At 47.6% G+C, this 71,527-nt stretch overlaps 1 protein-coding gene and 1 pseudogene across 2 annotated transcripts; both read right to left on the bottom strand.

Moving 5' to 3' along the window:
• Positions 1-24,580: 24,580 nt before the first annotated feature.
• On the bottom strand, positions 24,581-34,502 carry TINAGL1 (tubulointerstitial nephritis antigen like 1). Of its 2 annotated transcripts, XM_068539362.1 has the most exons (12): positions 34,438-34,502; positions 33,594-33,911; positions 32,597-32,660; positions 28,816-28,908; positions 28,483-28,597; positions 27,050-27,173; positions 26,812-26,962; positions 26,494-26,683; positions 26,338-26,383; positions 25,942-26,065; positions 25,126-25,171; positions 24,581-25,018 (listed from the first exon to the last, which is right to left on the bottom strand). In XM_068539362.1, exons 2-12 carry the CDS (start codon positions 33,901-33,903, stop codon positions 24,878-24,880), a joined length of 1,404 nt encoding a protein of 467 aa, XP_068395463.1. In that variant the 5' UTR covers positions 33,904-33,911; positions 34,438-34,502; the 3' UTR covers positions 24,581-24,877. The 2 variants fall into 2 exon arrangements, with proteins under 2 accessions (XP_068395463.1, XP_068395464.1); XM_068539363.1 differs by lacking the exon at positions 33,594-33,911 and having other exon boundaries at positions 34,438-34,498.
• A 7,051-nt stretch (positions 34,503-41,553) lies between these two features.
• On the bottom strand, positions 41,554-69,112 carry LOC137760544 (ornithine decarboxylase-like; annotated as a pseudogene).
• Between the last annotated feature and the right edge of the window lie 2,415 nt (positions 69,113-71,527).

Below are 71,527 nucleotides of genomic sequence, written 5' to 3'. Positions count from 1 at the left end.
CAATAAGAAAAAGAAACAGTAAATAAATGGTATAAACCATTGAAAAGGAAGAAACAAAATAGTCATTATATATTTGTAGGTCATGTGATTGTCTACCCAGAAAATCTAAGAGATCCTACAGACAAATTCTTAAAACACTTGAGAGAATTCACATTGAGAGGCAATTTTCCACGGGTCTGTTGCATTCCTGGATGACTTGCAAACAGAGGCACTAACTGCCCTTTGTTTGGTCTTTTTCTTGACAATCTCTTTAAGAATGTTTGTATGTCAACCATCTTTGGAATACAGAGTAAGTGTCTCCCTCCGGAACAGAAGCAGATTTGCTTACTGTCCAGTGTAATGAAGATAATGTGTCCCTCTGCAGCAAAGATCAGACATTTGGGTCCCCTCAACTCAGGGGTCCTCAGCAATTATGCAAACACAATCATTGCATGAGCTGCATCCTTGTGGGACTTTGAAGGCAAGTAGAACCACTGACTTAAACATGAAGCTAATGCTGCTTGCTGAGCCACAAGGAACAAAGTCCTTTGTCTCTGACCCAGGAGACTCACGTCTTCTGCCAGCATCCAGGACACAGTGGTAGCTAAGGGTCTGAGTAGGGCGAAATCCCAGGCCCTTCACATTCTTGGCAGTTCTGCCATCTCATTTCTAAATACTTGCAACATACAGAAAATGCTATTTATAAAAGATACCATTCATAAAAGCACATAAAACTCTTAAGTGCTTAGGAATAAATCTAAGAGATGTGCAAGATTTTTACGGAGAAAATTAGAAAACTTGATTGGTGGTCATTCAAGAGACATAGATAAATAGAGAGTATAACTTGCTTGTAGAAGGAAAGACTCAACAGTAAACATGTCAGTTCTCCTCAAATTAATCTATAAATCTATTTCAGTTTCAAAGGGTTAAATAAAATGTTTTTAAAATTAATGTTTTCAGAAAAAAAATGCTTTCGGAAACATGTCAAGCTTATCCTGAAGTCATATGAAAGAACAGCCAAGAGTAGCAAAGGCAAATTTGAAGAAAATGAACAAGGTGAGGAGAATGACCCTCCAGATAACAAGACTTATTATACAACTAAAGTAGTTAAGACAAGGAAAGATTGGCAGAATGATGTACAAATAAATAAATGGGGCAGAAATGAGAGCTCAGAGGCAGAGTCATGAAGACTGGAGGTTCAACATATGTTAGAGATAATATTTAAACCAGTTCCCTGCAATAAATGGTGGGAATTTGGTATTCCATGTGGAAAAAAAGAGACTTGCACCCTCCTATCATTCTGGTTACCAAAGTCAATGCAGAGGGATACTAAATGTGAAAAAAATTTTTTTAACTTTTTTTTTTAAAATTTTATTTATTTATTTTTGGCTGTGTTGGGTCTTTGTGGCTGTGCGCGGGCTTTCTCTAGTTGCGGTAAGCGGGGGCTACTCTTCGTTGCAGTGCGCGGGCTTCTCATCGTCATGGCTTCTCTTGTTGCGGAGCACAGGATCTAGGCGTGCGAGCTTCAGTAGCTGTGGCATGTGGGCTCAGTAGTTGTGGCTTGTGGGCTCTAGAGCTCAGGCTCAGTAGTTGTGGAGCACAAGCTTAGTTGCTCCGCAGCATGTGGGATCTTCCCCGGCCACGGCTCGAACCTGTGTCCCTTGCATTGGCAGGCAGATTCTCAACCACTGCGCCACCAGGGAAGCCCAAAAATTTTAAACTTTTAAATGAAAATCTTTTCTAGATGTCATGATATAAAGATTTCAAGCTACAAGAAGCATAAACAAGAAAATACAGATAGATTTGACTACATTCAAACTCCAAAGTATTGTATAGTAAAAATATAAGCAAAATTAAAAGCCAAGACACATGGCTGGGAGAAGATGTATATATATATATATATATATATATATATATATATATATATATGGTTCATACAACAAAGCATTAGTATCCATGTTACATAAAGAACTACAGATCAATAAAAGATTATAAACAACTCATAAGAAAAGTGAGTAAAGGATATAAAGAGGCAAACCATACAAATATATAAAATGTTTATAACCTTACTTGAAATTTTTGGAATACAAATTAAAGCAACAATGCGATATAATTTTATATCTCAAATTGGTAATGTGAAGATTGGCAACGTTTTCAGGCTGAATATATTGTGTTGGTGAGCATGTGGAACAATGGGCATTCCTGTTAATGCTAAAGAGGGTTTAAATTTTAACCACTTTGAAAAACAATATGGCAAAATCTAGTAAAGTTCAACATGTGCGTACCCTCTAACTTAGCAATTCACTTCTGGAAATAAATTCTAACTCTTGACAAGTATAAGAATGTTCATTACCACGCTGTGTGTAGTGAAAAATCAAAAACAATAGAATAGTGCATAACTAAATCATGTTAGAGCTAAAAAAAAAAAGATAAAGATGAATGCACTGAAAAATCTATATATGTATTTATTGACAGGCCTGCCCCTAACATTTATGAGGCCAAGGGCAAGAATAATCTGGAGGCTCAGGTCCCATGCCTCTTCTGTTCTCACTCTGGGCTCCATCCCACACAGTGAAGAATCTCACACATCAGTCAATTCGCCTAAACTCTGTCCACCAAACCCATCCCCCCAAAACAGCCACCCTGGACACCCCTTAGGATTAGAGGGTACATGGCCTCATGGTCAACCTCTGGAGAAAAACTAGCGAAATGACTGCTCTGGCCTTGGAAACAGGTTCTGGGCCCCTGGAGCAAGGGAATTCCAGGATCCTGGGTACCCAGACGTGGTTTAGAAGGGCGAGGGAAGGCTCCTGGGTGATCCTTGACACTTTAACCCCTAGATGAGGGCCTGAATCTAAGGGAGGTGCTGTGTGTTAACTTGGACAAATCTCACCTGTAATACTGAACATAAAAGGCAGAATGATATGTACCATGTGATAACTTTATATGAGGTTTAAAAATAAGCAAAACAATACTATGAACTGCTCAAGGATACAAAGAAGAGGAGCAAAATTATAAAAACTCAAATGGAAAGGGCATTGTATATTCTTGCCTCCTTCGTCATAGATTAGGTGACCATAGGTGCGTGGGTTTATCTCTGGGCTTTCTATCCTGTACCAGTGATCTATATTTCTCTTTTTGTGCCAGTACCAAACTGTCTTGATTACTGTAGCTTTGTAGTATAGTCTGAAGTCAGGGAGCCTGATTCCTCCAGCTCCGTTTTTCTTTCTCAAGATTGCTTTGGCTATTCGGGGTTTTTGTGTTTCCATACAAATTGTAAAATTTTTGTTCTAATTCTGTGAAAAATGCCATTGGTAATTTGATAGGGATGGCATTGAATCTGTAGATTGCTTTGGGTAATATAGTCATTTTCACAATATTGATTCTTCCAATCCAAGAACATGGTATATCTCTCCATCTGTTTGTGTCTTCTTTGATTTCTTTCATCAGTGTTTTATAGTTTTCTGTGTACACGTCTTTTGCCTTCTTAGGTAGGTTTATTCCTAGGTATTTTATTCTTTTTGGTGCAGTGGTAAATGGGATTGTTTCTTTAATTTCTCTTTCTGATATTTTGTTGTTAGTGTATAGGAATGCAGGAGATTTAGCCTCTTCGATAAGTGGTGCTGGGAAAACTGGACAGCTACATGTATAAGAATGAAATCAGAACACTACCTAACACCATACACAAAAATAAACTCAAAATGGGTTAAAGACCTAAATGTAAGACCAGACACTATAAAACTCTTAGAGGAAAACATAGGAAGAACACTCTTTGACATAAATCACAGCAAGGTCTTTTTTGACCCACCCCCTAGAGTAATGAAAATAAAAACAAAAATAAACAAGCGGGACCTAATTAAACTTGAAAGCTTTTGCACAGCAAAGGAAACCATAAACAAGATGAAAAGACAACCCTCAGAATGGGAGAAAATATTCGCAAATGAAGCAACGGACAAAGGATTAATCTCCAAAATATATGAACAGCTCATGCTGCTCAATATTGAAAAAACAAACAATCCAATCAAAAAATGGGCAGAAGACCTAAATAGACACTTTTCCGAAGAAGACATATAAATGGCCAAGAGGCACATGAAAAAATGCTCAACATCACTAATTATTAGAGAAAGGCAAATAAAAACTACAATGAGGTATCACCTCACACTGATCAGAATGGCCATCATCAAAAAATCTACAAACAATAAATGCTGGAGAGGGTGTGGAGAAAAGGGAACCCTCTTGCACTGTTGGGGGGAATGTAAATTGATATAGCCACTGTGGAGAACAGTATGGAGGTTCCTTTAAAAACTAAAAATAGAACTACCATACGACCCAGCAATCCCACTACTGGGCATATACCCTGAGAAGACCATAATTCAAAAAGACATATGTACCCCAATGTTCATTGAAGCACTATCTACAATAGCTAGGTCATGGAAACAACCTAAATGTCCATTGACAGATGAATGGATAAAGAAGATGTGGTGCATATATACAATGGAATATTACTCAGCCATAAAAAGGAATGAAATTGGGTCATTTGTAAAGATGTGGATGGACCTAGAGTCTGTCATACAGAGTGAAGTAAGTCAGAAAGAGAAAAACAATTATCGTATATTAATGCATATATGTGGAATCTAGAAAAATAGTACAGATGAACCTATTTCCAGGGCGGGAATAAAGATGCAGATGTAGAGAACAGAAGTGTGGACAGGGGGAGAAGGGGAGGGTGGGATGAATTGGGAGATTAGCTTTGACATAAATATACTACCATGTGTAAAATAGACAGCTAGTGGGAACCTGCGGTTTAGCACAGGGAGCTCAGCTTGGTGCTTTGTTATGACCTAGATGGAGGGATGGGGGGAATGGGAGGGAGGTCCAAGAGGGAGGGGATAGATATATACATATGGCTGATTCACTTTGTTGTACAGCAGAGACTAACACAACATTTGTAAAGTAATTATACTTCAAAAAAAAAAAAAATAGGACATCTACTTCTGGCAGTATGGTGGACTAGGTACTCTGAAAGGCCTTCCTACTCCAAAAGAACCAGATGCTGCAAATAAACAAACAAACAAACCCCAATAACTTGTTATTTTATAACCCAGCAAGTGAAATCCCTAAGGAGATGAAACAAAACAAAATTGTGACCTGAACGCACATCTATGAGGGGTACACATTTAGGGAGGGGTGATATGTAAAGGTGAATGCCTATTCAGCACCACAGTCAGGAGCACAGATGGGGCCAGTAGCAAGTGGGGAGACCTGAGTCTGAGATTCCAGCTTGAACAGGGACCCTGGAAGTGTGTTAAAGTCATTTCAGGTCAGCGGCTCTCCCTAGTTCCCAGATACAATTATCTCAAAATAAATATTAAAAAAATCGCCACCAACAGGCCTACACTAAAAGAATGTCTAAGTGTGTACTTTTTTGGGGGGGGTGCCGCATGGCTTGTGGGATCTTAGTTCCCTGACCAGAGATTGAACCCGGGTGCACGACAGTGAAAGTGCCAAGCCCTAACCACTGGACAACCAGGGAATTCCCTAAGTATGTACTTTAGAAAGAAGAAAAATGATGGAAGAAGACAAACCTGAAATACAAGGAGGATTATTGAGAAAAGAAAATGATAAACATGTAGATAAATCTAAACAAATGTTTTATAATATAATGAGCATGATGGCAAATTTGTGGGCTAAAAAAAAAAAGGACAGACTGAAATGAAACCTGCTTGCACGGTAGAAGGAGACAGCCATTGCAGTTAGAGTATGCCAAGGTTCTTGTATTGTTTGGAAAGTGAGCTGGAATATTAAATTCAGGCTTTGTTAAGTGTGCAATGTAAAATTTTAAAAATAAGCACTCTAAGAATAGAGTCAATGATTTCAAAGGAATAAGAGTTAATTTTCAAGCCAGTAGACAGGAAAAGTAGAGTAAGGAAACAGAAACTCAGGGTGTGGCCAAGACGGTGGAGTAGAAAGACGCTGAGCTCACTTCCTGCCACAGACACACCAAAATTACAACTATGTACAGAACAACTGTCGATGAGAACGACCTGAAGACCAGCAGAAAAGATTTTCCACAACTAAAGATATAAATAAGGAACCACAGAGAGACTTGTAGGAGGGGTGGACACGAGGTACAGTCAAGACCCACACCCCCCAGTTAGGCGACCCACAAACAGGAGGATAATCACAATTGCAGAGGTTCTCCCCGAGGAGCAAGGGGTCCAAGCCCCAGATCGGGCCCCCTTGCCCAGGGTTCCCACTGGGAAGACGAGCCCCCAGAACATCTGGCTTTAAAGGCCAGTAGGGCTTGTGTCCAGGAGAGCTGGAGGGCTATAGGAAACAGAGATTTCACCCTTAAAGGGTGCACACAAAATCTCACAGGCTCAAGACCCAGCACAGAGGCAGGAATTTGAAAGGAGCCTGGATCAGACCCACTTGCTGATCTTGGAGAGCCTCCTGGAGAGACAGGAGGCAGCTGGGACTCCCCCTGAGGACACAGACACTGGCAGCAGTCGTTGTGGGGAGCTTGTTTTACCACCAGGACACTGGTGCTGGCAAGCACCATTTTGGAATCCTCTCTCTAGCTCATTAGCACCAGGACCCAGTCCTGCCCACCAGTGGGCCAGCAGCCTCCACACGAGGCAGAGCCTGACAGCCAGCTGGTCCAGGGGCCAGCCTCACCTACAAGTGTGCCTACAGTAGTCAGTCCCACCACAACAGAAGGGCCCATGTAGCCCTCGTAAGGGGCACCACTAGAGCACATAGCTCGAGTGACCGGAGGCGGGTGTGCTGCTGAGCCACATAAGATGTCTCCTACATGAAGGCATTTCTCCAAGATCAGGAAATGTAATTGACCTACCCAATACATAGAAATAAAAATAGAGGGACTTCCCTGGTGGTCCAGTGGTTAAGACCCTGCGCTTCCACTGCAGGGGGCACGGGTTCGATCCCTGGAACTAAGATCCTACATGCCGCACAGCATGGCCAAAAAAAAAAAAAAAAAAAAGAAGAAAGAAAAATAGAGAATTAGGCAAAATGAGGCAACAGAAGAATATGCTACAAATGAAGGAACAAGATAAATCACCAGAAGAGCTAAGCAAAGGGGAGATAAGCAATCTACCCAAAAGAGGGTTCAAGGTAATGATCATAGAGATGCTCAATGAATTCGGGAGAAGAATGGATGAACATTGTGAGAAGTTTAACAAAGAGCTAGAAAATATAAAGAAGAACCAAGCAGAGCTGAAGAATACAATAACTGAAATGAAAAATACACTAGAAGGAATCAATAGTAGATTAGATGATACAGAGGAACAGATCAGCAAACTGGAAGACAAAGTAGTGGGAATCACCCAAATTGAATGGAGAAAAGGAAAAAAAATGTCTAAAAATGAGGATAGTTTAAGAGAACTCTGGGACAACATCAAATACGCTAACATTCACATTATAAGGGTCCCAGAAAGAGAAGAGAGAGAGAAAGGGGCAGAGAATTTATCTGAAGAAATAATAGCTGAAAGCTTCCCTAACTTGGGAAAGGAAACAGACATCCAAGTCCAGGAAGCACAGAGAGTCACAAACAAGATGAACCTAAAGAGGTCCACACCAAGAGACATTGTAATTAAAATGGCAAAAATTAAAGATAAAGAGAGAATCTCAAAAGCAGCAAGGGGAAAGCAACGAGTTATGTACAAGGAACACCCATAAGGCTATCAGATGACTTTTTAGTGAAACTTTGCCAGCCAGAGAGAGTGGTGTGATATATTTAAAGTGATGAAAGGAAAAAACCTACAGCAAGAATATTCTACCCAGAAAGTCTTTCATTCAGATTTGAAAGAGAGTTAAAGAGTTTTATAGACAAGCAAAAGCTAAAAGAGTTCAGCACCATGAAATCGGCTTTACAAGAAATGTTAAAGGGACTTCTCTAAGTGGAAAAGAAAAGACCGCAATTAGAAATATGAAAATTACAAAAGGAAAAATCTCATTGGTAAAGGCAAACACAGTAAAGGTAGTAGACCAACCATTTTTGAAGCTAGTAGGGGGACTTCCCTGGTGGCGCAGTGGCTAAGAATCTGCCTACCAAAGGGGGGACACGGGTTCAATCCCTGGTCCAGGAAGATCCACATGCCGCAGAGCAACTAAGCCCGTGCACCACAACTACTGAGCCTGCGCTCTAGAGCCTCCACACCACAACTACTGAAGCTCACATGCCTAGAGCCCATGCTCCACAGCAAGAGAAGTCACCGCGTGAGAAGCCCGCACACTGCAAGGATGAGTAGCCCCTGCTCGCTGTAACTATAGAAAGCCTGCACACAGCAACAAAGACCCAACGCAGCCAAAAATAAAAAATAAAATAAAATAAAACAAATAAAAAATAAAGCTAGTAGGAAGGTTAACAGACAAAAGTAGTAAAACCATCTATATCCACAATAAGTAGTTAAGGGATATGCGAAATAAAAAGATGTAAACTATGGTGTCAAAAACATTAAATGGGAGTAAAGATGCAGAAAACAGAAATTCAGTCTACTCTTAAAAAAATAAGAATGGAGAACAAAAAAACAGATCAAAAGTGGGACAAATAGAAAGCAAATGGTAAAATGGTGGAGACAAGTCAAATACATTAGTAATAATAGTAAGTCAACAATACACAGTTTGAAGTGGGATAGTTCAAAACACCTTTCTCCATTATTGACTGATATTTCTAACTGGAAAAAATTTAATAAGGATATGGAATATCTAAACAACACAAGTAACAAGCTTGATTTATTGACACAAAGCAGCTCCAACACCCAGCACTTATTCTTCCCAAGCATGCATGAAACATTTACAAACACTGACCACATACCAAGCCGTAAAGCAAGTCTTACTGTCAAGAATCAGTCATACACACCATATTCTCTGACCAAAATGCAATTAAGTTAAGAATTGATAACAGTAAACAATTCCCACATGTTTGGAAATTTAAAAACACATTGCTGGAAACAACCCAAATGTTCATCAACAGATGAATGGATAAATAAGTTGTAGTATATTCATGCAACGGGATGCTACACCCCCAAATAAATCACACACAAACCACAGTTGTAACAGGCAACAACATGGATGAACCTCACAGAATGTTGAGTGAAAGAAGTCAGAAAGAGTAAATACCCTAACCTAAATAGGAAGGAAATCCGAAACAGAGGGGATATATGTATATGTATAGCTGATTCACTTTGCTGTGCAGCAGAAACTAACACAACATTGTAAAGCAACTATACTCAAATAAAAATTTAAAAAATTAAAAATAAATTAAAAAAAAAAGAATGAAAAAGATATGATAACTACACACCCAGGGGAGATTTAAAACATGAAAAACAGAACAATCTAAACAACTATTTCTTTAATGTTGTCATTTATTTCTCATTTCCCCTTCTTAAGTCAGTTTTGATGTTATATTTTACAGACACTTATCTATTACATGTACATTTTCAAATTTATTTGCATAAAATTGTTTCTTATGGTTTAAAAAATCTTTCTCTAGTTAATTCCCTCTTTTCATTATTTATTTGGGCCTTCTCTCTTTTTTCTTAATCAGTCTTGCTAGAAATCTATTTTATTAGACTCTTGTTTTATTGATCTGTATTGTTTCTTTGTTTCTGTTCTTTTTATCAATTTTTCTCTTATCTTTACTATTTTCTGCTATTTTTTTTAATAACTATTAATTACTTTGCTCTTTTATTGAGATATAATTGACATATAACTCTATATTAGTTTTTTTACATCACTTCTTTTTTCACACACACACACTGTAATTTATTTTTATAAGAGATAAACTGACACCAAGCATTGTAAATGGATGACCACAACAAAAGCAACAATGATTGCAATTACCAAACTCGAAACACACTCATACTATGTCATAATATTGACATTCAGTCCAGTAATCCTCCACTGTAACAGCTCCTTTACTTTGCAGTGAAAATTGATTTGTATATTTTTTGCCCCTGAGTCCTTGTGGGATTTTTTTTTTATTCAAACAGAAAGTCACAAAAATTATAATCAACCTCATCAGTTCACTCAGTCCCATGTAATTAATTTGTTTTTATCTTGATCTTTTGTTAGCACTTTTATGAATTCATCAGTTTTCCATTAGAGTTCTGAAAATGCTTATTCATTCAGTTCAGCAGTATAGTCAATTACCAGAAACATGTACTTGTCAGTCTTTTCCATGAATTCCTTGAAGATGAAACTCTTTTATAGGAACATATTTGTAAAAGCATCAGAATACACCCAGAACTGTCTGTAAATGACAAAAGACTTAAAAATGACCACGGTTAAAGATTTGATGAAAGTTCATAATAATGCAATTGACAACGAAATTTAGTTATTTCTGAGATATACATTTTAAAGTAATAACTAGAATTATGACTTATAACATTACACCAGAACATATAAGAGTTTTAGAAATTTCATGTAATGTCTGAAACATTTATATTAACATACTTCCATACAAATAACCCAAAGAAAGTTTAGCATTAGTTGTTTTTTGTTCATTTGTTTGTTTTTTTATACAGCAGGTTCTTATTAGTCATCAATTTTATACACATCAGTGTATAAATGTCAATCCCAATCGCCCAATTCAGCACACCACCATCCCCACCCCACCGCGGTTTTCCCCCCTTGGTGTCCATACGTTTGTTCTCTACATCTGTGTCTCAACTTCTGCCCTGCAAACCGGCTCATCTGTACCATTTTTCTAGGTTCCACATACATGCGTTAATATACGATATTTGTTTTTCTCTTTCTGACTTACTTCACTCTGTATGACAGTCTCTAGATCTATCCACGTCTCAACAAATGACTCAATTTTGTTCCTTTTTATGGCTGAGTAATATTCCATTGTATATATGTACCACACCTTCTTTATCCATTCATCTGTCGATGGGCATTTAGGTTGCTTCCATGACCTGGCTATTGTAAATAGTGCTGCAATGAACATTGGTGTGCATGTGTCTTTTTGAATTATGGTTTTCTCTGGGTATATGCCCAGTAGTGGGATTGCTGGATCATATGGTAATTTTATTTTTAGTTTTTTAAGGAACCTCCATACTGTTCTCCATAGTGGCTGTATCAATTTACATTCCCACCAACAGTGCAAGAGGGTTCCCTTTTCTCCGCACCCTCTCCAGCATTTGTTGTTTGTAGATTTTCTGATGATGCCCATTCTAACTGGTGTGACGTGATACCTCATTGTAGTTTTGATTTGCATTTCTCTAATAATTAGTGACGTTGAGCTTCTTTTCATGTGCTTCTTGGCCATCTGTATGTCTTCTTTGGAGAAATGTCTATTTAGGTCTTCTGCCCATTTTTGGATTGGGGTGTTTGTTTCTTTAATATTGAGCTGCATGAGCTGTTTATATATTTTGGAGATTAATCCTTTGTCCGTTGATTCGTTTGCAAATATTTTCTCCCATTCTGAGAGTTGTCTTTTCGTCTTGTTTATGGTTTCCTTTGCTGTGCAAAAGCTTTGAAGTTTCATTAGGCCCCATTTGTTAATTTTTGTTTTTATTTCCATTACTCTAGGAGGTGGATCAAAAAAGACCTTGCTGTGATTTATGTCAAAGAGTGTTCTTCCTATGTTTTCCTCTAAGAGTTTTATAGTGTCCAGTCTTACATTTAGGTCTCGAATCCATTTTGAGTTTATTTTTGTGTATGGTGTTAGGGAGTGTTCTAATTTCATTCTTTTACATGTAGCTGTCCAGTTTTCCCAGCACCACTTATTGAAGAGACTGTCTTTTCTCCATTGTATATCTTTGCCTCCTTTGTCATAGATTAGTTGACCATAGGTGCGTGGGTTTATCTCTGGGCTTTCTATCTTGTTCCATTGATCTATGTTTCTGTTTTTGTGCCAGTACCATATTGTCTTGATTGCTGTAGCTTTGTAGTATAGTCTGAAGTCAGGGAGTCTGATTCCTCCAGCTCCGTTTTTTTCCTTCAAGACTGCTTTGGCTATTCAGGGTCTTTTGTGTCTCCATACAAATTTTAAGATAATTTGTTCTAGTTCCGTAAAAAATGCCATTGATAATTTGATAGGGATTGCATTGAATCTGTAGATTGCTTTGGGTAGTATGGTCATTTTCACAATATTGATTCTTCCAGTCCAAGAACATGGTATATCTCTCCATCTGTTGGTATCATCTTTAATTTCTTTCATCAGTGTCTTATAGTTTTCTGCATACAGGTCTTTTGTCTCCCTAGGTAGGTTTATTCCTAGATATTTTATTCTTTTTGTTGCAATAGTAAATGGGAGTGTTTCCATAATTTCTCTTTCAGATTTTTCAACATTAGTGTATAGGAATGCAAGAGATTTCTGTGCATTAATTTTGTATCCTGCAACTTTACCAAATTCATTGATTAGCTCTAGTAGTTTTCTGGTGGCATTTTTAGGATTCTCTATGTATAGTATCATGTCATCTGCAAACAGTGACAGTTTTACTTCTTCTTTTCCAACTTGTATTCCTTTTATTTCTTTTTCTTCTCTGATTGCCGTGGTTAGGACTTCCAAAACTATGTTGAATAATAGTGGTGAGAGTGGACATCCTTGCCTCATTCCTGATCTTAGAGGAAATGCTTTCAGTTTTTCACCATTGAGAATGATGTTTGCTGTGGGTTTGTCATATATGGCCTTTATTATGTTGAGGTAGGTTCCCTCTATGCCCACTTTCTGGGGAGTTTTTATCATAAATAGCTGTTGAATTTTGTCAAAAGCTTTTTCTGCACCTGTTGAGATGATCATATGGTTTTTCTTCTTCAGTTTGTTAATATGGTGTATCACATTGATTGATTTGCATATATTGAAGAATCCTTGCATCCCTGGAATAAATCCCACTTGATCGTGGTGTATGATCCTTTTAATGTGTTGTTGGATTCTGTTTGCTAGTATTTTGTCAAGGATTTTTGCATCTATATTCATCAGTGATATTGGTCTGTAGTTTTCTTTTTTTGTAGTATCTTTGTCTGGTTTTGGTATCAGGGTGATGGTGGCCTCATAGAATGAGTTTGGGAGTGTCCTTTCCTCTGCAATTTTTTGGAAGAGTTTGAGAAGGATGGGTGTTAGCTCTTCTCTAAATGTTTGATAGAATTCACCTGTGAAGCCATCTGGTCCTGGACTTTTGTTTGTTGGAAGATTTTTAATCACAGTTTCAATTTCATTACCTGTGATTGGTCTGTTCATATTTTCTGTTTCTTCCTGGTTCAGTCTTGGAAGGTTATACCTTTCTAAGAATTTGTCCATTTCTTCCAGGTTGTCCATTTTATTGGCATAAAGTTGCTTGTAGTAGTCTCTTAGGATGCTTTGTATTTCTGCGGTGACTGTTGTAACTTCTCCTTTTTCATTTCTGATTTTATTGATTTGAGTCCTCTCCCTCTTTTTCTTGATGAGTCTGGCTAATGGCTTATCAATTTTGTTTATCTTCTCAAAGAACCAACTTTTAGTTTTATTGATCTTTGCTGTTGTTTTCTTTGTTTCTATTTCATTTATTTCTGCTCTGATCTTTATGATTTCTTTCCTTCTGCTAACTTTGGGTTTTGTTTGTTCTTCTTTCTCTAGTTTCTTTAGGTGTAAGGTTAGATTGTTTACTTGAGATTTTTCTTGTTTCTTGAGGTAGGCTTGTATAGCTATAAACTTCCCTCTTAGAACTGCTTTTGCTGCATCCCATAGGTTTTGGGTCGTCGTGTTTTCATTGTCATTTGTCTCTAGGTATTTTTTTATTTCCTCTTTGATTTCTTCAGTGATCTCTTGGTTATTTAGTAACGTATTGTTTAGCCTCCATGTGTTTGTCTTTTTTACGTTTTTTTCCCTGTTATTCATTTCTAATGTCATAGCGTTGTGGTCAGAAAAGACGCTTGATATAATTTCAATTTTCTTAAATTTACTGAGGCTTGATTTGTGACCCAAGATGTGATCTATCCTGGAGAATGTTCCGTGCGCACTTGAGAAGAACGTGTAATCTGCTGTTTTTCGATGGAATGCCCTATATATATCAATTAAATCTATCTGGTCTATTGTGTCATTTAAAGCTTCTGTTTCCTTATTTATTTTCATTTTGGATGATCTGTCCATTGGTGTAAGTGAGGTGTTAAAGTCCCCCACTATTATTGTGTTACTGTCGATTTCCTCTTTTATAGCTGTTAGCAGTTGCCTTATGTATTGAGGTGCTCCTATGTTGGGTGCATATATATTTATAATTGTTCTATCTTCTTCTTGGATTGATCCCTTGATCATTATGTAGTGTCCTTCCTTGTCTCTTGTAACATTCCTTATTTTAAAGTCTATTTTATCTGATATGAGTATAGCTACTCCAGCTTTCTTTTGATTTCCATTTGCATGGAATATCTTTTTCCATCCCCTCACTTTCAGTCTGTATGGGTCCCTAGGTCTGAAGTGGGTCTCTTGTAGACAGCATATATATGGGTCTTGTTTTTGTATCCATTCAGCAAGCCTGTGTCTTTTGGTTGGAGCATTTAATCCATTCACGTTTAAGGTAATTATCGATATGTATATTCCTCTGACCATTTTCTTAATTGTTTTGGGTTTGTTTTTGTAGGTCCTTTTCTTCTCTTGTGTTTCCCACTTAGAGAAGTTCCTTTAGCATTTGTTGTAGAGCTGGTTTGGTGGTGCTGAATTCTCTTAGCTTTTGCTTGCCTGTAAAGCTTTTGATTTCTCCATCGAATCTGAATGAGATCCTTGCTGGTTAGAGTAATCTTGGTTATAGGTTCTTCCCTTTCATCACTTTAAGTATATCATGCCACTCCCTTCTGGCTTGTAGAGTTTCTGCTGAGAAGTCAGCTGTTAACCTTATGGGAGTTCCCTTGTATGTTATTTGTCATTTTTTCCCTTGCTGCTTTCAATAATTTTTCTTTGCCTTTAATTTTTGCCAAATTGACTACTATGTGTCTCGGCATGTTTCTCCTTGGGTTTATCCTGTATGGGACTTGCTGCGTTTCCTGGACTTGGGTGGTTATTTCCTTTCTCATGTTAGGGAAGTTTTCGACTATAATCTCTTCAAATATTTTCTCTGGTCCTTTCTCTCTCTCTTCTCCTTCTGGGACCCCTATAATGCGAATGTTGTTGCGTTTAATGTTGTCCCAGAGGTCTTAGGCTGTCTTCATTTCCTTTCATTCTTTTTTCTTTAGTCTGTTCCGCAGCAGTGAATTCCACCATTCTGTCTTCCAGGTCACTTATCCGTTCTTCTGCCTCAGTTATTCTGCTATTGATTCCTTCTAGTGTAGTTTTCATTTCAGTTATTGTATTGCTCATCTCTGTTTGTTTGTTCTTTAATTCTTCTAGGTCTTTGTTAAGCATTTCTTGCATCTTCTCGATCTTTGCCTCCATTCTTTTTCCGAGGTCCTGGATCATCTTCACTATCATTATTCTGAATTCTTTTTCTGGAAGGTTGCCTATCTCCACTTCATTTAGTTGTTTTTCTGGGGTTTTATCTTGTTCCTTCATCTGGTATATAGCCCTCTGCCTTTTCATCTTGTCTATCTTTCTGTGAATGTGGTTTTTGTTCCACAGGCTGCAGGATTGTAGTTCTTCTTGCTTCTGCTGTCTGCCCTCTGGAGAATCTGTGGTTATTCCATGCAGGCTATTCATAAAGGCTAATTCTTCAATCACTTCAAACTCAGTATTGACTCCTGAGGGTGAGATGGCTGTGCGTATATTTAGAATGTTCTTCTTTCTAGGAGCTCTTGGTTTCAAATTCTCTCCTCTGTGCACAGCAATTTACCTTTGTGAAGTGACTTCCAACAATTCTTCTCAGTTTTCATTCTCTTTAACGTGGACTGGCCTTTCCTGATAGATTGCCATCATGTAAAATTCTCAATAATATTCCCCTGGAGGTTTTTCTCTCGCTGCTCAGAATTTGTAGCTGCAACTGCACATGTAGGTGGTAAGCATTCTCAGCAGCATCATCCTCAAATGCCAGAGACCAGTGACAAATGCATGAAGTATTTGTGTCACAATCAGAGACCAATGATTACCTAATGTCTGCTAGTGTTGGAGGGTCTCCTGCAGAGGTGGGGGGGGGACTGTGGCTCACCGTGGGGACAAGGACACTGGCAGCAGAAGTTCTGGGAAGTACTCCTTGGCATGAGCCCTCCCAGAGTCTGTCACTATTTTCTGCTATTTGAGAAGGATGTTATTATGGTTTTTTTCCAGTTTCCTATGTTGGATGCTCAGCTCATTAATATGAAATCTTTACTAATGTGCAGTCCTTAATAAATGTATTTAAGAATATGCATACCTCTCAAGGACTGATTTAGCTGCATTCAAATTTCAAAGCGTAATGCTTTCATTGTCAGCCAATTCCTAATTTTGTATTTTTTCTTTGTCCTATTAAATATTTGGAGGTATGATTTTAATTTTCAAACTTAGGGTTATCTTTTTGTGATGGTTTTCCCATTTCATTTTATTGTAATCATAGAAGATGGCCTATACAATATCAGTTCTTCCCTCTATGGGCAGACTTGCTTCATGATTTAGTATGTGATCAATTGTTATAAAATTTCCCTTATTGTATGAGAAGAATGTCAATTTTCTGATTGTTTGAACAAGCTTCTTAATTATGCTATTCAAATTTTCTGCATATCTATTAATCTTATGGCTGCTTGATTTAGTAACTATGGAGAAAGGAAAGATAAAATCCTTGGGAGGGTTGTGAATCCATCCATCTTTCTTCAAAATTGTCTCAAGTTTTGTTTTGTATCAAACTATGGTATGTGGGCCAAATTTGGCCCACTCCTTGTTCTTATAAATAAGGTTTTATTGGAGCACAGCCATGTTGTTTTGCTTATGTGTTATCTATGGTTGCTTTCTTATTACTATTGCAAAGATAAGTTGAGATAGAGACTGTATTACCTGAAAAGTCTAAAATATTTACTATCTGTCCTTTTATAGGAAAAATATAATCTGAGGGCCATGCTGTTAGATTCAAAGAAGTTCAGAATTATATCTCCCTGGTAACATTTTACCATTTTGTTGACCATTATGTAATGATCCTCTCATCCTCAAAATCATACCTTTTGACTTAAAGTGCATTTCATCTGATATTTCTAAAGCTACACCAGTTTCCTTTGGCTTATTATTCATCTGATGTGCCTGTTAGGAATGCATTTAGCTGCAAATAACAAACCTCAACTACAAAGGCTGAAACAAATTGGGGTATATTTCCTTTAAACAACAAAAATTCCAGAGTTAGACTCTTGTTGGCATTATTTTAGCTGCTCTGTGATGCCATCAGGTACCCAGGCTGGCTCTGCATTTCTTCTTCATCAGCATTAGCTTGTGAGCCTTTGTGCTCACATGTGTTATGTCAAGACGGCAAAGAGACTGCTACTCATTCAGACATTGTGTCCATGTACCAGGCAGGAGAAAGGGAAAAGGAAGGAAACATTTCCCGGAAGATTTCCCTTATACATCTCATTTCCCAGAACTGGGTCACATGAGCACATTTTCCCTGATCATTGACCAAGAGAAATGAGATTCCACGATTGGCTTAGACCAAATCATGATTCATCTTTTGGAGCTGGTACTTTTACACTACAAGAAATAAGCTGGGTACTGTATAGCACAGGGAAATATACTCAATATTTTGTAATAACCTATAAAGGAAAAGAATCTGAGAAAGAATATATATATATATGTGTGTGTGTGTATATATATGTATATACATACATATATATTTATCTGAATCACTGTGCTGTACACCTGAAACTAACATGACATTGTAAATCAGCTATACTTCAATTTTTAAAAATAAATTTATTTATTTATTTATTTTTGGCTGCGTTGGGTCTTCGTTGCTGTGAGCAGGCTTTCTCTAGTTGTGGCGAGCGGGGGCTGCTCTTCGTTGTGGTGCGCGGACTTCTCATTACGGTGGCTTCTCTTGTTGCAGAGCACCGGCTCTAGGCGCACGGGTTTCAGAAGCTGTGGTGCACGGGCTCAGTACTTGTGGCTCGCGGGTTCTAGAGCACAGGCTCAGTAGTTGTGGCACATGGGCTTAGTTGCTCCACGGCATGTGGGATCTTCCTGGACCAGGGCTCAAACCCATGTCCCCTGCATTGGCAGGCGGATTCTTAACCACTGAGCCACCAGGGAAGCCCCGATGAAATTGATTCTTTAAAAAAATCTTAGACTTCCTTTATGGCCATATATGTGGTAGTTTTAAAAGTGTTCCATGTGAACTTGAAAACAATGGGTATTCTGTGTGTAAGGAGGTGTAAAGTTTATGTTTATCTAGCAGATGAAGTTCTTAATTACATTGTCCTAACTTCTGTGTCCTTACTAATGTTTTGCTATTTGATCCACTGGTTTTAAGAAAGCTTAATTAGAATTTCTCACTTTGAAAAAAAAAATTCCCACTTTGTTTATAGATTCCTGCCTTTCTCCTTGTGGTTCTGACAGATTTGCTTGATATGTTTCACCAAAATAAATATAAGTTTATGATCCATATAAGTTCATGATTATTATATCTTCTTGGCAGATGTTTCCTTTTATGTGTGTGTTGGTTAGGGCTAGATTGCTGTTTCAAAAGACCCTAAAAAACAGTGGTTTAAATAAGATAGAACTTTACTTCTTGTCCATGTGAAAGTCCACAGCCACGGCTCCTGTGGGGTTTGGTAAATGAGGAGCCAGCAGGAGAGGAGAGGGAGGGGAAAGAGTGAGGTTGAGGTATTTATTCCCCTGCCCCTTCACCGTGAGGTCACCTCTGCTCTACATAACTCTCCATCAGAGCCTGGTCACCGCTCCCTCCCTTTGACCCTGTGGCCTAGGGGAATGAAAGCTATGCTATTGCTAGCCTCAGAGCTCTTGCGACTCCCCTATGCCCTACTTTGTCATTAGTCCTTTTGAAAATAAACTCTGCCCAAGTTCTTTTCATTAGAACACGCCATTTCCTGTTGGGACCCTGAGTGATGCAGGCTGGCATCATGTGTTTAAAAGTCATTGATTCTGAATGCCTTTAGGCAAGTGTGCACTCTCCAATACATGCTGGACGCAGGCCCCGCTATTCCCTATTCCGACACTCCTGGCTCACCTTGTATCTGCCTAGTCCCAAAGACATTTGAGGCTGAGACCCTGGGTTAATGGCCCCAGTCTAAGCCCCCACGTCCAGGTCTCCAGAGCACTACCCTGCCTCGGGGGAAGGAACTACTCAAAGCCCATCAATAACACCCACCTTGTCCATCGTAACACAGACTCAGCTTGGCCACTGGTCTGATGGCCAGAGCAGCCTCTCCCTGGACAAACTCAGTATCTCAGGATCACGGGGACTCACCTTTGTCTGAGGGTACTTTAGTACTTTAGATGGGTCAGTACTTTCACCTAGGACTGTCAGCTTCTACAGGACCCAGAGTCAGCCTGGCCCTTTAAGGTGACTTTGCACGTCTCTGCTCTGATTCATTAGGTACCAGTTTCTTCAGTCTGACTCTCCGTGGGCCCAGCTTGTTTCCCTCATTTCCTCATTCTTAGGGAAATGTTCAATCTTGGTCAGCTCCCACACAGAGATGGCAGAGATAACTGTTCCCATTTTACAGACTAGGAAACTGAGGTTCAGAGTGGAAAGTGAGCTTCGGGGAGCCCAGTGGGGCCTGGCTTTGAGCCTGGGTCTGTCTGGCTCTGAATTAGAGGCTTTCCTAGGGAGGTTGTGTGTGCTGGGGGGAGACAGGGGAGCCTGAGTGGAGGACAGAGCCACAGGTGACAGAGCCACAGGAACCTCAAAGCCCTCTCCTGGCCAGGCTGGGGCACAACATCTGGGTGAGAGGTGCAGAGTGGGGGGCCCTGGAGTCCAACAGAATGAGATGCATTCCCAGTTCTGCCCCTTTCTGTTTGTCTCCTTGCCGGTCTCCAGGCTTCATGGAGCAGTAATGAGGACTCACCCAGGGAGTCTGAGAAATGTGCATGCCGGTAGCTGCTCAGTTCCAGGTGTCTCCCAGGTCCCTGCTCTTCGCTTCTCTGGGCTGTGGTGGGTGCGGTGCAGATTCAGCCAGCAGGGGGCCCTGCTGCCAATGTTGACCGTGCTTCTGGGCCCTGCCTGTGTGCACCCATTCATTCACTCATACCTCTGCTCTCAAAACAAACAGCTCTTGTTAAACCATCTCATCACATCCCACAGTGGGGACCGCACTATTCCCCTTGGAGCAGGAAGAAGTATGCTTTCCTGGAAGGCCTGCTCAGACTGAGCTTTGCTTTACTTTGGGAAGACTGCCTCGGGTGTTAGTGTCAGAGCCACAGAATTTTCACAAAATGGGTGGGATTCTAGAAAAGTTATCTCCCAGGGTTCAGGAATGAGTCATCAGGGAGAAGCTGGGGGAGGAACGTCTCATTCTCTGACCCACAAAGTCATCTTTCTGGGTTGATCTACAAATTCAGTGGTAGGCAGTGTGGGCTGTATCCAGCTGCACCACTTATCAGCTAAGTGACCTGACCAATCCCATGCTTCCCTGAGCCTCTATCTCCTTACCTGTCCAATGGTGGTAACAGTAGTCCCTAGCCATTATGGACTGTTTCCATCATCTGTTCAGCATCCCTCCTTTCCCCTGGAACAGCAGTCTTCCCCTTCTTTAGGATCTTCTCCTCCAAACACTGGTTCAGCCAGGGCAGTCATGGCATCTATGATCCCGTCCCTTGGCTATAGATGGTTGGCCCACAGGTGGACACCTGATTAGAGCTGGGCCAATCGGAAGCCTTCCCTGTTCTGTTCTGTTTTGAGTCAAAACTGAGAAGATGGCTGTGAAAATGTGAGAGGCTCAGGAGTTGTCATTGGTCAAATGTCCTACCTCATGGCAGAGTTAGTCTAGAGAGGGAGAGGCAGGGCAGAGAGAGACAGAGTATGTGAGTGAGTCCTGGCAGGATTTGGATCCCTAGCTCTGGCTGTGCCTGGGCCCACTAGCCCTGCTCACAATCTGGAAGTTCACCCCTCCCTTCGATTCCCAGGGTCACCTCACTTGTTGGCACTGGTTTCTAAAGATATACTTTTTCACAGGGTTGTTTGTAGGATCAAATGAGCTAAAGTGTGTGAAGCACTCAGCCCAAGGCCTGGCCCACTGCAGACTCAGTAGGCATGGATTCCTTTCCCTTAATGGGCACCTGGCAAGGATGGGGTTTGGCAAGATACCAGGAAGATGTGAAGCATCAGCACTAGTGAAGTGATGTAACTCAGCAGCTCTCGGGAAACGAAAGTCAGGTGCCTCGGGACCCTGCAGAGCTCCATGGGAGACCAGAATGAATGCCCAAGCGGAACATTTGGTGCATAAGAAAGGACGGGACTACCAAATGTAAAATAGATAACTAGTGGGAAGCAGCCGCATAGCGCAGGGAGATCAGCTCGGTGCTTTGTGACCACCTAGAGGGGTGGGATGGGGAGGGTCGGAGGGAGGGAGATGCAAGAGGGAAGAGAAATGGGAACATATTGTATATGTATAACTGATTCACTTTGTTATAAAGCAGAGGCTAACACACTATTGTAAGGCAATTGTACTTCAATAAAGATGTTTAAAAAAAAAAAAAAAAAAGAAAGGACGGGACTAAGAAAAAAACTCCTGCCCCAACCTTTTGTGGGAGGAAAAGTTGTCTGTGCCAGGGATGTATGCTGGAGTCCCTGGAGGTCTAGAAGATGGACATCAGGAAAGGCTTTCCAGAGGAGAGACATTTGAGCTGGGTTTTGAAGGATGAATAAGAGTTTGTCAAACAGGGAAAGGACTTGGAAAAAGACATTGGACTATCACTACCAAACAACCACTATTAGTACAAAGTTGATTAATATGAGAAGTCAGACAGCCTGGGTTTAATCCTGCCTCAACCAACCTTCAGATTCTTCTATGCTTCTGTTCCTTATCTGCAAAATAAGGAAATAGGGGCTTATTTTTAGTATTAAATGAGATAATATATGTAAAACACTCAGAACAACGTGCTGTCAGAAGGCTGTGGCTAAGCACTAAATAAATGTTTAGCTCAATATGAAAAACATTTACATTATCAAGTCCACCCCCACCCTTAGAAGATTGGAGCTGTTACCATTTATTGATCCCTTAATAAGTTCCAAGCATGGTGCTAAATGCTTAGCATGCTTTGTGTCTTTTAATCCTCCCAATAACTCCAGGAGGTGAGTACTATTATCCCCATTAAAGATAGAAAAACAGAGGCTCTGAGAGGTCAAGATTACATAGCCAGTGCAGAACAAGCAGAGTAGGGGTTCAAACTCAGGTTTGTCTAAGGACACCCTTGGCCCAGAGAGAGCAAGGGACTAGCCTCAGGACACAGAGCAGGGTGCTGGGGTGCCAGGATTTCTTTCTGGACCCACTCAAGGGCAGTAATCTGGTTGGAGGTCCTTGGTCTGCCTCTCCCTTTACAACAACATGTTCATTGAGTGTTGGTTCTCACTGAGAGAACCAGAGGTGGCTGACGAGGCACCCACTAAGCCCACCCCAGCCCCATTCACACGCTCTCCCACTCCACGGCGGACCTTGCGGGCCTGGGGCCCCTGGCCCAGGAACAGAGCTGGGCCGACCCCACTTGGGTCCAGAGGGTCAGGCCTCCCAGCAGGGCTGGCAGAGCTAAGAGCCTGGAGACCCAGCCGCGCCCCTGTTCCCCTCCCTTTCCCAACCCCCATTGCTTCCGCCAAAGGTCCTTGTAGAAAATTCCAGCCGCGCCCCTGGACCGGGGTTTTTCCAGCGGGATGGGAGCAGTGGGCGCGTCTGGCAGCCAAAGGTGCAGAGGGGGTAGTAACTGGGCAGCCCCCGTCACCCCTGCTCAGGACTCCCCTCCCTTCGTTGTCCCCAGGGCCCCCGGCCAGCCTTGGCTCCTTGGGGACAGGCGGGCCGGCCAGGGGAGCCGGCTCGGGACGTCCTAGCAAACAGGAAATGAAACAAAGGCAGCGGCTTATCGGTCACCCCGCATTCCTTTCAGGTGATGCCCAAGCGGCCCCGGGGGACAAGGCTGGCCCTGAGGGGTTGCCTGCCAGGGGACAGACCTCCCTGCTGCCTCTGCTCAGCGACTCTGGCTCCCCTGCCTTCCCGGTCAGCTGGGGGTGGGGGCAAGGAGGATTCCTGCCATGGGAGGCCCCATCACCAGGCACAGCCTCCCTGAGCTCCTGGAAAGGCAGGGCTTCACACTGACCATGGTGCCTAGAGGGGTGGGCTGGGGAGGGAGTCTTGAGAAGGGAATGGGGGGGAAAGAACGGGTTATATTCATTCAACCATTCCACAAACTGTAACACCACCTTATCCAGTGTACAGGTGTGGGTACCAGGACTCATCAATGAACCAGACCCACTCGCTGCCCTCAAGGAACTTCCAGCATAAGGAGGATACGTGAAATACTGGTGAAAGGGCAAGACGCAGATGAGCTCAGGGAGGGGGTGTCTAAGCCATGCTAAGTGGGGTTGGGGTGGTTTGGGGGCTCATGGGTCCCTTGCACAGCACCTGGCACATCAGTTACTCTCCACCAGTACTGTCTGATTGAAGAAACCCTGGAGTTGGCTTTGAAACAGCAGTGGGACAGGGGTGGGTGGAACGGAAGGGCATCTGGACCGAGAGCAGCATGTACAAATGCCCAGTGGTCTGTGTGTGTACTGGACATTAGTGAGCAGTGAGGACTCTGGAGTCGCCTGGGCACTGGGTGAAGAAGCTGGTGAGGAGGCTGGTGGGGTGGGTCCTGATGGCCTTGAATGCCAGGCCGAGGCCTGGACTTAATTCTCCTGGCACTGGGAGCATGGGGAGGTGGGGGAGGGAGAGGGCTCAGAGAGGCAGGCCCAGCCTGGCCTAGAGGTAGGGGAAGCAGGGGGGGTCCCTTTGCCTGGGTGGCTTGGAGAGGCTGATCTGCAGAGACAGAGGCTCCAGCTTCTGTGGGGCTGTGCCCCCCTTGCCTGCTGGGCACTGGCGCCAGTTCTGCTGATTGGTGGGTTGGATTCCCCCGCCTCAGGCGACGCTGACTCAGCGTCTGAGAGGTGGTTCCCACGGGCCCACGACTCTCTAGAGGCCAAAGGCCATGCCATCCATGCCCCACCTCCAAGTGGGTCAGTGTCCAGGGCCACTGACAATTAGGGCTGAATGGAGGCTAAGATTTCTGGTCCACCTCCCCCCAACCCACCACCTCAGGCAGTCCTTTCTGCTGTCTAACCATATGCCACCCAAACTCTGGCCTGGTTTTCCATGCCCAGAAGTTCCAAGATACATAGTTTTTTTTGTTTTTTTGTTTATTTATTTATTTATTTATTTTTGCCTGCGTTGGGTCTTTGTTGCTGCGCGCGGGCTTTCTCTAGTTGCGGCGAGCGGGGGTTACTCTTAGTTGCGGTGCGCGGGCTTCTCATTGTGGTGGCTTCTCTTGTTGTGGAGCACGGGCTCTAGGCACGCAGGCTTCAGTAGTTGTGGTTCACGGACTCTGGAGCACAGGCTCAGTAGTTGTGGCTCATGGGCTTTGTTGCTCTGCGGCATGTGGGATCTTCCCCGTCCAGGGCCAGGGCTCGAACCCGTGTCCCCTGCATTGGCAGGCGGACTCTTAACCACTGGGCCACCAGGGAAGCCCCGATACATAGTTATTAATACTTTGTTTTTATTTTAAAACAGTGAAAAGAAAAATAAATATCTTTGAGGAATAAGAGTACAAGGGTGGGGTGGAGTGGTGGGGCCGGAGAAGGGGGTGTCCTGGCTTCGGTGGTCTTGCTCCTCCCCGGCCAGGCCCTGCCCAGCCCCCGCTGGGAGGGCTGGGGGCTCCGCCAGCCTCGCCGGCCCGCGGCTCCCAAGCCGGGCGCTGCGTCAGCGGAACCCGCGCGAGGATTAGGCCCCTGGGGCCCGGAGCTCCGTCGGGCGGGCGGGCGGGGCGGGGGCTGCTGCCCCACAGGAGGCTCTTCCCGGCGTGGTGCCCGCGGCCTCAGTGGTGACCCATGTCCTCCATTCCCACGCGGCCCCAGACGCCCAGCACGAAGCTCTCGATGTCGCACTCGTTGGCGCCGCGCACGATGCGGAAGTGGCCCCTCTCTCCCCAGGCTGGGCCCCACGAGTTGGCCGCCGTCTGGGAATGAGGAGGAGCCGTGAGGAGGGGAATCGGAGTGGGGGAGGAGGACAGGAGGCCCGGGGGAAGGTGACAGCGGCCGCAGGGCACGCGGCGCAGGGACTCACCCAGTACTTGAGCGTCCTTCCGTCGGGCAGCGTCTCCTGCCCCCACCTGCGGGGCAGAGCCGGAGGGGGAAGGGCGCTGATTCACCTGCTTTCAGGAGCTCCCGAGCTCCCGCCCGCGGCCTTCCCTGCCCAGGCCCCTGTTGCCTTTGGTGACTTGGGTGCACCCTCAGGACTTGGGCAGCTCTCTGTCCCTCTCTGCATCTCCCTCAGTCTCCACATCTCTAATTCTGTGCACCTGTGCCCGGTGCGGGGACGGTCCCAAAGGGACAACTGGAGGGGGAAGCAGAAAAGGAGGGAAACTGGGCCTCCCCCCCTCCAGGGATCCACATCCCAGCGACCAGCTCTCTGGGACCTCACACATCTGCCTGCCCTCCCTCCTCACCTGGCAGGGGATGGGGGGCGGGGGGCGGGGGGCGGGGTGTGTGTGCAAAGTACATTTCATTGGTTGGACTATTGAAGTCAGTGACTCTAGCATTGCCTCTTATATCAGCTGGGGAAACTGAGGGCTGGGGGAGTGAGTCAGGCAGAGCTGGGACAGGTGCTGAGCTGGGGAGAGGTTGAGCAACTCTTGAATCCTTGTCTGTATTTCATTTGGAGTTAGTTTCCCCAGTGTGTAAGGAAGGAAGAGTTCTAAAACACCTTAAAAGGCCCCTAACTCTTGGTGTGACCCAGGGCAAGTACCTCCTCTTTTTGAGTCTCGGTTTCCTCCCCTATGAAATGGAGCTTTGCAGAGAAGGGGTAAGGATTCAAGGCAGACTCAGAGGCCCCAGTGCAAGCCCTGCTGCCCCCAACCCCCCTGCCCACCAAGCCCCTCACCCTGTGATCTTGACCGAATGGGTCCCATGATGGCGGTATTGCTCCGGCCTCCCAAGGCTCACTGGTGTATGGCTGTAGATGCCGCTCTGGTACAGGAAGAAGTCCTCGTGCACCTCCATGAGGGCTGTGGGCAGAGGTCAAAATGGGGCTGGCTCAGCCCATCAGCACAGGCACTGATACCCAAGCCTGGAGATGCATGCCCAGGCCCCGGGGCCTCTGGTACCAAGACTCTAAGTGCCCCCTCCAGGTGCTGCTCCTGGGGAAGGGACATGGTCCCCCCGCTCCTGGCCCCAGTGGACCTGCTGCTCAATGCTGTACGGACCACCTGTGCCTCTGTGCCCAGTCTCAAGCAGGCACAAGCTTCTGGAATCAGGGGGCAGGATGAGGGGCATTTACCTTGGACAGGGCCATTCTCCATCAGCTCCTTCATGATCTCCTTCTCCTGAAGGGTGAGGGGGTGGGGAGAAGAGTATCCATCAGGCGCAAGGCTCAAGCCTTTGGCCAACCTTCCAGCTCTCCTGCCTTTGCCCCCTCACCCAAGTGCAGACTTACGTTGGAGCCGAGGCGGTAGGCAGGAGTGACCTGGTAGATGTCATTGGCATGGACATAGCTACTGGGGCAGCGGGCGGTGGCCTGCCGTTTGCCCCGACCCATGGCCCGACTGTGCATCATGCAGCGGGGTGCGGAGCCAGCCTCGTCCCACCCATGGCCCGAGAACGGGTAGCAGTGGTCAGACACAACCCTGCAGGGGCAGCAGGAGGGAGCGGGGACAGAGTGGGCACGGGGCAGCCTGGCCCAGGCCCTTCCTGCAGGCTTTCCCTTCCTAAGACCCCCGCCTCATGCCCTCTTCCCTACCCCCTTGCTGCTCACCCTCGACGGCGCAGGAACCACCAGGCACCGTCAAGTCGCCCACCGCGGCAACCCTGCTGGTTGTGCGTGTCACAAGACAGCAGGTTCTGGGGCGACAGGACAGGTGTCATGTGCCCCAGAGAATGGATTGAGACTCGATCAGATGCCACGGCTGGTGGGAGGGGAGGTAGAGGGGCTGTCAGGGGGTCAGGCCTTTGCCCTCCTTTCCCACCTGGCCAGCCCCTGCCCTTGAACATACCTGCCGTGGAGAAGGCCCAGGAGCCTGCACAGTTGCCCTGGTCGAGAGGGTCGTGGATCAGGTTGGGCCACTTCTCAGAGGCCTCGAAGGCTCTGGGCAGCACCTCCCCTGGGCTCAGCACTGTCTGCAAGGAAAAGGTCACTCTGTCTGCCTCCTGCCTCTGCCCCAGACTGCCCCTCAGGGGCCCTAGGCATTGGAGGTCTCCCAAGAGTCCAGGGCCTCGGTGCTTTGTGATCACCTAGAGGGGTGGGATAGGGAGGGTGGGAGGGAGACGCAAGAGGGAAGAGATATGGGGATATATGTATATGCATAGCTGATTCACTTTGTTATATAGCAGAAACTAACACACCACTGTAAAGCAATTATACTCCAATAAAGATGTTAAAAAAAAAAAAAAAAAGAGTCCAGGGCCTTCTGCAGTTTGATCTTGAGCCCTCTGTTGCTGAGAGAGTCCAGCAACCTCCACGGTGACCCAGAGGAAGACCCCGGCACCATTTAGTGCCTCTCTAGTGTCAGGTGGGGGGTGACTAGTCCTGTTTTACAGGTGAGGCAATTGAAGCCAGGAATAGGGAAGTGGTCGGGCCACTTTCCATCCTCAACCCCTGCCTCTTTCCTCCTCTGCACCTTCTGATCTGCTACATCCTTCTTCCCACCAGGACCTTGGGCTTCAGGCCCCAAAGGGCAGGGGAGGGAAGAAGCAGTAAGGTCCCGTGACTGGGCAGGCTGCCAAGGCAAACAGCAGGAGGCAGAAAATAGCCGGAGGCCCAGGGGAGTAAGGGCAGGGGCAGGGTCTGGTCACCTCAGCCTTGAGCTGAGCTCCCTCTGCAGGGAGGGCCGCTCTGGCCAGTCACCGCCTCCTCCCTGCTGGCCACTGATGGAAGGAGCCTCTGGCATGTGACCCAGCCCTGTCCCGCTGAAGCTCCCCTTCCTCACCCTTTGACTGTTCTGGGTCTGGTTCTCATTTCTTCCTCTGGAGGGTCCCACTGGTGGGAAGGGAGAAACCCCCTCCTCCCTGGGGGTTCTGCTGAGATGGTGTTTGTTTCTGAGAATTGCTGCTCTCTGGCCAAAGCTGGAGGAGTGTCTGTCCCTCCCTTCCCAAAATACCAAGGTGACCTCCTGGCCCTTAGGGCCCTAACCCAGCCATACTGGGACCAATGACATTTTTCCCAAGCCGGAGAGGCCGGAGAAGCTAGGGAGGGTCAGATGCTGGGACCACAAAACTCAGAATCTGAGCATCAGTTCTTGCAGTGCAGCATATCTTGTTATAGGCAGAAACCTAAGGCCCAGAGAAGGGGAGTCCCTTGTCCAGGGATACACAGCCTATTGGTGGGGGACAGGCCTAGGCCCTTGGAGAAGCAGGACACAGGGTGCCAGGGTCCCTGGGGTCGTAGGCCAAGAGGAGATGGCAGGATTGTGGGCAGGGATGGACTTACATGAATCTCATTCATATTGGTGACGGAGGAAGACGGGCGGATGGTGCCCAGGCGGTAGCGAATGCCCTCATCCAGGGTCATGCCCCAGAAGGCACTGTGGTTCCCAGCCCGCCACCTGAAAGAGAGGGGATGGAGGTCACAGACCGGCCAAGGCTGGGGGTCCTGGAGGTATGCGCATGTGGGTGGGAGAGAATGCCTACCAGCTAAATGTACACATGAATAAGATCTGAGTGTGGGTGCACCTGGCAGGACATGCATCTCGGGCAGAACATATGTGTATATGTGTGTGCACGTGCATGTGTGCCCACTCGGGGCATTTTTAGGGCCTCTCACCCATAGTTGCCTTGGTTGATGGCCTTGATCATGTTTTCGTCCACCAGGCATGGCTCCTGGTCACACTCCCACTGCCCTTTCTCCTGGCAGGTGCTGGAAGAACAGGAGGGAAGGAAGAGGTGAGGTGGTGCTGGGCATCCTCGGAAGGGAGGAGGCCTCAGAGGTCAACACGGGCCTGAAATTCTGCATCAGCACCTATGAGAGGACCGCCAGATGATCCCATCCAGCCTGGTGGCTTTAAATGTCAATTTCAAATTTTATGATTCTCAAGTTTACATCTGCTTCTCAGATCTCTCCCTAAACTCCAGATTCAAGGATCTTACTGCTACACCACATCACCTCCTGGGTGTCTAACAGGTCACACTCACCACATCCCAAACCAAATTCCTGTTCTCCCCTACTCCCAGGCCTGCGCCTGCCACAGTCCTTGAAAACGGCACTCCATTCCTCTCCTGGAGCGTAGGCCAAAAGCCTGGGAGGCACCCTTGACTCTCTCTCACATGCTAACCCGATTCACTGGCAAATCGTGTTGACTCTACCTTAAAAACACATCCAGAATCCAAACCACGTCTCATTCTTTTCTGCAGCCACCATGGTCCAATCACCTTTCACTTGGATTATGCTGTAGCCTCCTCACTGTTCTCTCCGATTCTGCCCTGTGCCCCCCTCCCCCGCTTCGGTATATTTTTAACACAGCTGCCCGAGCGATCCTGTTAAACCCAAATCATATCATGCCATTCCCCTGCCCAAAACCTGCCACTGGCTTCACATCAAGAATAAGAGCCAAAGTCCTTCCAGTGCCAACAAGGCCCTGCACGATCTGTCCTCCTGTCCCCTCTCTGACCCCCTCTTCCCCGTCCTGGTGCCTGAGGTCCCAGCCAGGCTGGTCCCGACTGTTGACACCAGCCGTGCTCCTGCCCCAGGGCCTTTGCGCTGTTCTTCCTCCAACATCCTCATGGCCCCTCTCACTTCTTCTAAGTCCTTATTCAAATGTTACCTTCTCAGGGCGGCCTGCCCTGGCCACCCTATCTCAGCATCCTCCACCCTTCCTACCCTGCTTCCCTGTTTTCTTTTCTCCTCAGCCTGTCATCACTATCTGACATATTATATCTTTAGTTATTTATATTGTCTATACCTGTTTCCTCACAGAATCTAAGGTCCTTGAGGGCAGGTATTGTTTGATACCTTCAGTGCCTAAAAACAAAACCTAGCACATCATAGCCACACAATAGATATTTGTGGAATGAATGAATGAATGAATGAATGGGGCAGTACAGTGAAGTGATTAAGAGCATGGATTCTGAATTGAATCCAGGGTTCAGAGTCTAGCTGACTAGTCATGTGACCTTAGGTAAGTTATTTTAAACTCTCCCTCAATGTTGTCTGTAAAATGAGGATAATAATAGTACCACATTCCAGGGATTAAAAGGCAAGCTTGCAAAGTACTCAGCCCAGGGCCTGGCCCATGTGATGTGCTCAAGAATTGTTATCTTCCATTATTGTTCTCATTACAGGAACCCCAACTCCCCACCCCCCTGAGTTTCAGACTCATATCCAGCTGGCCTCCTGACAGCTCCTCTGGGTGTGTGAAAGGTATCTCAGAATGGCCAAACTATCTTCCCCCAAACCTGTTCCTCCCTTAACATCCTCAACTCAGAAAACGGCACCTTATCTACCCAGTTGTTCAAGCCAGAACTCCGTGTGGTCCGTGGTGTCTCCCCTACCGCCTGCCCCTCACCCATACCCACCTATCACCAGCCTGCCCTATCAGCTGGTCATGAAAGACTCCGAATCCACCTGCCTCTCACCCCTCCACCACCATCACCCTACACTGGCCCCTTATCCCCTCTCACCTGGACCCCAGCAGTGGCTTCCTAACCAGGCTCCCTGCTTCGTTGTGATTCCCTCCGCCCAATACACACACCCCTCTCTTAAAGCCAGAGAGATCTTTGAACAACACAAATCAGACTGTGTGCTCCCTAAGTGGCTGCGCACGACACTTAGAGCAAAATGCAAAATCCTTGGTGCAGCTTATGAGACCCATGGGACGTGGCCTGCCCCTCCTCGGGGCCTCTCTCCCCATTTCACAGCTCCAGCTGCAATGAGCTCGGTCCCACCTCCTGGCCGTTCCACAAGCCATTTTCCCCCATGTTCCCTCCTCCTGGGCCTGGGCCACTCATGCTCTCATCTCCCTGGTATCTGCATAAATATCCCTTCCTGAGTAGCCTTCCCTCGCCCCCACCCCACTCTAAACTAGGGTCCCCCATTAACCTCTTTTCCCCCCATCACACCTGTAAGGTTGTAATGACAGGTTTGTTATTTGTGTCACCATTAGACTAGAGGCTCCAGTGCAGGGACAAGGACTGTCTGCCGCATTCTGGCTGCATCTCCTTGGCCCAGCACAGCACCTGGCACATAGTAGGTCTCTAATAGGTGTCGACTGAACAGTTGAATTCTATGAATTCTACAGTGCTTTTACAAGCTCATAACTCTGCTATGACAAGATGCTAAACTGCATCCTTTCAAGCCTGCCCAAGGCTCCCGCCTCCCTTGTTGCCTTTTAAGGAGCCTCAAGGGGACGAAGACCCAGTATGGCTGGGATCTCCAGCCCCAGGAGCTGTGGGGGCACTTTCAGGGAGGTTTTCATCCTTCCCTTCCCCCTCTGACTCTCGAAAGCATCCTCGAGGGCTCACAGAGCCTGGGAGGCCCACAGACACTGTCCCACACCCTCCCTCAGGTGTCAAGTGCAGGGAACACAGCCAAAACTGGCCTGGGAGGGCAGTGGCTTGGTCAGTCCTTTCCTGCCACCTCCCCCTTTGCCCCCCAGGGCTGTCCAAGCAGGTCTAGGCAGGACTGGTGGCAGCAGGTCCCAGCATTCCAGAGGGGGCCTGGGTGGCCAGGCCCTAGGGAAGGGACCGAGAGAGAGTGTTAACCCCTCCATGTCCAGAGCCATCCTATCAGTAGCAGCAGAATCATGCAAGCACGCTCCATCTTTTGAAACACACACACAGGTCACACACACTCAAAGCGTGCACACACACACACGCTCTCTCACCCAGACACACGCTAAAATGCACGAGTCCCCACTCTCACTGTGACCCAGGCACCCCTCACGCCAGTGAGGCAATGGAAACAGCTTATGCGTAATGCATTCCAAAAAGTTTCCTCCTCCCTGGGGCCCTCTCAGTCCCAGGGCATGGGGTGGAGTGGGTGCAGGGCCTCCTCCTCTAAGTCTTAGGGTCCCCATTATTTCCATTAAGGCATTCAAGGCTTCGCACCTCCCATCTCAGGCCTCAGATTAAGGTAGAGGGGCACCCCAACCCCTTCATTCTCCTACTGGGAATGGTGGGGAGGGTTGGGGGAGGAGGAGGGGCCACATTCCAGGGAAGGCCCTGCTACAGTCTGGCTGGCTGCCAGCTCAGCCATCCCTGACCCTCATCCGGTCCAGGGCAACGGATGCTGCAGTCAGAGGTTTCCTTCCTGGCGCCCCCTTCTTGGACTCTCCCGTGACAGGGAGAAAGGTTGGGAGGGGCAGTAGCCTAGCCCCAGGCAGGAGGGGCTGCACCTGGAGCTGGGCATCCATGGTTGACTGCTCCTGGGGACTGCTGTTGGAATGCTGGTATAGAAGTTGACACGGTCCGTGTAAAAATTCCCACGTTACAGATGAGGAAACTGAGGCTCAGAAAAGGGAAAGGCCTTGCCCCCAGCAAGGGAGTGACAGGGATAGGATTTGAACCAAGTCTGTTCCACAAAGCCCACAAGGCAAGCCCCCAACACTCACCAACGGTTACAGTTGTCCCAGTAGGTTCCCAAGACTGGATAGATGCGACCCCTGTGCATACATCCTGGTGGGAGGAAAGTCAGAAAGAGAAGTGGAGCCAAGACCAGAGACGATGGGTTGAGATGGCCAGGTCCTCAGAGGTCAGGTGTCCCGAATCCTCCCAAACACACACACTCACACACACCAGCCCTCACTGAAACTAAAGCCAAGCTATAACTTAAGACATCTCCTACAGGGTCACACACCAACTGCTACTTGGGAAGTTCTTCAGCGACTCCAGCTCGGATCCCTCTCGCTTTGCTTGGATGCTAGCCACAACATTCCTTAGATCCTATGCCATTTAAATGAATTGGGGTTTGGAGATGGGGAGTGGGAGGAGTATGGGGAAGCCAAAGCCCAGAGAAAGTAAGTGACACCCCTAAGATGACACAGCACTTTGGAGTGACAGCCCAGGTATGCAGTCTCACACCCGCAGCCCCATGGAATTGTGGGAAAGAATTCAAGTGACTCTCCTCTTGCATAAGGGCGAGTGGATGGTGGTGAGAGCTGAGAGCAGGAACAGACTTAACCCACCTCCCAGGTGTGACCAGCCATCTCAGGGGTAGAGAATCCTGAGCAAAGGCAGAGGAATTGTTAAGATGACGCTGACCAACCCCTGTGTGCTTTATCAGTCTGAGGGTGAGTCAGCAGGTGGGGCCAGCACCTTCTAAGTCCAGAATATGGAGACAGGCAGGACTGGGAGAAAGGGCAGGAGGCTGCCCTCCTCCTGGGCCAACTTAAAATCCCACAGCCCGAGGCTCTTCTTTTTCCATCTTACTGGAGAGATTCAAGTTAGACCAGAGTGGGGACTTCCCAGAAGCGCAGAGAGAGGGGCGGGGTCTCTTTCCCAGATTCTACAAAGCCTCCCCCTGGAAATGTCAATGCATCAGCCTTGCTGCTGAGCCTTGCTGAGTTTGGGCTTGACAAAGCGACCCACCCCTGGCCGTCTGGTGCCCACCTTGGATGGGGGGAAAGGGGGGTGGCACGCCGAGGCAGAAGTCCCAGAAGTCAGGGCAGCAGTCGGAGACGGTGCGGTTGCAGAAGAGATCACAGTAACAGGTAGCACCCAGGTAGGGCAGGGCGCAGTCATCGGCGCGGCCGCGGCAGCACAGGTCCTGCTCCTGGCAGTACCGGCCACCCGCATCCCGGATGCCCCGCAGGTGCAGAGCCGGTGCTAGCTCCCGGCGCCCACGACCCCGCTGGGCACCCAGGGCCAACTCGCCAGCCGGCAGCAGCAACAGCAGCAGCCCCAGTGGACATCGCCACATGATGCCTCCTGGGCCCAGGGAGGGCAGAGTTCAGGGGTCAGAAGTGGTGGGCAACACAGATTCCCTGGCACCCCAGGGACTGATCTCCCAGCTTCCTGGGGCTGTGAGTCCAAGGGGTTCCATCAGGGACCCTGATTCCTGTGTCCCCAGGCAGGACAGGGGCGAGGAGCCACAGTTTATGTGCCCTGGCTTACAGGGGGAAGGGGCTTAAGCAAGAAATGGAGCCCCTCCCTGACCTGCCGGGGGACCTTCAAGGACAGGAGGTGGGGATGGCGTTATTCTTGGTGCTCCCCACTCAACACCCATGCTTCGCACCCGGGGTCTCCTCCTGTTCTGGATCCCTGTGCTTCCCTCAGCCTCCGTCCTTGATGGGGGTCCCTGACTTTGTGCCCTCATGTGTCCCTCTCTCTGTGCCCCTCTGCCCCCCTCCACTCTCCCTCTCTGCCACCTGTCTTCGTCCCTCCACCTGGCCCCTCATGCTCTCTGTTCCTTCTGTCTACACCGTCTCCCCTCTGAGCAGGGGAGCGTCCCTACCTGGTGAGGTGTGTGGGCTGAGCCCGGCTGCCCTACTCGCCTCCGCCTTCCCGCTCCCGCGACCGCCGGACACTCAAAGTCAAGTGAGGAACGCTGGGCGGGATCGCTTTTTGTACCGCCCCGCCCTGCGCGCCGCCCCCGCCCCGGCGGCGGGAGGGAGGGGCCCCGGCTCTTTTGCACCTGGAAGAGCCCGGCCGTAACTCCGAAATTGGGACTAGTGAGAGGGACCGTGAGCACGTGACTGACCTTGCTGGGTCTCCGGTGGAAGCCGTTCCCTTAGGGGCGGAACTCCAACCGAAGCAGAAACAACTGTGGTGTGACACTGGTAAGGACTGCCCAGTGGGCTTCGCCGTGGGGCTGAGGGGCTCGCGCGGACAAGGGAAGATAGGGGGCAGCGGAGCTCCGAGTTTGGGACCTAAGTGTGGGAAATGATGGGGAGAGTGTGGGCGGCAAAAATCTCTAAGCCCCCCGTGACCCCTCAGTAATAAATACAGCCATGCACACCCCTCTTCACAGTGCCCCCCCCCCCGAGGCTTGGAGCCGCCCCAAGCCGCCTCCGTTCCCAGGAATGACTGGAATCTGGAGGAGGAGGATTTAGGACCCTTGGGCTGCTCATCCTCCCGAGGGGGTGGGGTGGGTGTGGTGTGGGAGCTGCCTCCCTGCCCTGAGACCCCTCTTTGGGTCCGCCCTCCCCACTCAGTTCCGGCACCTCGCCAAACACTGCTCCCTCTATCAACCCCTCCAGGGGGCATCCTGCTCGGCACCTGTCCCCCATCCAGGGTCCAAAGGAAGAGCCCTGCCAGCTGGTGCCCCCTGCAGAGACCCCCGCTTCCTGCCCTGGTTATAAACCCTGCCTTTGCCCAGGCTGGCCTGGGCCCCAAACAATGGGGCTTCTGTCCCGCCAGGCCTGCCCATCACCTTTTACCTCCCCATTGCGCAATCCCCTCTCTTCCAACAGTTTGGGTCCGGGCCAGAGGATTCTAACAGCGGGAGGATGAAAGAGACTCCACCTGGACAGATCCCCCCATCCCTGGCCTGAGCCTCTCAGCCGCCCCTAGGTGAGGGAAGCTTCAAGTATCGGGGATTCCCTTTGCCCTCTCTCTGACCTCCCTGCACCCCTCCCCCAGCCTTGGGGCATCCTCAGCTGGCCAGCCCCAGGGGGAGGGGAGGGACCAGGACAACCGGCATCTGTGACTGGGTTGACTGGGTTACCCCCTGCCAGGGGGTACTGGGCAGGGAGTCAACGAGGGAATCCTGCCCTGGGTGCGCGTGCGGAGGATGGAGGAGTAATGTCCTGGAGCCCCAGCGTTGGTGGGAACACTCACAGGCGCTGGCCATCTGCTCCGTGCAGGGACCCCGGAGGACAGAACCTAGATGAGACACTTGAGGCTCAGAAGGACAGAGTTGCCCAAGGGCACACAGCCAGAATGCAGGCTCCCTACCTACCACCACTCCACTCCTTTCCCCCGTCACCCTTAGTCACCCACTGCAGGTCTCAACACCCTCCTGGTCGGGAAGTCCCTTTCCATGTCTAACCTCCATTCATCTTACTGCAAGGTGGGCCCCTCGTATTGGGAAGGAGATGGAGGCTGCCTTCAGAAGAGTTCATGCCCAGAGAACCCACTTTTATGAGTCAGTTTCAGTGTGGTTCTGGGGCTCGGGCCTGGCCCAGGGGCGTCTGGCCTGTTCTTTGCCCCAAATCACCCCCTGTAGGCCACCCATGTTGTCAGTGTTGTACGTGTATCTGAGTCTGTGAGGTGTTTCTGCTTGAGTGTGTGAGTCTGCTTGTCTCTCTGTTACCTGTCTGTTATGTGCCTGCCTATTTGTCTGGATGTTGCCTCTGTGTGGTCATGGGTTTGTCTGTCTTGTCCATCAGTGTACTGTTTGCCTGTATTTGTGTGCTTGTTGGCTTGTGTGTCGCTGTGTATAGCTGTGTGACTGTCCCTGTCTGTGTCTGCCTAGCTACTAGGTGTCTGTCTTGCTAGGAGTCTGTGTGTCTGTGTAGGTGTCTGTTTGTGTCTGTTCACGGGTTTTAGTTATCTGCCTGTCCTTGCCTGCCTGTCTGTCCATGCATAGGAGACAGGAACACAGAGCAGGGAAAGAGAGCAGAGCCAAAAGCATGGCTCCAAGGTCCCTCGTCATTACTGAGCTTGGCACTGAGCCCGCCCCAGTGGAATCTTGTGACTCACTGGGTTCCTTGGCCAAAGAGGAAAGGAAAAGGGCAGGGCTCTGGGGGAGGGGCTGGAAACCCACTTTCCTTTTCCATGGCCCCTCTCCTTCCTGGTGACTCATTCTCTGTCTTTACTCTTGTCCGAGGGCCTAGGGCAGAGCAACAGGTGAGGAGATAGCAGCAGGCCTTACCCTCTGAGCCCTTTGGATTCCTGGGAGGCAGGTGGCCTGGGGCTCTGCAGTGACTCTGACCTCCCTCACTTGTGACCCTGGGCAGACACTGCCTCTCTCTGGGCCTTGGTTTCCCTTCTATACTCAGATGCTACCCCTCCTCCACCTCCCCCTTCCCCAGCTGCTCTGGGTGCTCAGAATGGACCATTCTCCTCTGGAGGCTGAGCAGGGCCTCCTGGGAAGACAAAGACCCATTGTACTCTGCTCAACCCAGGTCTGCGGCCGACTACCCACCACCTGAGGCATGGGGGCTCAGATGTTTGGGTCCCAAATGGCACCACAGCTAGGGCTGGGGGTCCCTTGTGGGCCCCTGTGGTCAGCTGGACACATCCAGAGCTTGGAGCAGTGATACCTGGAGCTGAGTCTGAGATCCAGGCCAGGCCTAATGTTGTCCGTGTTGGGCCCTGTCGTGACATGTCGGGCTTCCTGGGGCCCGTTGGACTGTGTTATCAAAGCACTGCCCGCAGGGCTGTGTGGCAAAGTGTTGCGCTGCCGTAGCATGCTGGAGCTTGTGGGAGATGAGATTCGGGGCCATGTGGAAGTCTGTTGTACTGAGCCGTGGAATGCTTTCCTGTTTGATTTTTCTCATTCATTCCACAAGTATTTATTGAGCATTTACTATGTGCCAGGCCCTGTGCTAGATGCTGAGTGTTATGAAGCCGTGCACATGGCGTGGGAACCTGCAGTCATGTGATGGTCAAGGGGGTCTCAGAGAGGAGATGGCATTTGAGCTGAGGCTGAAGGATGAGAAGGAGGCAGCCCTTCCTAGAGGGTGTTCCAGGAAGCTGGGCCAGCATGAGCAACAGCCCTGAGGCCGGGCACAAGTTGGTCTGTTTGAGACACAGAAGGAAGCCCAGAGTGGCCACTCTGCAGTGAACGAGGGGGGCAGAGGAGCAACATGAGGCTGGGAGGTGGGCTGCGTGGGCTGTAGTTAGGAGCTTGAATTGTCTTCTGAGCACTAAAGAGATTTCAACATGGCAGTGAAATTGTCTGATTCACACGTGCAAAAACCCACTCTGCCTGCTCTGTAGAGAACAGATGACTACAAGGTAAGAGTGGAATCAGGGGGCCCAGGTAGGAGGCGATGGTGTGACCCAGGCTAGAAATGCTGAGGCCTGAACGAGGCTGGGGGCCGTGAGGATCATGAGAAGCAGGCTTGTTGGGGACCTATTGTGGACTTGCTGGAGGGTCAGAGGTGATGGGTGAGAGAGGGGAGGAATTGAGGAGGACTTCCGGGTTTCTAGCTGACGGGTTGAGGATGGTCCCAAATTCTCTGCTGTTCCCCTTCCTGGAGCCTGGGGAGGCTTGGGGACCACTTGGACCCACAGAGACTGTGTGACCTAGGCTGGTTTCCAGCTCAGACTGGAAAAGCGGGAGGACAGAGCCTGGGGCCACTCCTATATCAGGAGCTGGGCAGAGAGGAGGAGAGGGTACAGTAGGCTGAGCAGGAGCGGTCAGGGAGGAAAGGGGAGTCCAGGTGAGAGAGCTGTCGGGAAGCCAAGGGAAGAGAGTGCTTCAAGACCTAGGAGGAGGAGCTGCCCGTGTGGAATGCTGCCGAAAGGTCGAGTAGGCTGAGGACAGAGGTGTGTCCACTAGATGTGGCAGCAAGGACCTCGGGGCAACCTTGATGGAGCGGTCTCAGTGGAAGAATCAGGATGGAAGCTGATTGGCAGGGGTGGAGCTGCAATTAGGAGCCAATGAACCAGAGAGAACAACCACTGGCAACGTTTTAGAACATTCTAATGCAAAGGGAAGCTGAGAAATGGGGCTTTGGCTGGAAGGAAATAAGGAGGGTGAAGGGACAGTTTTGTCCAAATATGGACACTATAACATCGTATCTCTATGCTGATGGCAAGGAGCTGGGGAGGAACTGATGATACAGAGAGAGGGGATTTCTCAGGATCAAAGTCCTTGCTAAAGTAAGAGGGAGGGGACCCGGAGCACAGGAGGAGAGAGCTGGCCTTTGATAGGAGCAGGGACAATCGTCTTGAGAGGCAGAAGACGAGGAGGTGGATTTGTAGAATCAGCCACGCAAAGCTGAGGGAACCTCCTCTGATGGTTTCTATTTTGCCAATGGAGTGGAAGCAAGTTGCAGCCAAAGTGAGACAGGAAAAGAAGAGGGGACGGAGGATCAAGGATTAAATGTGAAATAGTTATCAGAATCAAGCCCACTAAAGAAACAGAGTAGGATTTCCGGCAGTACGGAGTGACCATTCGAAGTTGCTGACCATGAATTTGTAATGACCCCGGCCGGCCAGTCTGTTTGCTAGTGTGTTTTCTGCCATACACGGCAAGTGCCAAACGTGGGCCTTTTCCCGGGTAATCCTATTAAATCAATTGGCAGATGGGAAAGTCAAGACTCAGAAAGGCTTTCTGGCTTGCCCAAGGTCACACAGCTGATAGGGGCAGAGCAGGACCTTGAGCCCAATCCCTGAAGCCTCTGCAGATGCTAAAACTATCCAAGGACTAAGTTGACTCTCACAGCCGGTAGTGTTCATGGTCGTCAGCTATGGGTGCAAGTGGGGAAATGCAGAAAAGAGAAACAGAGCTTTCCTCTTTCTGTTATATTTCTGTATATTGGTGCTGGGGCCAGTTGAGTACAAAGCGCCCCGAGTGCTGCTTCCTTGCAAAGTCTATTTGCTGAGTAACAACACCATTTCTTCATCTCTATCTTTATCTAAATGACTGGCTTCTTTCAACCCTCGGCCAGGAGTGCGGAGATTTTTGGGGGGATTAACGGCTCCCCCTCATCTCTTAATTATCTGCCCTCCTTCAATTCAGCATTACTTTCACTAAAGAGAGCTCCCCAGGGAACAGTAAGTTTGGTGTTATCATCAGCAAACATCTTAGAAAGTGGGTTCTGTCTTCCGGTGCCTATTTACAGAAACATTTCCACACCTTGCTTGGTGTTTCCAGGAATTCCTGATTTTCCCGGCCAGGAATATTAATAAATGGGTCTTGAAAAGTACAAGGGGCTCTTCCGTGGCTGCAAGCACATTGAACACTTTCGCCTTTTAATCCCTAAGCAGAAAGTAATAAAGCCCTGAAGGTTGGGTAAAAACCCAATCTGATAGAAAGAGTCACTTTTAAGAGCTAGGTTCTCAGGGGGAAATGCTGTGATGTGACCCTAGTGGTTGTAATAGGTTGAATGGAGCCCCCCCAAAAGATATGTCCAAGTCTTAATTCCTAAAACCTGTGGCTGTAACCTTATTTGGAAACAGAGTCTGCAGATAAAGATCTTGAGATGAGATCAGCCTGAATATCTTGGGGAGGGGGCAGTTGGAGGTGTGTGCTAAATCTACTGACAGATGTCCTTATGAGAGACACACAGAGGAAGAGGAGGAAGCCGAAGCCATGTGACTGTGGATGCAGAGATTGGAGTGATGCGGCCACAAGCCAAGGAACACGTGGAGCCACCAAAAGCTGGAGGAGGCAAGAAGCAGATTCTCCCCTCGAGCCTCCAGAGAGAGAATGGCCCTGCTGACACCTTGATTTTGAACTTCTGGCCTCCAGACCATGAGAAAATACATTTCCATTTTAAGCAGTCAAATCTGTGGCAGTTTGTTCCAGCAGCCCCAAGAAACTAATATAGCGGTCTTCCCTTTCTAGGCTCCGTGAGACCTGAGATCTGTGGGTCAATCAGAATGGGCCAAATGCAAGTCTGTTTGCGGACGGAACCAACACCAAGCAGCTCGTACTGGCAAAAGCAGAACAAACGGGCTCAGACAGAACTGACGTATCAAGAAGTGGTCAAAGACTCATCAGCAGTGATACAGCCTAACGTCAAGGTTCAGAGCACAGACTTAGCAGCCAGATGGGGTAGGTTCAAATCCCGGCTCCACTTCTCAGGGACCAGGAAACCTGGGGCAGTTTTCTGAAGCTCTCTGTGCCTCAGTTTATCCACATGTAAAATGAAGACACTAATAGCCGTCCCGCCTGCAGAGTAGTTGTAAGAATTACAGGACTTAACGTAAAGCCCTTGGAATTGACTGTGCCGACACATCACAGGTGCAATATGAGTGTCTGCCATTATTAAAATAACCCAAATCAAAACAGCCACAAATGAGCTCAGAATAGTCAAATAGATGCAAATGTGCTTACGCCTACATATAGTGAGTCAAACCAGTTAAAACTAGCTGAAACTAATGTAAACCTGCTCAAACCTCTTGGGTCAACCCGTACAAAAACCAGATTAAAGCAGTCAAATAGGATTAGAGCAGGTCTGGAATCTGTACATGGCGTTTGCACATGCGAAGGGTCTCTGTTCTCTGTGTGTGTCAGTTTGGACGGTAACAAACAGCCCCACACATCTCCCAGGGGTGAGAGTGATGCATAGGCAGAGGTCATGGAAGTTAAGTCCACATCTAAGAGAGACCAGGACGTACTTCCCTGTCGGAAGCACAACCAACATCTGCTGAAAGAAACACTCAAATTACTTATCCTAGGTCAAGCCTCAAATGTTCGGAACCAACCTCACGTTAATTAGACAGAGGATGGGATATCTTGACCCAGGATCCCTAAGAATCTCCTGAAACTCAGGGGCAAAAAATATAGTCAGAATCCATGGAGATCTAGAAGGTTGTCAGAACCCAAGGCCACTCTCTCTTTGGCCCAGGGAGGGGAGGTAACTCCCTCGAGGCCAGTAGCTCTGTAAGCAGCAGGATGAGGGGAGGGAGACCCTCGGGAGGTTGGGAGTCTCAGGTGAGAGATCAAAAGTTAGAGGCCTTTGTGGGGCAGCTCACTCCGGTGGTCACAGGCGCTCCCCTGGACCTTCACTGGCTCCATGCCCCCCCCAGGGGTGCTCTCTCCAGGGCATTTGTGGCACTCTGTGTCTCCTGCTGGAGGGGGCAGATGCTGGGGAGGGGCTGGGGGAGACACCTGGCTGGGGCTCAGGGCCTGCAGGGGAGCTGGAGCCTCTAAACTCAAGGCTGGGTGGGCAGCAGCCCTTCTGTAGTAACAAGCAGAAGCTGGGGAGATAAGGAGAGGCCCAGGGGAGAGTCTCTACGTGATGACATGGCTGCTCGGGCACAGATGAGCTTGGGCAGAGAGAGGTCAAGGGCCTGGGTGGGAGTCAGGGGCCTTCAGTCCCTGTCCTGGCTCTGCCTCTGACATGCCGTGTGACACTGAACAAGTCGTCGCTCCGTCTGGGCCTCACTCACCCATATCTGAAATGAGAGGGAGCTCTCCATGGTCACCGAGGGCCCCAAACTCATACACAAGACGGAGAGCTCATTCAGTCCAAACTTCTCATTTGCAACTGAAGGAATGGAGACTAGACAGAGGGAGGAGTTGGGCCATGGTCACATAGTGAGTGAGAGGGAAATGGAGGGAACTGTCATTTGTGGTCCACCTACTATGTGCTCGATAAACTCCCTCCACGAGGACTGCCCTTTCCTCCATCCCAGCCAGCACAAATGCCAGGAGCACCTTCTACAGGTGGGTCACTTGACATGGATTATCTCATTTAATCCCCCAACAATGCTCAGAGGTATTATCATCCCGATTTCACAGATGGGAAAACTGAGTTCCAGAGACATGACGCGCTCAGACACAGCTATTTGACTCCGTGTCTCTAGTTCCCCTAGGGCAGAAGGGAGAATGAGGATGGAATGCTAGAGGTCAAGGGTGCCGTGGAGGACATGCCCCAGAATCAACTTTTGGTGGAAAAACAAGGGAGCACGCTCAGGCCCAGAAAGAAGCTAGGGGGGTAGCGCCCATTGACTCATTTTATTTTTATCTTTATTTTTATTTTTTTTGGCCGCATCACACAGCTTGTGGGATCTTAGTTCCCCAACCAGGGATGGAACCTGGGCCCTCGGCAGTGAGAGTGTGGAGTCCTAAGCACTGGGCAGCCAGGGAATTCCCCCATTGACTCATTTTTTTTTTTTTTTAAACAATTAGTTTAATTTGATTTTTCATTAATTAATACATTCTCATTGTTCCAAAAAAATGTATAAAAAGCGTACAATAGAAAGTCTCACTCGGATGCATGTGCCTCATTTGCCCTATTCTGACTCCTTGTCCCCACCCCTTACAGGTCACCAGTTTTTATTAGTATCTGAGGTTTTCTTGCAGAGTTGCTTTATGCATGTACAAAAATGAATAAATGTTCATAACGCCCTTTTTACATAAAACGTAACAAACTATATATACTGTGCTGTACCTTTTCCCACTGGCCACACATCTTAGAGATTTTAATCAGCCAATAGAGCTTCTTGTTCTTTTATATCACTGCCTAATATTCTATTGTAGATTGAAATAATTCATTTAACCAATTCCCTATTGATGGACATTTGAGTCCTTTCTAGTTTTTCTTTTTCTTTTTGGTATTATGATAATGCTGCAATAAATAATCACGTACATACTTTGTTTAATACATGTTAAAGGTATACTCGCAGAATTAATTCCCAGCAGTGGATGGCTGGGTTGAAGGTACTGTATTTGTTTTCTGTGGCTGCATAACAGTATCACAAACTCAGCAGCTTAAAATAACACCCTGAGAGTCTATAGGTCAGTCCTGCATGGTGTAGCTGGGTTCTCTGCTCAGGATGGAATCAAGGTGTTGGTGAGGCTTAGTCCTCATCTGGAGCCTCAGGGGGAAAATCGATTTCCAAGCTCACTCCTGTCGTTGGTAGAGCTGGCTTCCTTGTGGTCTCTGGTTTCTTGCTGGCGATCAGCTGAGGGCTTCCCTCAGCTTCTGGAGGACACCTACATACTCTACCATGTGGCTTCCTCCAAATGGCACAATGAAATCTCCTCATGCTTCAGATCTCTGACTTCTCCTGAGACCAGCTGGAGAAAATTCTCTGCATTTAATGGGCTCAGCTGATCAGGTCCAGCCCCCTCAGGGTAATCTCTCTTCCTTAAAATCCACTGATTCGGGGCTTCCCTGGTGGTGCAGTGGTTGGGAATCTGCCTGCCAGTGCAGGGGCCACGGGTTCGAGCCCTGGTCTGGGAAGATCCCACGTGCCGCGGAGCGGCTAGGCCCGTGCGCCACAATTACTGAGCCTGCGCGTCTGGAGCCTGTGCTCCGCAACAAGAGAGGCCGCGATGGTGAGAGCCCCGCGCACCGCGATGAGGAGTGGCCCCCGCTCGCCGCAACTGGAGAGAGCCCTCGCACAGAAACGAAGACCCAGCACAGCCAAAATAAATAAATAATTAATTTAAAAAATTTAAAAAAAAAATCCACTGATTTGGGTGGGACCTTACTTACATCTGCAAGATCTCTTTTGCCATATAATGGAACATAATCATTGAGTCCATATTTTCATCATATTTACCGATTCTGCCCACATGCAAAGGATCACACAAAGTTGAAAGCCAAGGAGGGTCACCTTACAATCCAGTCTAACACAGGGGCATTTGTAAATTGGATAGATATTGCCATCTGGTCCCCCATGGGATCTCCCCTCCCCCAGCAACGCTGAGCATGCCTGCTTTTCCACAGTGTCACCTAAAGAACGATATCAAACTTCTGGATTTCTGCCAATCTGATAGGTGAAAATGGAATCTCAATGTATTTTTTTTTAAGTACATTGCTCTTTTTTTTATAATTTTTTAAAATTTATTTTATTTTGTCTATTTATTTTGGCTGCTTTGGGTCTTCGTTGCTGTGCGCGGGCTTTCTCTAGTTGCGGTGAGCGGGGGCTACTCTTCGTTGCGGTGCGTGGGCTTCTCATTGCGGTGGCTTCTCTTGTTCTAGAGCATGGGCTCTAGGCGCCTGGGCTTCAGTAGTTGTGGCACGCGGCTCAGTAGTTGTGGCTCGTGAGCTCTAGAGTGCAGGCTCAGTAGTTGTGCTGCACGGGCTTAGTTGCTCTGCGGCATGTGGGATCTTCCTGGACCAGCGCTCGAACCCATGTCGCCTGCATTGGCAGGCAGATTTTTTTTTTTTTTTTCTCCCTCCCACCCTCCCTATCCCACCTCTCTAGGTGGACACAAAGCACTAAGCTGATCTCCCTGTGCTATGTGGCTGCTTCCCACTAGCTATCTATTTTACATTTGGTAGTGTATATATGTCCATGCCACTCTCTCACTTTGTCCCAGCTTACCCTTCCCCCTTCCCATGTCCTCAAGTCCATTCTCTACGTCTGCGTCTTTATTCCTGTCCTGGCAGGCGGATTCTTAACCACTGCGCCACCAGGGAAGCCCTCAATGTATTTTTAGTCTGTGGTTATCTTCTTACAAATAAGGCTGAGGATTTCTTCAAAAGTTTAAAAGCCATTTATATTTCTTATTTGTTAATGGCTTCTGGTTTTGAGTCATAGAAAGGTCTTTCTAACTCCAAAGTTAATCAGAAACCCTTCTATGTTTTCTTCTGCTGTTTTTATGGTTTCATTATGTATTCACTGGTTCTTGGAACTAGAAGCTTTTCTTGTCATTTCCTCAGCAGTGGGTGCAAAGCTGGATCCCGAAAAGTCTTGGGGTTTGGGGTAGAGAAATGAGCCTCCACGGTGGAGCCCTCTCAGTGCTGGGCTCCAATCCACTGCAGCTCCGCCAGAAATCCCATCCAGCAGACCTTCCACCTCCTTCCCTCCAGCACTCATGCTGTCCTGGGCTGGCACAGGGGGCCCAGAGTTGAGGGGGACACTGCCCTGCCTGAGGAATGAGACAAGCACATGGCCAGACCAGGATTCAAAATACAGAGCCAGGGCTGTGAGCACAGGGAAGGGAGAGGGGGATTCTGATGGGAGTGTTTAGGAGGCTCCAGGGAGGAGTTGGCATCTGAGCTGAGCATTAAGAATGAGGAGAAATGGCAGCGATGGGGGAAGGAGAACGGCAGGAGCAAAAACAGGGAGGTGGAAAAATCAGCCTGAAATCTAGCCTGGAGAGAAGGATTTAGTGGACCATGAAGTCCTCAAGGGTAGAGGCAGGGGATGACTTATCTCCATGCACCAGCCAGAGGTTGTCAAATGAAATGAAGCAGAAGGGACAGGGGGCTTTGGATCCCAGGCAAAATCATTTTCCCTTTTACTCTGACAGTGAGAGGCAAAGACCTCCAATAAGCCCTTGGCTCAGCCATCATCTCAGAACCTGGGCGATCTCTGCACACCACTGCCCCCTTGTGGCTGATCTGGGAATTATCTGTGACTAACCTCAGGGGTCGGATCTAAGAAGAGCCAATCCAGAACTGAAGGTTGGGGAGGAGGCTGAGTGGGTCTCAGAGGATTGAAAAACTATGAAATTCTGTTCTGAGTCCAGTGGGCCCTCAAAGACCGTCTGGTCTGACTTCTTCATTACATATGGAGAAACCAAGTCTCAAAGAGGGTACTGCCAGGGAATGAGTGGAGAGATCACCAGACTTGGTGTAGGACAGTCCTCAGTCTGCAGGCTGGTGCCACTTCTTACTAGTTCTGAGGCCCTGGGAAAGTGGCCTCACCCCCCACTGATCCACAGTTTCCATCTCTGTCAAATGGAGTCTGGGGTCTGGTAGACCTCTTTTCTGGTAATGCCAGGCTAAGTTACTCAGATCAATTCTCCCATTGAAAACAACTGAAAACGCTGGTAAACTGGTGTAACCAGAGGGTACAGAATTACCAGAACAAAATGGAAGGAAAACAGAAACCTTGACAGACAAACCAAGCAAGAAAGTCATTTTTTCTGATTCTGGCCAATTGGAACTGTTGTTTTGCCGACTCCCCTGCGCAAGGGGCACAGATAAAGTTAGAGTCCATAGTGAATGATCGTATAGAAAACCTTCCCCACAATAAGCCAGGAATCCCAAAAGCCATGCTTCCAGAAGGAAGCCAGCCCTAGTATGGACTTGCAGCCCCAGCTTATATCTGTTGGATGGTCTGTAAACTCAAGTCTTGAACTTAGATTGACGTGCCCCCAGACTGTGTGCCTCCAGCCTCCTGGAAAAAGCAAGTGAAAATCTTCTTTGGAGGGAGGGTTGATTAACTCTACATTTGAAGAAGTTGAGTGTGTAGATTATAACCTCTAGGATAAACATTAACACAATAAAAACAGTATAATTCCCAAGTCAGTTAAAGGAAGTAGAAGTCCCCTCTGGGTGAGGTTACTAACCAAATACCTATGCATATTAACATCAGACAGAGTGGGCTTTAAGGCAAGAAGTACTATTAGGATACAACTCAATATCAAAAAAACAAACAACCCAATCAAAAAATGGGCAGAAGACCTAAACAGACATTTCTCCAAAGGAGACATCCAGATGGTCAACAGGCACATGAAAAGATGATCAACATTGCTAATTATTAGAGAAATGCAAATCAAAACTATAATGAGGTATCACCTCATACCAGTCAGAATGGCCATCATCAAAAAGTCTACAAATAATAAATGCTGGAGAGGATATAGAGAAAAAGGAACCCTCCTACACTATTGGTGGGAATGTAAATTGGTACAGTCACTATGGAGAACACTATGGAAGTTCCTTAAAAAACTAAAAATAGAGTATGATCCTGCAATTCCACTCCTGGGCATATATCCAGAGAAGACTATAATTTGAAAGGATACATGCGTCCAATGTTCATTGCAGCACTATTTACAATAGCCAAGACATGGAAGCAACATAAATGCCCATTGACAGATGAATGGATAAAGAAGATGTGATATATATATATACAAAGGAATATTACTCAGCCATAAAAAAGAATGAAATAATGCCATTTACAGCAACATGGATGGACCTAGAGATTATCATACTAAGTGAAGTAAGCCAGACAGAGAAAGACAAATATCATATGATATAGCTTATATATGAATCTAAAAAAAATACAAATGAACTTATTTACAAGACAGAAATAGACCTACAGACATAGAAAATAAGCTTATGGTTACCAAAGGAGAAAGTGGGGGAGGGATAAATTAGGAGGTTGGGATTAACATATACACACTATTATATATAAAATAGATAACCAACAAAGACCTACTGTATAGCACAGGGAACTATACTCAATATTTTTAATAACAAATAAGGGGAAAGAATCTGAAAAAGAATATATCTGAATATAAAAGAATATATCTGAATATAAAAGAATATATCTGAATCACTGTGATGTACACCTGAAACTAACACAACATCGTAAATCAACTATACTTCAATAAAAAAGAAGTACTATTAGGAATAGAGGGAACCACTGTATAAATAGTAAGTTGAACAGGCCCTCCACAAAAGAGGAAAACCAAATGATTGATAAACATATGAAAAAGTGCTCAACCTTACATGTAATCAGAAAAATGCAAATTAAGACCACAATAAGATGCTACTACACACTTATCACATTGGGATAATTTACAATTTGAACAATATCATGTATTGGAGATTACTAGACATGCAAAGAGGCAGGAAAACATGACTGGTAGTCAAGAGAAAAAAATAGAAGATAGTGTCAGAACCACAATGATCCACATGCTGGAGTTAGCAGACAAGAACTTTAAAATAACTCTGATAATATGATAAAGAACATAGAAGAAAAAAAGATTGACAAAGTGGATATAAAATAGAGATTGTCAATAGAGAAGTGGAATAAATTTTTTAAAATAATCAAATATTCTAAAACTGGCAAATACAACACCTGAAATTAAGAACTTATTGGAGATATATATTATATATATATCTTTTAATGCTATGGGATTGGAAACTTTATTTTTATTTTTTAATTTATTTTTGGCTGTGTTGGGTCTTCGTTGCTGTGCACGGGCTTTCTCTAGTGGTGGTGAGCGGGGGCTGCTCTTCATTGTGGTGCACGGGCTTCTCACTGCAGTGGCTTCTCTTGTTGCGGGGCATGGGCTCTAGGCGCATGGGCTTCTGTAGTTGTGGTGTGTGGCTTCAGTAGTTGTGGCTCACGGGCTCTAGCGCACAGGCTCAGTAGTTGTGGCACAAGGGCTTAGTTGCTCCATGGCATGCGGGATCTTCCTGGACCAGGGATCGAACCCATGTCTCCTGCACTGACAGGTGGATTCTTAATCACTGCGCCACCAGGGAAGTCCCAGGACTTATTGGGTATATTTAACAACAATGACAATAACAACAAAAGGGTACAGCAGAAAGACAAAAGACAGGATTAACAAACTTGAAGACAGTTCAACAGAAAATATCCAAGCTGAAACAGAGAAAAATATAGCAGGAACAGAGCATAATGAGTTCTAACATTTGTGTAATTAGAATCCCAGAAGGGGAGAAAAGAGATTTGGGACAGAAGCAATATTTGAGGATTACTTCAGATGACTTACAATTTTCCAAAACTGTTGAAAGGTATCAACCCACAAATTCAAGAAGCTTAGTAAAACCCAAACAGGTTTCACTAAAGAAAACCACACTTAGACATATCATTGTCAACAGCTGAAAACTGAGACAAAGAGAAAATCTTAAAAGCAGCTAGATAAAGGAAGACACATTATCTTTAAAGCAACAGTAATAAGACTGATGCCTACATTTCGACAGAAACTATAAATCCAGAAGAAAATGGAATGACATTTTAAAAGGTCAGAAATGAAAACGAAAACCAAAAAACAAAAGAAACCAACCCTGCTAATCTAGAATTCTATACAGAGGAGGGACAATCTTTTAAGAATTAAGGTGAAACAAAGGCATTTTTGTACAAAGAAAAGTTGAGAAAATCTATTGCTGGCCAACCTATACCACAAGAAACATTAAAGGAAATTCTTCAGGCTGAAGTAAAATGATCCCAGATGAAAGCACAGACCTTCAGAGAGTAATACAGGGCACTGGCAAGGACAAATGTGTGGGTAAACATTAAAAGTTGACAAGTAAAACAATAATAGAAATGTCTTCTAGGGTTTATAACATATATAGAAGTAAAATATAATAAAGAAATAAAGTATAATAGCACAAAAGGTGGAAGGGAGTGAAAGGAGCTGAACTGTTGTAAGGTTCTTACATTGTTAAAACAGTGGTAAACATATTAATTTAATACTACAATGAGTCTGTAATACTATGATATGGACTGAATGTTTGTGTCTCTCCCTCCCCACCCCACCCCCCCATTCATACACTGAAACTCTAATCTCCAGGGTGATGGTATTTGGAGATGGGGCCTTTAGGAATTAATTAGGTTATGAGATTAGAGTCCTCATGGGATTAGTGCCCTTATAAGAAGAGGGGCGGGCTTCCCTGGTGGTGCAGTGGTTAAGAATCTGCCTGCCAACGCAGGGGACACGGGTTGGAGCCCTGGTCTGGGAAGTCCCCACATGCCACGGAGCAATGAAGCCCGTGCGCCAGAACTACTGAGCCTGCGCTCTAGAGCCCACGAGCCACAACTACTGAAGCCTGTGTGCCTAGAGCCCATGCTCCGCAACAAGAGAAGCCACTGCAATGAGAAGCCTGCGCACCACAACGAAGAGTAGCCCCTGCTCACCACAAGTAGAGAAAGCCTGCGTGCAGCAATGAAGACCTAACGCAGCCAAAAATAAATAAATAAAATTAATTAATTAATTAAAAAAAAAAAAAAAAGAGGGGCAAGAGAGCTTGCTTCCTCTCTCTGCCATGCTAGGGCACAGCAAGAAGACAGCTGTCTGCAAACCAGGAAGAGGACTCTCACCAGAACCCAATCATGCTGGTGCCCTGATTTTGGACTTTCCAGCCACCCAAGCTGTGAGAAATAAATTTCTGTTGTTTAAGCCAATCAGTTTATGGTATTTTGTTATAGCAGCTTGAACTAAGACATACAGTAATAGGTCTAAGATGCATATTTAAATCTCTATAGTAACTACTGGAAGAATTTTATTAAAATGTATAACTAGAACCTAATAAAGGAAAATAATGAAATAATAAAAACGACTTGATTATCCAAAAGAAGAAAACAGTGGGTGAATAAAAGAACAAAGAACAGGTGAGACAGAAAAACAAATAGAAATAGTAGACCTAAATCCAACGCTATCAGTAATTGCATTAGATATACATGGTTGAAACAAACTGATTAAAAGACAGATATCATTAAAATGGATTTTTTTAAAGCCCAATTATATTCATTTATAAGAAACACTTTAAAAATATAAAAACACAGAAACAAAAGGATGAAAAAAGGTATACCATTCAAACTACTTTAAAAAAAACTAGTGTCACTATAATAATACCAGATAAAATAAGCTTAAGACAGAAATTATTACTAGAAATAAAGGCAGATGTTTTATAACAATAAAAGTCCAATTCAACGGGAAGATGTTATAATTCTAAACTTGCATGCACCAAGTAACACAGCTTAAAAATACATAAAGCAAAAGTTGTTGAGACTAAAAGAGAAATAGACAAACATACCACCACAGCTGGAGATTTTAACACACTTTTTTCAGAAACTCAAACAAACAAACAAAATCAGTAAAGGTATAGATGATTCGGACAAAGTAGTCAACCAGCTTGACTCAATTGACACATATAGAATATATACGCAGGACACGTTTCATAAAAGAAGATATACAAATGGCCAATAAGCACATGAAAAGGTGTTCGACATCATTGGTTGTTAGGAAACTCTAAACTGAATCCACAATGAAATAACATTTCATACCACTAGAATGGCTAAAATAAGATTCACATACTAAATCTTGGTGAGGATTTAGAGCAACTAGAGCTTTCATACATTGCTGATATGAGTGTAAATAAGTACACCATCTGAGAAGACTAACAGCTTCTTAGAAAGTTAAACATTTTTCTGCCTTACAAACTAGCAATTCTACTCCTAGGTATTTACCCCAGATATCGGGGCTGATTTCAGATCTGGGGTGGGAAATGTACAAGATGAGAAAGTGAAAACATAGTCATGAGCCCCTGATGATGAACACATCACCTATAAAAGTAGGCTTGTCAGAAAAAGAAAAAGAAATATGAATCTGATTAAGTCTCTGGATCCAATTACCAATTAACAGGAAATTCAGAGAAGAGAGGAATATGCTACCTTCACCATGGGGATGCAATTAGCAATGACTGTGGGAAACTCTGTAAGACAAATGATCTGGTTTCATTAGCAAATGAATCACAAGAAGGAAAAAAAAAAGATGGAAAGAGAACCAAGGATTAAACAAAATTTAATGACATTAAAATAAGCAAAAAACAGGCAAAGTGAAAGCCAGGCTGCTGGTTGCTCTTGGGGGTGGAGGTGGGAAACGGTTATTAGGGAGGGGGGCATCCAGAGAGTTTCTGGGGTGGGGGGCAAGGATTTGCCTTCAGACAGGGGTGGTGGTTATAGGGGAGTTTGCCTAATTATGGTTCACTAATCTGTACCTTTGTTTTATGTGGCTTCTGTATTCATGTTGTATTTCACCATAAAAAGGATTTAAAGAAATCATTCAGAAGATGTGGATGCAGATTTTTAGGCTTCAACTCCCAGAGATTCTAAATCTCTGAATGAAGCTACCTAAACCACCACTTATTAGAAACTGCCAGATGTTTTTATGTAACCACTGTCCCAAGATGCATTTTGAAAAACATTGGTGAAGGAATTGGGGGGCCAGGGATGGATTTCACAGCCAAATGACAGGCTGAGTTTTTGCCTTAGAAAGATCCCTGTGCAGCGTGGAGGATGGGCTGGAGGAGTCTGGAGTCTGACTCACAAGGTCAGAAGAGATGACAAAGGTCTGGCGATCAGAGCAGTGGCCTTGGGGATGGGATGGGATGCAGAGTCGAGAGATGTTACAGAGGTAAAATTTCAAAGAGCATTTCCAAATTCCCAACAGATATTCTTTGGGATTTGGGTATGTCAGTATCCCAGGAAATTCTCAGGAATTCCTGAAATCATACATTATTCTGTATTTTCCCCAACACTTTATGGGTTTTGGAAAAATAATAATTGACCATAATAATAAACCAGTGAAAATTTTTCTGTAAGAGGGTTATACTAAACATTTCAGAGTTTTTCTGTTCAAAAAATCAGGATTATAGATGCATGGTTTATTATTATTATGAGCCATTATATGACAGGATGGTATATAGTAATCCCCCCCCCCCACATATCCATGGTTTTGCTTTCCACAGTTTCAGTTACCCACAGTCAACCATGGTCCAAAAATATTAAATGGAAAATTCCAGAAACAATTCATAAGTTTTAAATTGAGCGCCATTCTGAGTAGCATGATGAAATCTCTAGCTGTCCCACTCCATCCCACAGGAAACGTGAATCATCCCTTTGTCAGTATAATCCTGCCCATGAGTCATTCAGTATCCATCAGTTATCAGACTGACTATAGTGGTATCTTGGTGCTTGTGTTCAAATAACCCTTATTTTTACTTAATAAGGGCCACAAAGTCCAAGAGTAGGGATGCTGGCAATCCAGATATGCCAAACAGAAGCCGTAAAGTCCTTCCTTTAAGTGAAGTCCTAAACTTATAGGGAATGAAAAAATGCTGAGGTTGCTAAGATCTATGGTAAGAATAAATTTTCTATCCCTGAAATTGTGAAGAAGAAAAAAGAAATTCATGCTAGTTTGGATGTCACACCTCAAAGTGCAAAAGTTATGGCCACAGTGCAAGATAAGTGCTTAGTTAAGATGGAAAAGGTATGAAATTTGAGCAATAAGATATTTTGAGAAAGAGAGAGACCACATTCACATAACTTTCATTACAGTATGTTATTATAATTGTTCTATTTAGTTGGTGTTAATCTACTGTGCCTACTTTATAAATTAAACTTTATCATAGGTATGTATGGATAGGGAAAAACATAGTACATACAGGGCTCAGTACTCTCCGCAATTTCAGGCATCCACTGGGGGTCTAGGAACATATCGCCCTTGGATAAGGGGGGACTACTGTATTTCAGTAACATGTAACAATGACCTCTACCTCGTATAGACACTTGATCATTAAAAAAAATTAGGGACTTCCATGGTGGCGCAGTGGTTAAGAATCCACCTGCCAATGCAGGGAACACGGGTTCGATCCCTGGTCCAGGAAGATCCCACATGCCGTGGAGCAACTAAGCCCCTGCGCTACAACTACTGAGTCCGCGTACCACAACTACTGAAGCCTGCGCACTTTAGGGCCTGCATGCTGCAACTACTGATCTCGCACGCCTAGAGCCCGTGCTCCGCAACAAGAGAAGCCACCGCAATGAGAAGCCCGCGCACCACAACGAAGAGTAGCCCCTGCTCACTGCAACTAGAGAAAGCCCACGGACAGCAACGAAGACCCAATGCAGCCAAAAATAAATAAAATATTTTTAAAAATTAAAAAGGGGAAACATTAACTTAACGTAAATGCCAAATAAAAGTCATAAATGCTTACTACTTAAAAGTCTTAAAATGAAAATTTAAAACACAAAGTATTAATTGCCCTTGATCTTCTGTTTTTATGATAAATATTTCTGGTGTGGAGGAACTGATTTCATTTTGCACTGATGCTGGTGGAATTGAGTGTGTTTAAACATCTCCAAGTTGGGTATTAGGTACATGTTACTTCATATAACTTTCCTCTTTTTAGTAATGAACAATTTTGCTTTACAGAGAACTATAGCCTAGAGCAAACATTCAAACACTGGAAAATACCAGCTAACATAATTGGGTAGTATTCGAGTAACATGGTGAAATTACCAAATTAGGGACTTGTTTTGCTTCCAAAACTTATTATTTCTTGGAACACCACTCATAGGATTTGAATAAAGCTTACTCATATTACATCTATAAACTTATAAATATTCATTTTCTTTGCAAGAATGGCTCACAAATTAGCAGCAAACAGGTCCACAAACACACACTTATAACACGGCAACAGCTACGAGCAAGACTGATTACATCTCCACCAATTCTCCTCTACATGCTCCTGTCCCAGAGCCCAGAAATGTCAACCTTGACCTTTGACTCCACATGCCAGTATTTCCTGCTCTAGCTTTTGTCATGTCAGTGGCTTCCTTCAAACCGGAAACTTCTCTATGTTGATTGTTAAGCTTTAATTTTCACAGGAGAATAATCATAGCTTTTCCTACCACCAGAGGTTGGTATCATACAAACCAAGAGAAGAGAGAGTTTCCAGGAGACAGTGGTCAGCTGTGTGAGTGAGATGGGTGCTGATCAAGGCTGTGGACTGATTGAGTGAAGGTCAATGGCATGACCCTCCTTCTAGAAAGTTCTGCTCCCACTTCTACTCGTTCTACAGAGACAGCTGTGGGCTGGGGTGTTGGTGGGCTCCACCCGTTCACACCTTTCACAGCCTCAGAACCTTTGCAGTGCTGTTCCCTCTTCCTGGAGCATCTTTCCCGAACCCTCCCAGTCATCTGGTCTCTCCTCTAAATGTCACCTCCCACCACCCTCTCTAATTCCAGTCACTCTAATTCCTTCACATCACCCATCACAATCTAGCATTATCTGGTTTATTTACCTGATTGGTACCTGTCCTCCCCGCCCCCCCCCCGCCCCCATGGAATGTCAGCTCTACAACAGCAATGATCTCTGCTGAATCCCAGTGCCTAGAACAGTGTCTGGCACAGAGGTGTTCAATGAATATTTATTGAATGAACGAGCAACTGAGTGGATGGAGTAGGCGGGTGCAGATGGCTTTTTAAAGTCATCTCTCTGGACTTCTCTCTCCTCATTTGTCAAAGTGGGAAGAGAACTCCTCTGCAGCCCTTTTCAACAAGGCATTTTTGGACCCAGACACTGAATCAATCCTTAGCTGAGCAAATGCGACGCAGGTTCTGCTTGGATGCAATACTGATAGTGGCCAGTGGGTGGCAGCAAGTCACTTTGGTTGAACCATGACAAAGCCTGGGCCACTGCACGGAACACCTGAAGTTCAACCTCCCAACAGCCAAGCTTGGTTTTTTTCGCCATCTGGGTGAAAGCAAGACTTTCCTTCTCTCTCTCTCTTTTTTTTTTTATACAGCAGGCTCTTATTAGTCATCCATTTTATACATATTAGTGTATACATGTCAATCCCAAACTCCCAATTCATTCCCCCACCACCACTTTCCCCCCTTGGTGTCCATACGTCTGTTCTCTACATCTGGGTCTCTATTTCTGTACCCTTTTTCTAGACTCCACATATATGTGTTAATATACGATATTTGTTTTTCTCTTTCTGACTTACTTCACCCTGTATGACAGTCTCTAGGTCCATCCATGTCTCTACAAATGACCCAATTTCGTTCCTTTTTAAGGCTAATACTCCATTGTATATATGTACCACATCTTCTTTATCCACTCGTCTGTCAGTGGACATTTAGGTTGCTTCCGTAACCTGGCTATTGTAAATAGTGCTGCAATGAACATTGGGGTGCATGTATCTTTTTGAATTATGGTTTTCTCTGGGTATGTGCCCAGTAGTGGGATTGCTGGATCATATGGTAATACTATTTTTAGATTTAAGGAACCTCCATACTGTTCTCCATAGTGGCTGTATCAATTTACATTCCCACCAACAGGGCAAGAGGGTTCCCTTTTCTCCACACCCTCTCCAGCACTTATTGTTTGTAGATTTTCTGATGATGCCCATTCTAACTGGTGTGAGGTGATACCTCATTGTAGTTTTGATTTGCATTTCTCTAACAGTGATGTTGAGCAGCTTTTCATGTGCCTCTGAAAGCAAGACTTTCTTAAACACAGTGTGCATACCCCTGCTGCCCTAAAGGGAGAAGACTGAACTATGTTTGAAGTCAAATCCCAGCTCTGCCACTTACTGGCGAGGCGACCACAGGGTTTGCTTCTCTAACGTGGGGGCATTATAAGCTCACTGGGTCATTATGAGTCTCCAGCAGGTAAAGGCTGTGGAAGGACAGCATGTGCGCTCAGGAAAAGGCTCTGAGGACTGCGTGTGGAGCCTGGACCTGCAGAGACCCCCAGGAGCACCTCATTCTCCAAGCTGTCTCCCCCTCCCCCTCCCCACCCCACCCCCCATTCTGCACCCGCACCCGTAGCACAGGTGCCCACGTGGCTGAGGACAAAACACACCGGATGACAGGCTTCATTCTAAATGGATCCCCACAAACCTCGAGTGGGCACCTGTGCTGGCAATCCCACCCATTTCATTGGTCCATTCACCCTTCCACGCGTGTTGTGACGTTTCCACTCAGCCCTCTCCTAAAAACACCAGGACCCTCTCCTGCCTCCTTGCTCTCCACCATGATTTTGCTTCTTACTCCGCTAAGAAAGAAACAATCAGTAGAGAGCTCTGCGTTCTCCCAGCGACCTGCCTGTCCCCGCGGAGGTGCGGCACCAGCTCCCATCTGGGCGCACCTTCCCCCAGCCCCCGCCCCCAGGACGCCAGCCCCTTCCACCCACCCAAGGATTTTGCTCTGCCGCTGTCGCTTCTCTCTTCTGCATCTTATCTTCCCCTCTGTCGGTCATCCCTGTGAGCCTACAAACAAGCCATAATACCTCTCATCTTAAAACAAACCCTCCTTGACTCTATGGGGCGCCTCTTCCAGCTACCCTCTCATTTCCTGTTCCCCTTACAGCACAACTAAGTCCCCGGAAGAGGTGACCACGCCCCACCCTCTCCACCGTCCTCTCTGGACTCCACTCCCACCAACCTTCCTTGGCTTTGAAACCCGCTGGTTAAAATCACCAATGACCTCCGTTTTCCCGATGCCGTTCTCAGCCCTCACCTCACCCACCTCTGGGCAGTATTTGACACAGCTGAGGGCTCCCACCTTCTTGGAATGTTTCTCCTCTCAGTTCCCGTGCCTTGTGTCCTCTCTCTATGCTCACTTCCTGGCTGGGCTGGGCGGCCCCAGGAATGCAAAGTCCATCCAGTGTGGACCATGCCCCATCCACGTTCATATCTGCCGTCCTGACCTCTGCCCTGAAATCCAATGCTTGTACCTGACTCCATTTGGAGGTTGAATAGGCTTCTCAAACCTGACCTTTCCAAAACTGAACTCTCCATTTTAACCCCTCCTAACCTGTTTCTCCTCCCCTGCATCTCCCTTTGTGTACTGGCAGCTTCAGCTCAAAGCCCTGGAGTTGTCCTTGACTCTTTTCTTTGCCTCTTACCCCACATCTGACCCCTCAGAAAATTCTCTCGACTTGACCTTTGCAGCCTGTGCTGAACCTGGCGCCTCTCACCACCCGTACTGTGACCACCGTCATTTCCCAGGACCAGCAGGAGCCCCTCAAGTTCTCTCTGCATCCTCTTACCGCATTTACCTGCTCAAACCAGCCAGGGCCTCCCCCTCCCCCTTCCCCGCCTTCCCCTGCCTCAGAACAAAGTCAAATCCCTGACTTATCTGAGGCTTGACAAGATCAGCCCCTGACCCTCCTCCTGCCTCTTTTCCCAACACCTCCCCTCACTCACTCTGCTCACCCACACAGGGCTTCTTGCCTTTGGGGAAACACTCTGCATCCCTGGCTTTGGACTTGCTGCTTCCAGTGCCTGGAACTCTCTGACTCAGCTAACCACACGGTCCCTTCAGGTCTCTGCTCACCTGCTACATCCTCAGAGAGGCCTCCTAGGCCCCCCTCTACCTAAAATAGCACTGTCTTCTATCACTCACTGGCCCCTTGCTTGTTTTATTTTTCTTCACAGCACCTATTGCTTCCACTTCATTTTATCATTGATTTATGTGTTTGCTTATTCTCGTTTTCCAACTGGAAGTTTAGCTCCATGAGCTTGGATTTTTGTCCATCTTGTTCACCATGTGTCACCTGTGCCAGACACAGTCTAGGCCCTCGCCTTTTATTTTATGGATGGATGGATGGATGGATCAATTGATAGATCAGTGGTGAATAGATAGGTGGCTGGATAGATGGGTGGATTGATGGACAGATGGGTGGATGGATGGATGAATATCCACAATCACACAGTACAGCACCCAGAGAGCAAAACACAAAACACACCAACATCTCTTGCATCTGAATACAACTTTATTTTTCCCTAAAGCGCACTCATATTTGTACTTCCAGACATCTCTGGGGAGGTAAGGGTAGACGTTTCCACTCCCAATTTTCAGGCTCTTGGAGGAGACAAGTGGATAACACATAATCCAAAGGCTGTCTGAATCCTCCGGCTTCCTTGGGTGGCATGTGCAGATACCCTTCCCTTCTCCTCAGATGTCTGAAGGGGAAATCTCTGTAGCCCAAGGATGCTGGAAGATTCCTCTGGTCTTGGCTGGGCTGGGGAGGCAGCAGCAAGGTTGGTAAGGCTGATTCTGGTGGATGGGGAGGACTCTTTGCAGAAGCTGGAGATCAGAGAATGTCTTGTCTTATCAGGCGAAGCTTAAAAAAGGACACAGGACACAGGAGGTGGGTGACTTTGGCCTCTGGGGCCGTCTCTCCCCTTCCCTCGCTGCAGCAAGGTGACTGGCCATCCCGATGTGTCCCGACCCCTACCTCTGTCATCATCCTTCCCTGTAGGATACATTGTCTTTTTGAGCTCACAACTCCCCAAATGTTGTTGTTTTTAAAGTTTTAGTGTGCCCAGGGGACGTGTAGTAGCATCTGCCCTGTTTCGGAGTTGGCTGTATCCACACCTTGTCCATCCAACCTCCCAACCTGGGCGTTTCTTCAGGCCAAGGTCAGGTCTGAGGCACCCACATGGCCCATTAGCTGCGTGGCCAGATGCTGTGTGCATGCTCCCTGAGGGTGGCCAGGCCGTGGGGGCAGGGGTCGTCTCTGAGCAGGCGAGGGCCAGGATCAGGGCAGCCAGAGGCAGGTGAACATGAACTGACCTTGAATGAGGATTTGCATCATCTGGCTTAATCCTCTCAACAGCCCTGCAAGGGGAATGCTAATCTCACCCTCACTTCACAGATGGGGAAACTGAGGCTCTGACCACACTGCCGGGATGTGGTGGAGCCTGGATTCCCTCCAGACCTGTCTGACTCCAATGGCCCTGCTCTCTCCACTAGGGTGGGTGCCTATGGTTCACGTAAACCTTTCTGGAACAACGCAGGGGTCACTAACTGGAGGAAAGGAAGGACCAAAGCGTCGCAAGGTGCTGGTCAATGCAGGTTGCCTCACATTCCAGGGCATGGTGTCCAGGGGGCACTCTTGTAATAGCGCAGGTTCCTCTCCCTGCCCCACCCCAGGGTCTAGCGGGTTAGGAGCAGGGAGGGCAGGATGAGCCTTCCAGAAGAGCTAACCTAGGCTTCAGGCCCACTTAGGGAGAAGACAGTTTTGAACCTTAGGTTGCCGCATCATTTCAGAGGCACCCAAACCTCTGTTTCCTCCACGCTACTCCTCCCCCCAGATCCCTGCCCCCAAGCATCCCCACGTGGGCGCACCGAGGTGTCTGAAGCCCCTCCGTTCTGGCCTTGTCTCAGCCTACAGTGCGGTCTCCTGCAGGCTCCTGTGGAAGGAATGTGCCAGTAAAGGGGTGTTCTAGGGCCCCCTCTACTACCTAAGGAGGCAAACCCTAGGTTGGGCCCAGAGGGGATCCTGGGGTGGGGCTGTGAGGGAGCCTGGAGCTGGTGGGGAAGGGACACCTGAGGAGGGAACCCAGGGGGCAGCTGCAGACGGTCAGAGCCGAGCGGGGTGGGGGGACCTCAGCCATGGGGCTGAGGGTCATCTGGGGACACAGGGCTGCCTGATTCTGCCCAGAAAGGCATCTATGCATCAGGGCTGTCAGAACTGCCCAGGTGGTCTACCTTGGACTTACCTGTGGAGAGGCTGTAACAGGGTCAACCCCACAGGCAGAGGCCAGTGTCAAAGGTCAGCCAGACATCTTGGGCTTTGCTGGGGCCAGTTGGGGGAGTAGGGTATTTCCGGGGCCTGGGACCCCAGAGCTCAGCCACCAGCTCCCCTTGCCAAATTCAGATCCTGGTGAGAGCCCCTCACTGCCCAGCCCCTTTCCACCTCCCCCAGACACCTGAGCTCGGGTCCCACAGTGCAGCAGATGGAGGGGAGAGGGAAGCCATTGAAGGTGGAGCTCATGGCGGACGTGTAGGCGCCCATGGAGGGGAAGACCAGCCGGTCGCCCACGTCCAGCTCGGGCAGCTGCACCTCCTTCAAGAAGAGCTTGTCAAAGGCATTGCACATGGGGCTGTAGAGGGTGCAAGAGAAGAGGGGCAGCTTGGGGCGGAGGTCCTGCAGGGACATGGTGGTGGGGGGGGCGGGTGGAATCAGAGAAGGAAGATGCCCCCCCCTTCACTCCCCAGCCTGCAGGGCATGCCCCCAGGGCACCAGAGGGAAGATATCAGCAAGGACTCTCTCATTCACCCACTCTGACCAATTCCTGAGTGGTCCTTATGTGCCAGGCACTGTTCTTGACCCTGCCCTCATGGAGCTTATGCTCTAGAGACATACTCCTGCCCTGCCAATTCACAAGTGCAGACACAGATGGGACCTCAGTATTCCCATTTATAAAGTGGGAAGATTTTATTTAATAATCACTCAAAATACCGGGCCTCAAACCTGGCTGCACTGCAAACGCCTGAGGAGTTTTAACAAAGGATCGTGTCAGGGTCCCAACCAATGAGAAGTTCCGATATCAATGGTCTGTGGCATGGTCTGGGCATAGGGGCGTTTTAAAGTTTCCCAGATGACTCTAATGTGAAGCAAAGTTTGAGAATCTCTACTTCCTAAGTCTCCTGCATCTCCAAGATTCAAGGACTCTGGAACCACAAACATAGCGACACAGAGAAATGCACAGGGAAACACAAACAGCCAAACAGCTACACACACACCCCTCCACAGACCCATGGACCTGGACACCCACCTTCCTGCGCAGGTGTAAATCGACAGGCCCACACAGAGAAAGGCACACACACAGAAGTGCACCTGCCAATACACGTAGACACACGTACACATCCTGGTACATGCACGAGGTGTGACAATCTGTCAAGCCACCGATAACCTGAGATCTTTCGCCTTTCCCCCTGGCAGCAGGGAGCCCTGCCCAAAGAGGGCTGGACTAGGGGGTCTCAGAGTCTGGGAGGTGCCAGAGCCACAAAAAGTTCTCCTTACCTTCACCACAATGGGCATCCTGCGTTCAGGGTCCCTGGGAGAATGCAGATGTGCCGTAGTGGCCGTTGCTGAGATAGAACAGCAGCTTCCAGTAGCCTCCTGAGAGCGGGCAGACGGCAGGACCGAGCTGTGCTCAGCCAGGTCTCACCGCTGACCCTCAACACCCGAGCCCAGCACCCTTGGGGGAGGCCTGACCCTCTGACCGGCGCTGGATAACCCCTGTTCCCTGCTCCAGGAGTCTTCTCTGAACCCATGCATGGTTGGGGCCTGTCCTCTGCTGTCCCATTGCCCCTCTGCTCCCCGCATCGGAGTGCTGCCCCTCCTCCTCCTCTCCTCATAAGAATAATCTAACTAACATACCATGACATATAGCCCAGGCATTGTTCTAAGCTCTCTACATGTATTAAGCTACTTAACTTGTAACTACACTCTGAGTAGGTACAATGAGCCCTGGTTTACAGTTGAGAAAACTGAGTCTCGTCAGAAGTCACACAGGAGATTGTGGCAGGTCTGGGATTTGTCCCCAGGTCGCAGGTCTCAGGTACTCTGCCCTCACCTTAGACCAGGTTCCCTGAGCCCCTGCTGCATGAGTCAAAACTGGGGGCAAACGGCCTCTTCCTGACATGATTCCATCATGGTTGCTCCACAGTGATGTGCTAATCTGTCAATTTCCTTCCTCAAAGGGGTGCCTGTAGAAACCACATTTTCTTTTATTTATTTATTTATTTACTTACTTACTTACTTATTTATTTATTTTTGGCTGTGTTGGGTCTTCGTTTCTGTGCGAGGGCTTTCTCTAGTTGTGGCAAGTGGGGGCAGCTCTTCATCGCGGTGCGCGGGCCTCTCATTATCGCGGCCTGTCTCGTTGCGGAGCACAGGCTCCAGACGCGCAGGCTTAGTCATTGTGGCTCATGGGCCCAGCCGCTCCGCGGCATGTGGGATCCTCCCAGACCAGGGCTCAAACCCGTGTCCCCTGCATTGGCAGGCAGATTCTCAACCACTGCGCCACCAGGGAAGCCCCCCATTTTCTTGATGCTCTGGCATCTGGGGCCTTGCTGACCATGGAGAGACTGCTCCTCCCCGGGCTGGTTAATTACTAGAGATAGCAAACGACTGCCTTACAAGAGCGCCTTTCCTGTGCAAGCCAACCAATCCAGCGTCCATACCGCAAACCGCCTCCTAGACGGAGCTCCCTGAACTTGAGACGCTACCTCTGGCCTAGTGGCCCCAGGGCAGTCCTTACCCCCACCACCCACTGAAGTTGCTCAAACTAGCCAGTCCCACACCTGCCGATCCAGCTCACCCTGCCTCACCCACTCCTATCCTTGAAAACCACAGTAGAGGCTCTAGCCTGGCTTTCCCCTTTGTCCTTCTGCCTGCTGAACCACTCCGGTCCTTCCCCTTGTGGCCCTGTGTGGCCTGCCATGCCTCTGGTTTCTACAGAGGAAACTTGTGAGTAATAACTTCTCCTTCATGACAGTTATTTCCATGTCTTACATAACCTGATTAGAACAAAAACAGTGCCCAACTCTGACAAGCACAGGGTACAGCACAATTGTCACCTCCCTCCATCTAAACATTCTGCCTCTATTGATGTTACCGAAATAAACGTGTGGCAGCTTTCTCTCCAGCTCCATCATACTCCTGATGCATATTGAGCTGGTGGTCACCTATGACCCCCAGATCCTTTGGACAGGACCTACTACCAAGCCGGTTTCTTCACAACCACTCTTCATCTGTTCTTAGAACATTGCTTTCTTGAATCTAAACTCAGGATTTTGCGCTGATTTCTTTTAACATTTGGAGCATTTCATAACATTTGGGCATTTATATGCCCAGATCTTTCTGAATATTGGGAAACACAATGCCCCCTCCCCGGTGTACTTCCCACCATCCCCTCCCTGCTTTCTTAGCTGCCATCACTGATCCCATCTCCTGTAGCCACAGCCCCAGTTGTCCCTAAACTAGTTGGTCACAAGAGGTAGTCAAGACATCCCTAAGGTCAAGAGCCCAACTCCGCTTGGCATGTAGTACAAATCCAAGTGCACCAGTGTTTGAATCAGACAGACCCAGGTCCAGCTGCACCACTAGCTAACTGTGCTGCCTCAGACAAGTTACTTCCTCTCTCTGAGCCTCACTATCTCTACCTGTAAACTGGGAATGCCCCCAAATTACTTCACAGGGTTGTGGAGCAGAAATGAGAGAAAATATGCATTTCACACATAATAGATACTTAAAAATTGGCATCTCTTGTTATTGTGGAAATAAAAATAACAGGCCCCTAGGGACTTCCCTGGCGGATCAGTGGTTAAGACTCTGCGCTTCCACTCCAGGGGGCATGGGTTCAATCCCTGATCCGGTAACTAAGATCCCGCATGCCACGTGGGTCGGCCAAAACACACACACACACACACACACACACACACACACAAAAATTACCCCTTACCATATAAAGATATAAATTTTAAAAATAATAATAATAAGCCCCTAATACTTAGACTTTTGTTAAATGATGGCTTGAAATCATATGCTTCCTATCACAATAATCTTTAATGAGACATTTTGTGAAGAAATGGCAATGAGCTGACACAAGTGCCTTTGGGATTACAAAGCTGTGGGCCAATCATTTGTCAAAAAGGATAAGGGAGGAGATTAAAGCAGGTTATAAATATTTACATGTCAGTTATCATAAAGCCACAGAGAATAAAAGCACTAAGCCAGCGGGAGACATCTATTCATATTCTCCACCTCATCATGAAATGGAGTTTCTGGTTAGCTCACTGTGAGAAAAGCAAACCCACCCCACTCCTGCTGCAAAAATAACAATCAAAAAACTCTCCTGTGGTGGTTGACCTCAACTGCCAAAGGTTTACCATTACCCTATAGATGTCACCCTTAACCTTCAGGCCATGACAACAACGAGAGTGCCTTCTTATATTTGTTGTAAGAATTTGTATTTACTCACTGTATTTTTGGTATAAGAATTTGCACATGTTAGAAAATGCCTGCTGGATGAATTTAAGGTGCACACCAGCACGATGGTGTCTGTGAACCTCATGGGCTGTATTTTGTAACTTTAACCCCATAAACACAGTATAAATCCACTGGCTACTTAGGAATAGTGAAGACCCTTTGTCTTTGTTCTCACCTCCCAGTCTATTTCAGAACAACAAAACAGTGATACTAACAGGTTCATTCCTAGACCCAATTTGAAGCTCGTTTCCTGCTAATTAGCCGCCCAGGGTCGGAGCCCAGACTCCCTGCCCATCCTCTCCCCTGAGGGCCGGGGGACACCTGGATAGTGCCCTGCCCACCCACCGGGCTCCAGCACAGCCTTCCTGGCAATGATGTTGACAGCGATCAGGCAGACAGATGCTGCGTAGAAGTGGCCGGGCTCTGCGATGACCTTGACGCCTCTCCCCTAGGGAAAGTCCTGGGCCAGGGCGGTGTTGATCACTCCCACCGTCTGCAGGGGTAGACCCAGAGCCTAATGTGGTCAGTCCCTCTGTGGGAGCTTTACCTGCATCGTCTCCCTTCATTCCCATGACAGCTGTGTGGGAGCTGTGCGCCATTTTACTAGGGAGGAAACAGGTAGAAACTGTGGCCCAGAGTGGGGAAGTAACTTGTCCAAGGGCACATAGCACATAGCACCCTGAGATGTCTGAATTTGGAACCATTTAAATTAATACACAGTCAGTGAAGATGAAATGTTCCCTGGGTCTCAGGGATAGCAAACTTCTACCCGACTGTAGCTTAACCGGGAATAGCAACTAACATGTCTAAAGAAAGACACGGAGCCAGATATGCACGTGCTCATATATGCACACAGGCTAAGTATAGTCAGACAAATCCCAGCTACATACGCGCATACGACTCACAGTTCCACGAGCTCCCCATACACAAACACACACACTCTGTCCCCTAAACCCAGGCAGGGACACCTGGCTCCCTCTCATCCTCCCCTCTCACCTCCTCAAACTTAGAGTCAGAGCCCTCCTCTCCAGGGAAGCCCCCTCCGATGTCCAGGAGACTCATGTCATGCCTGACCCCGCAGCCCATCTCGAACACGCGCCAGCAGTTGGTGATGGCCTGCGTGAAGCTATGGGGTGCCTGGCATCTTGAGCCCACGTGGAAGCTGAACACATGTCGAGTGACATGTAGAGAAACACATGTGAAAAAGCAAGGGTCAGTAGGAAGAGAGACAGGGTCAGAAACACCGACACACGGTCATCCTTGAATTGGGGCACTCTCGGCTGGGTGGCGGTCACCTCTCTTAGCAGGCCCCTCCCAGTGCCTCACTGCAGAGGCTCCCTTTCTCTTCCACCTCGGAAGGAGTGTGCTCAGAACCCAGAATCCCCATGCCGGAGGGCAGGGCAGGCTGAGGAACCAATCAGGGCTGGGTCGGGTGAGGCCAGTGCAAAAGTCCAGGGGGTGCCACAACACTAAAGAATCAAGATAAAGAACATTTAATGCGATCGTTGTAAAGAGCAACATTGATTCAGAAACATCGCTAATGAATAAAACATTAAACATGTAAATAGGGACTTCCCTGGTGGTCCAGTGGGTAAGACTCGGTGCTCCCAAAGCAGGGGGCCTGGGTTTGATCCCTGGTCGGGGAACTAGATCCTGCATACATGCTGCAACTAAGAAGCCCGCATGCTGCAGCTAAAGATCTGCATGCTGCAACGAAGATCCCACATGCCACAACAAAGACCCGGTGCAGCCAAAATAGATACATACATACATACATACATACATAAATATTAAATGAATAAATAAATATTAAATAAATAAATAATGTAAATAAAGACAAGATTGGTAATAGTAATTGAACCCTGAAGCAAAAGGAAAAATCAGAAATGCCAATCCTGTCTTTAGTTAAAATTTTGATATTTTCCTCATTATGAATCATTTTTGCATTATTTTTTATTTTTTCAAATAGTGTATTAAAATGTTATTTATCTAGAGTACTAAGTGTTTTAACATCCCCTTAAATTTTGCACCCACGGCCTGTGCCTCCTTTGCCCCACCCTAATCCCAGATAAGATCCGGGTTCTTCGCTGAGGACAGGTGGAGCATCACGAGGTCCAGAGGGGCCTCAGCTGACCGGAGGGTGTCCAATAAGCCAAAGGCTGGAGATCGACAGTGGAAACCAGGACTCCTGCCTCCCAGGCAGGGAAAGCCAGTGCGCTCACCTGGTTCCAACCACCGCCAAACCCAGGTCTCTGGCAGACTTCAGCATATGTTCACACACCCCCAGGCTGGCCCCAAACTTGGCGCTCAGGGGCAAGATGCTCTCGCTGTCCTGGGTCCACAGCCGGAGGACCAGCCTGGGAGAGGGGTGCAAAGGATGCCAGGGGTTCTTAGGCACATGAGCCCCGAGGCCCCCGACCCAACCTCCCTCCAGCTTCCCACCCACCCCTGCCTAGTTCCTCTGGACTGTCCAGCCATGGAGTCCCAAGGAGTGAACACGCTCACTACTTACAGACTTCTGCCCAGGCAAGAAAAAGCAGGAAAAGGATAAAATTATAAATACACCTTCCACAGGTCTCCATGTTACAGGATCAGAGATGTTAGATAACTTTCCAAGATCACACAACATGTGACAAATGAAACTGAAATGTGAGCCCTGGTCTCCCCGACTCCAATACAAGTGCCTTTTCCATGATGTCGCCTAATGCCAGACCGCCTAATGCTAGGCTCTGCCTAGTATCTATGCAGACACAGGCAATGTTTATTTAGCACCAACGTGCACCAGGGAAGGCATCGGGCCACTGACCCAAATGCTTGTACTTTGCTGCTTGGGCCTGTGCCAGTCACCGTATGGGACCACCTTCATCTGGTTCCTGCAGCCCAACTCCATCTGCTGGGGTCCCAGGCTTGAGGTCCCTTGCTCCACCTGTCTCTACCTGTTTGCACCGCCCCTCCTCCACTGGTCTCACCTGGCCCCGGGGTGGTGCTGGGCCACCTTGATTAGCTCCTCCTAACTGTTGAAGGTCAGGAACCGCACCCCATGGTGGGCAGCATACTAGATGTGTGAGACAGGCTTGCAGGGGTTAGTATAGATGATACGGGAGGGGGCCACGCCCCGGCCCAGCACCTGCTCCAGCTCCACCTGGCATGGGTAACAGCCAGAGTAGGGGGCTGCCTCACTGCCCTTTACTCTTTGGGGACAGGAAACCTGGGCATGAGTAAAAGGGGCTGCCCTTGACTGAACCCCTACTATGCAGTGCGCTGAGCACAAATTGTGCTCTTTAAGCTTCTAGACTCTTCTAAGGAAAGTATAGTTGGCCCCATTTTCAAGAGGAAGGAACTGAGGCTCAGGTGAAATGGCTGTGCCAGGACAGGAACGGGGTCTGTGGCTTCAAGCTTGTGCTTCCACTCAACTCGCTCAGGCTGTCTGCCTTAGTCACGTGGACCAGTGGGAGGTTGACCACACCCATAGTTCGTTCATTTATTCCTTCCCAAACAATTGAGGATTATGAGTGTCATCCCCTGTTCAAGGTGCTGCAGTCCCCACTCCAGAACCCCTGGCAACTGGCCTTTTTTTCCCAGGAAGTGTCAGGCCCGTGAATGAGACAATTGGCCTTGGGCCCAAGCTCACCTGGCTGGCACAGTCGAAGCTGGTGCCCAGGGTGGCCAGGACACGCAGCACCCAGGGTCTGCTGTTGCACTTCACCACATAGAAGGGTAAGACCCGAGGCAGGGCCTGGCGGAAGACCTGATGGCGCTGGCCAGCATGCCCAGGTCAGCCACCGTGAAGGGGTCTCGGCAGTCCTGCCAGCACAGGGAAAGAGGAAGAGAAGGATGGGTAGTGGGTTATCTCATCTAATCCCCAAAACAACTCTATGCAGTAAGTACTATTGCTGTTGCCATTTCAGAGATGGGGAAACAAAGGCTCAGAAAGAGGAAGTCACTGGCTCAAGGTCACAGAGCAAGTACATGGCAAAGATAGGATTTGACGCCAGGCCTTCTAACTCTTAAAATAGGGGGACAAGAGGGCAACAATCTTTGTAGATCAAAGCTCCAACCCTCAACCAGACAGCTTGGCACTGGGTAAAACTCCAAGCGGTGGGGTGGGGAGGGAGCTAGAAGGGGACAGAAATATTCCATCATCCCCAGCAGAACAGAGCCTTGGAATAAGACCTAGGAGACTGACATAAGACTGTAAAACAGAAAGTCTTATTTCTTGCCCACCGAGTAGAGACTGAGACACCCTCTTCCCTCCCTACTTACCCCCTTCCCTTCCCTCCTCTTTCCTCCCCTCCCCCTCCCTCCCTACCGAATCGGAGAGCTCCCTGATCTTCTTCAGGACCACCTGCCAGGCAGTTTCCCCAGCCTCCAGATTGATGAGATCCTTTGGCCACATGCTTCCAGGGCTTTCTTCACTCTCCTTTGGGTTCCCGACGGGGGTGCTCATCCCCGACACTCCAACCAAGCCCTCAGCCAGGCGCGGTTCCGACATCCTGGAAAGGGTTTGCACTGAGGATGGGGCCTCTTCCCTCCTCCCAGCTCCCTGAGGGCCCCGGAGCCAGAGTTCCTAGGCCATAATTTCTCAGCCCTCCCCTTCAGCCACAAGAGCTCCACAGAGCCCTCGTGAATTTTCCCATCTGTAAAATGGGCCACTGGCCGGGCCCAGCCTGCTTCAGAGAACTGGTGGGGGACCAAGCCAGATACACAGGCTGTGCACACAGAATAGAGGGTTGGCATCCTCTTCCGGGCTCCTCCACACACGTGTTCCCATTCACAGATGAGAAAACTGAGGCCAGAAAAGATAAGTGCAGAATCCAGGATCTTCAGATTGTAGGGCTCAGAGCCAGGGCCCAGGAAATGATCTAGGTCCAAGGTCCCCATTCTACGCACAGGGATGAGAGGCCCAGAGAGACGAAGGGACTTGATCGAGGTCACCAAATGGTCAGTGGCAGAGCTGGGCCTGGCACCTGCGCTCCCTAGAGCAGCCACTGGACCTGCTGCTGGCCACACTTCCCTGAGACCGAAGTGAGGGTGGCCTGCAGCCAGAGGCCTTCTGCTTCCGCAGCTGGGACTGCACGCATGCCCCCCACGCCACACGCAGACTCACCTGGTGCCTATTGTGACCTGCTTCCCCAGCCACAACCCAGGGGGCCAGGATCTGTGGCGACTGGGCTTCGGGTAAATCCCATGGGAAGAGCAGAACTCAGCCCAGATCTCAGGGGCCAGGGCAAATACCACCCCAGGCTGTCCCTCCAAACCTCGGCCAGCCCTGCCTGCTCAGCCCAGACTTCCCAGGCCCCGAGAACTAACCCTCCTTTGTCACCCACACGACAGGGTCACAGGTGAAGTCAGACTCCAATTGTAAGTGAACATCAGAGACAATCAGAGTAGAGGGACCCTGGGGACTGGCGTCCACCCTTCCCACTTCACAGATGGAAACACCAAGGGACCCAGAGGTCTCCGGAAGACTCAGCAAACCTGGAGGGGGTAGAATCAGGACCTCAGACTCTAATCACGGGCCGGTTCCACTGCCTCAGAGCAAGAGCTGGGCTCTCCTGGTGCTGCGTCTCTGCCCTCCACGGCAGATTTAAATACCTCGCTGGAAGTTTTTCCAGAAAAGTGAGCCTATCTGCATCACTCAGTGTCCAGTCTCGTCCCTCCTCCCTGGGCCCACCCTCCCTCTCCATGTGGGCTGCTGAGGTCTCTGTGACCTCTTGTCCCTCCGAGGCTGAAGCCATCACCTTGGGGCCGCCCACCCTCTAGGATGTCAGCCGTCACTTCCTGCAGGCTCACACCCCGCCTCTGTGCTGTGACCAGAGCCTCCTTGCTGTTCCAGGAAGGCAGTTCAGCAAGGAGCCAGCTCCTGCCCTGACTCTTCTTTTCTGCCAGCCCTGCCTGGTCTTCTGCTCACTTGCGGCCTCCAGCCCTTTTCCCTCCCACCAGGGGTCAATGCCCCCTGCCTCCCATCCCCCTCAGCCTCTGGGAGCTTAAACATCTAGGAAGGGGCAACAGGTAGAGCCTGGATTGGAGGGAGGAAATTGCTGCAGGACCAGGACAAATCCCTTAACTTCTAGAGCCTCATTAATCCCATCTGTGATTCCAAACAAGATAGTAAAGTCCAGGCTTTTACGGAGACCCCCACCTACTCTCACCCGAGACTGCTTCAGCTGGAACTGACTTCTAGCTCTGCTTCTTAGATGCTGTAAGTTCTTGGGCAGATGACCTCACCTCTGGGGGCCTCAAGATGGGGATAAACCAGCAGGTGGTCGTGAGGATTAAATGAGATGAAAAGAGTTTAGCCAAGTGCCAGCATATACCAGTAATCATGATAATAGCAACAAGAATGGCCAATATTACTAAGCCCTAAATAAGTGTCAGGAATTACGCTGAGTACTTTATGTGGGTCAGTCATGGAGTCTTCATAGCAGCTTATGAGGCAAATTCCACCCAGAGCCAGCTACACATTTGTGGGACCCTGGACAAAGCGAATCTGTGTCGGATGGGTAACCCCCATGGGGTTGCAACCTCAGCACCAGGACGAGCTCAGTACCTGGATTAATGTGGACAAGACGCTCCTGGTGAGTTGCCTACCCAGCGTGTGGGGTGTCGCCAGCCTGGGGTGAGGACAGCTGCCACCCTGCCCTGCACTGAGACCTGTGAGGTCATGTGCCTGACCCCAACTTCTTGGCTCTAGGCAAATCCACATGGATAGAGCTGGCCCCGACCAGATCCCCGCGAAGCAGAGGAGCCCAACCGGAAACTGTTCCTCCCCAAGCCATGGTAACTCTCCTACTCCTGGTCTGCCCACAGTGACAGGTACATGGGTGAAGCTCAGACTCCTGCTAATGTGTGACCATCAGAGCCCCGTCAGAACCAGAAGGGACCTAGGCTCCTTCTCAACCTCTTC

Source organism: Eschrichtius robustus, chromosome 3 (assembly GCF_028021215.1).
Source record: "Eschrichtius robustus isolate mEscRob2 chromosome 3, mEscRob2.pri, whole genome shotgun sequence".
In the NCBI taxonomy this organism is placed as follows: Eukaryota; Metazoa; Chordata; class Mammalia; order Artiodactyla; family Eschrichtiidae; genus Eschrichtius; species Eschrichtius robustus.
This window is presented reverse-complemented; position numbering and strand designations above follow the sequence as displayed.

Coding starts and splice junctions, on each gene's coding strand:
- TINAGL1 (XM_068539362.1), bottom strand. CDS start 33,903: ATGTGGCGATGTCCACTGGGGCTGCTGCTGTTGCTGCTGCCGGCTGGC. Junction 26,963..27,049: donor CTGGGCCTTCTCCACGGCAG/GTATGTTCAAGG, acceptor CCCTCCCACCAG/CCGTGGCATCTGATCGAGTC. Junction 26,684..26,811: donor TGGTTCCTGCGCCGTCGAGG/GTGAGCAGCAAG, acceptor CTGCCCCTGCAG/GGTTGTGTCTGACCACTGCT.